General features: G+C 42.8%; 2 protein-coding genes across 4 annotated transcripts; one reads left to right on the plus strand and one right to left on the minus strand.

Annotated features, from left to right (window-relative positions):
- Positions 1 to 3111: 3111 nt before the first annotated feature.
- Positions 3112 to 7267, minus strand: LOC132984345 (prostaglandin reductase 3-like). Its single transcript, XM_061051146.1, has 2 exons — positions 6667 to 7267; positions 3112 to 4337 (listed from the first exon to the last, which is right to left on the minus strand). The coding sequence occupies exons 1-2, from the start codon at positions 6948 to 6950 to the stop codon at positions 3407 to 3409; spliced, it is 1215 nt and encodes a 404-aa protein (XP_060907129.1). The 5' UTR covers positions 6951 to 7267; the 3' UTR covers positions 3112 to 3406.
- LOC132984344 (teashirt homolog 1-like) lies at positions 6351 to 44135 on the plus strand. Of its 3 annotated transcripts, none has more exons than XM_061051144.1 (3): positions 6351 to 6496; positions 8527 to 9089; positions 39286 to 44135. In XM_061051144.1, the coding sequence occupies exons 2-3, from the start codon at positions 9050 to 9052 to the stop codon at positions 42819 to 42821; spliced, it is 3576 nt and encodes a 1191-aa protein (XP_060907127.1). In that variant the 5' UTR covers positions 6351 to 6496; positions 8527 to 9049; the 3' UTR covers positions 42822 to 44135. The 3 variants fall into 3 exon arrangements, with proteins under 3 accessions (XP_060907127.1, XP_060907126.1, XP_060907128.1); XM_061051143.1 differs by lacking the exon at positions 6351 to 6496 and adding an exon at positions 7407 to 8321; XM_061051145.1 differs by lacking the exons at positions 6351 to 6496; positions 8527 to 9089 and adding an exon at positions 9685 to 12965.
- The last annotated feature ends 27954 nt before the right edge of the window (positions 44136 to 72089 follow it).

Below are 72089 nucleotides of genomic sequence, written 5' to 3' on the forward strand. Positions count from 1 at the left end.
AGTGGGGTTTTAGGTTTGGTAATTAGGCGGAGGTAGGAGTGACGGGGGCTCGGGGAGTTGGGGAGTTGAGGGGGTCTGACTGACTCGCAGAGAAAGAAACTGGACTGTCTGGATCCTGGCAGCACGAGCAAGCAGCCAGCCAGTGTCCCTCAGGCGCCTGGAGGTAGACTACCGTCCCACACTATGAGGGTGATGTCTTTGTTATGTGGCACATGTTCCAGAGAGGGGAAAGTGTGGGAAAAAAAACAGTTTTATGAATAAAAGGGACTTTTGGAGAATTGCACAACCTGAAGTGTATAATTAAATCTCTGAAAACTATACAGCTCACTGATTGGATTTTTTGAAATTGACATGCATGCACAAAAAAAGTTGTAATTTCCTAAATGTTGATTTCAAGCGTAATTATTTTGTTTTTGCTTTTTTTTCAAAGGGTACCTATAATGTCTGAAAAAATGAAGGAACATTTTCACCTTTTTAACCTTTGCCAAACCGCAGCTCCTGTAGCCACAATGACAATCAACGCTTACTGCTAAAGGCTAAAACCTAAAAGTAACAATAACACAAAGAGAAAAGACTCAAAAAGTCTGCAAACTAATGCAGCAACAATTAACTTTAATGTGCTATTAGCTATCATGAGCATCCGGTCTGACTAGAGCAGGCGAGGCAGCAGAAAAACTCCTGCATGTATCACATTGAGAAATGGTGCATTTTGATTATTAAAATCTTTTATCCGTCAAAATCAAAATGTGATATGTTACACACCAATATCAGGAAGTCTGTGAAACTCTACATTCAGTGGCATTTCTGAGAGGCATTAATTTATTGGCAATTACAAAGCTGCAAAAAACACAGAAAAAATAATGAACAAGGTAATGAAAATTATATTTGAATAAAAACCCATTCCCAATTGTTCCTATTCTATGCAATTATTGGATTATACTTGATGTACTGCTCTGCATTAAAGTCGTTCACATCTGCATTAAGGTCACAAGTATAAGCTTTGTTTACCCTCCTTTACTTCACTTTCATATACATAGCTGTCTAAATTTAACAGGGACATTAATGACTCTCACTGAGAACCAGATATCTATAAATGAAAGAGACACTTAAAATAATTCCTCGAGTGAAGTCATGTTTCCAAAGTTTCGCCTTCACACAGAAGTCTGTGAATGCGTCTGAAGAGCGTCTCTGTCTTTAATGTCTTGTTTACGCGCCACAGTTCCAGGTTGCTTCAATACGTTGCCAGTTAGCAGCCTCCGACTGCAACACAATCCAATTAAATAAAGAGTGTTGTCTCTCCAGGTTCCTGTGTTCTCTAATTGGGGCTGTGACTGCTCACTAATCAGCAGAGGTACAGGTAGACCCTGGAGGACGCCCAGACGAGGCCTCTCCTGTTAATTGAAGAGATGCTAAAGCTGGCCTCCTCCTCCTCCTTCTGGCTGTGCAACATGGATGCAAACAGAACTCAAGCATGCTAAATGCAACTGAACATGCATGTGCATCATCACGTTTCTCTCCATTAATGCGGCTGGCATGTAAGAGCTTGCTTTAGGATCATAATGCTGGAACAAACAATGATGTTACAGAGGTGAACGCAATTATCGAACAGCTGATGATCACTTAAACATGATGCATTTTGTTATTCAACTTCAATTATGATATTCAATTACTATTTTAATATTGCAGATAGCAATATGTCCCACACTTCTTTAATTGAATAAGTCAAACATTTAAGGCCGCTTTGTAAAAGACGAGAAGGAACAGGAAAGGCCAGCTTAAGAAAATATGTGATTTCCCAGATAAAGCAAACAATAAATGCAATCTATCCAAACCACAGCAGGCCTTTCCAACAAGAGATGTTCCAAGCAGGAGCAGAATTTAATAATTTGGGGGGGAATCAAGTATATTGACAGGGAAAAAACAAGGAGGATACTTTCTGAAATTCATATTTATTTTTTTGTTTTGGTGTTTCAGATAAAATTTTAAAGTCAAATTGGATTTTTTTTTTTTTTAGTTTTGCAGATATTATTTGTCTAAACAATCTATATCTGGATAATTCTCCTTAGAAATTTATGCGAATAATATAACAGGGAAAAAAAATGTGAATCAATGTACCTAAATTGATATAATGACCTCTGTCTAATGTCTCATACTATCACTGCTTTTTTGACTTCCTTCACTGTGGATTGAAAACGGCCTCGGCCTGGTGTGTTTCTGATTTCCTGCACCGTCTGGTGAAGGTAGCAGCTTTGCATGCTGGGGTCACACCTGTAACGTATTTCACACTGGGTTATATTTTGAGTGGCCACCTGGATGAGGAAATAACATGTTCACAGTGCATGAACACTACAGCCCTCCCTGCCAGGTAGGAACAGGTGTTTGCTTGAGACTACATACGGACATCGCTGCAACATAGACTTTCTGCTTCTTCCTCTTCTTCTTCTGCAAAGAAAATGAGGTTTATCTAATAATGTTTGATCGTGTGAGGATTCGAAAAACTTTGTATCCTGTTATAATAAACACCTCTCTTTAAATAATGAAAATCTTTGGGGTCAAAGTAGGAATTTTCTTCCATGTGAATTAACTTCCTAAACATATGCTCAGCTGCTTTGTTTACTGTTACAAATAAATAAAATACAAAAAAAATGGAAATGAAAAAAAAAACATGTCAGAGGTGATTTCACAATACATTCACTATGAGTGTTTTTTTTGTCCCCTTGCAGTGAAGAAAAGTAATGGCCTTTTCCAGTCCAACTCCTGGTTAGCTGGACTAATTTTGTTTTATTATGTGCAGCTCGTGGGCATGTGAATGGAGAGATTGATTGTGTGAATGCCGTTTCTGTCAGCCACAAACAGGCCATGAAATACCAAGCACACCTGGAGCTGCACTCACTTTTGACAAGCACATACCAATGTAAGCCCCCCCCCTATTAGAAAAACAATGAAGTCCATCATAAAACATTTATAGTAGATAAAGTGCCTGAGAGCGCTAAAAGTGAGCATGTTATGGCAGCCAGTCTGAAATACAGTCAAGATACGGACTGGTACCAGGATGTGGGTACATGAGAAAACACACAGGGGGGAGAAAAATCTGGGAGGAATTGCAAAGACTTTGTTCCTGATTTTTTTTAATCCGAACATTTGTAGACATCATAATCCAGGCTGAGCTAGTATTGCTTTCTCAGATTATCAGGGACGGTTTACCCTTCACATTAAAACACTTTTATTGCATAAAGATTCAACAATCAAGATAAAGTTGCTATTCATCTGTAATCATAAGGCATTTACTATTATTTAGTCAATCATCTTACAAAAATAAAGAACACCTCTGTTAAACAATGATTCAATCACAGCAGCTCCCTTTCTGTAAGTGAACATTCAGTCAGGTTCAAGTGCATTTGTTAAATCACAGCTTACTGTTGCTAACAGCGGGCGGTGACACTTCCACCACCACCTTGCCCAGGTTTTTCCCCGCATACATGAAGTCCACGGCCCTAAAGACGGACTCCAAGCCTACAAACCTCCCCTCCTCCGACAAATCCCCACAATCCACCTCACACTGCAGCTCTCCCTTGGCAAACATCTGCATCATGCTGCCCAGAGCCTCCCTGTAGTCGCTGAAGAAGTGCGGCAGGAAGAACCCTCGAACGCTGGCCGACTTCTGGAGGAGCCTGATGGGCAGGGTGTCCCCTTTGAAGGGCGGGAACCCCGATGCACTCTGGTACCCCGAGATGAAGCCGATCACGATCAGCCGACCCTTAGTGGCCAAACTTTTCACTGCCAGCTCTAAGACGCTGCCTCCCACAGACTCATAGACCACGTCCACGCCCTTCGGGTACTCTTTCTTCAACGTTTTGGCGAGGTCCTCTGAGGCGTAGTTGATCGGCCGGTCGCAGCCGATGGACTTGAGGAAGCCGGCTTTCTCGTTGGACGAACAGGTCCCTATGACGTGACAACCGGCCTGTTTGGCAAACTGCACGGCGAACTGTCCCGTTCCTCCAGCGGCCGCCGTGACCAGGACCGTCTCGCCTTCTTTCAGGTCGCCCAGACGCTTCAGGGCGATGTAGGCCGTGGCGCCGCTGACCAGCAGGGTGAGGAACTCTGGCTTCACCGCGGGGACCGGAACGCTCTCCTTGGCTTTCACCACCGTGTACTCGGAGAACGCACCGCTGGTGAAGTACGCCACCGTGTCCCCGACGGTGAAGCGGGAGCTGGCGCTAAGACCGAGGCCGACGACCTCACCGATGCCCTCGAAACCGGCGTCGAATGGGGGCTTCACCGAGGGGTCGTACCGGCCCGATGTGTAATTAATATCAGAGGCGTTGACTCCCACAAAACTGAAACAAGGAAACAAGAATTATGGATTAAAAAGGGGAGAAAATAAAATCTGTTACAAGATTTAATTTAAAAAAAATTCACACACAACATCCAGAAGCTTTGATGTGGTCATTAGTGTGAGCGACTATTCCCTGAATTCTGTCTGAAGGTCAAGACTTCCTTCTGTCTGCACGGGGCACTAACACTCTGGCTTGTTTTGGCAATGATTCCTTTTCCTCTGTAGGAGAACAGTCCTGCACTGACAGGGGGAAGGTTTGTATCACAAAACACATCGCATGATGTCATGATTCATTGTCTTCAGAGACACCCACAACAAAACTGCACCTTTACACAAAATCTCAGAGAGTCTTGCCTCAACACGAAAAGACGACGGCAGTTTTCATCTTACTTTGGTAACGTGCTGGAAACAAATATGTGAGAAAGGAATGTATAAATAAATCATTTACTGTCTGTTGGAGCGGCGCGCACGCTGAGCCTCATTACTGTGCATGTCACACGTGTACTTTGAGCTTAGAGATAATGCTTCTGTGGTTTACTGTTGGGTCACAATGATATCACAAAACGCCTTGATTTGACTGCTTTACATCACACAAGAAACACTTTCCTCGCAGGAAAAATTTCATGTTATCTTAAAAGTTACAAACATTTCAGTACACAACACTAAAAAAACACAGAGGTTTTTGTAATATTCTGATGTGACAATAAAGCCACAATAAATGTTTCAAAAAACGTTTGAATGGGATAATTGTCAGGAAATGTTTTTTCTGTTTGCCTGACTCCAAAGCTCTAACACTAACACTGGTTACAGTAACATTTAAATATGATAACATGATAGATAGTATTGATGTGTGTGTGTGTGTGTGTGTGTGTGTGTGTGTCTGTGCGTGTGTCATTACGACAAAAACCACTCCAGAATATGTGATGGTCTGAAGGCCTTTATTTGGATTTCTAGAAAACCAGACATTTTAATTTAAGTAAATCATTTGTTCGTGGTGACATTTTACTAAAAAGTAGCTTTAAAGAAATTAGAATAATTTCTGAACGGGCCCTCGTGATAATAAAGTGTGGAGAACATCTTTAAAGCTCATTACAAATGCTCTCTTTTTGTTTTTCATGTGCAGCTGGTGTATTTGTTTGTATTTGACTCCCTACAGACGAATAAAAGGATCACATCACATGCAGAACACTCTGCATTCTTACATTGAAAATATTTCCTCTGGTGATGTCATCAGTAACATTTACATTTGTAAGAAACACAAAATAAATGTTTGATTTCCTCTTTGTTCAGGATCAGGATCTTTGCAATGATCCATTTCTCACTCTGAGACTCTGCACCTAACACTTTCATTTTTCAGATTTGGTTAAGGTTGCACCGATGCTGTGCAATATGGGACTGTTATTAACTTGCGATTTTGCACCTCAACTCCACAAAACATGAGACATTCATTCTCCTCTGCTAGTTTAAAACCTCTTCTGCAGTGACACGGTCAAAGGTCCTCGTTCACAAGCAAATGATCCCATGCAAGACAATAAGACGCTGAAGTCTGAAGCTCTTACTGATATTGAATATTTGACTGGCAGTAAAAACCACAAATAACCCTGAGGTGAATGTGTGTCAGGTTTATTTAACATTTGAAATCAGATCAGATACATGCACTTGGTTAGAATGTATAGTCAATTTAAATTAGGATGAGAGATAGGGAGAAATAGTACTTTAAAAAAACATTCATGCCTTTCCACCTTTCATGAGAACGTGCAGTTTATCACTATTATTCTGTCTATTTCAGGATAAAAAGGATGATGGGATAACTCCTCAGTCTTTTGTACCGATGAATACAATGTTGGCTTCTGCAGCTTTAAATCAGACAAATGTTACTGTAAAACACTACATCTCCTTCTCCATCATCTGCATCTCTTGATGCCAGTCTGACTTTCTGTTTGCAGTTTGGTGACGTAGAGGGAGACAGGAGGACAGAGAGGGAGAGAGGGAGAGAGGGGGAGAGAGAGAGAGCGAGAGAGAGAGAGATGCCGAGATGGATTGATAGACAAATGCAGAGAGGGCGGAACTTGGAATTACAGTACAGCGCTTATTCCTCACGTATTTTGCCATCTTGTGATGATGATGTTGATCGCAGGTGCTGGACATGGGTAAATGGAGGTAAGCGGAAGCCTTTTTTACAACTTCTCAACATTTATTGTGATTGATCGGGTGCAAATAATGATCCACAAATAGACTCTGTGGGTCCCGTATCGCTGTTCCAAACGCGCAGGGAGAAAACTGCACTAACATTGGGTGCCCACCTTTCAGAAAGGCTTACAACAACTTACCGATTCCTGACGAGCAGGTCCGCGTCTCCGGGTGTAGGCACCGCGACGGTTTGCATGGCAACGGCCTCCCTGAAATTCGGACTCAGCTTGTTTACCACCAGCTTTTTCATGCTGCTGGGTATGGAGGATCCTTGGAAATCCATGAAGTGCGCTGAGTAGGACAGATCTATGATTGTGCGCCGCGCAGCCGGATGAACTCCTGAAAGTGCGTCGGTGCCTCTGCGCCTCCCGCCGATCACCGATATCGCTCTCCTGCCGTTTCTCACCAATAGCAGGCTCGACATTGCTCCGAAATGTGACAAAGTTCACAGGCAACTTGGCACACGTTTGTGGAAGTGATAAGCCCACACTGCCATTTAGCCTCCGCGCAGCGAGCAAGGCACAGGCCGGGCCGGGCAGAACCAGACCAAAAGGCGAATTTAAACCCAAAATATAAACGGCGATGCTCTTTAGCGTTACACTCGGTTTCCTACGCAAGGACAACAAACAGTGAATCAAGCATTTAGGATTAAATTGGGTGCACTGTTGTGGTGCAGCCTTGTGAGTAGCACAGCAGCGCCCCAGACTTTGTCGTCGGAGTCCCTCCCCTTCCCGGACACAGCACTCACTTCCTAGTAAGGTGAAACAAATCAATCCTCATCTCCCAGTGTATCCTTAACCGTTTTCCTCCCACGAAAACAACACAGACACCGCTGGCTCCATAAATACAGTCAGAAAAATACTAAACTAAAGTCATGTTTTGTAATAGCGCTTTCGGTGAATTCGCGTTTTATTTTGGAGGGCTGACGCCGAAAACGGTTGTGTCCACATGTACACCTGTAACCAAAGCGTGCGCCAGCGATTTGTGAAACATTTATTTTCTGTGTGTTTCACGCAGTGTGATCATCTATTGTCACCCGACTCTCATTTTCTGAAAGGGATCTATTCAGAAAAATAACGTGGGAGTAGTAGACGCTGCAACATATTGGATCATTGCACCCTCGATCCACCCTCCACCTCGTGTTCTGTCAGAGCCTCGCTTTAAGAAGCTAAATCTGACATCTGAGTTGTGACAAGCTAATACTTGATCGGTACTTGTTGTTGTTTGTGACATGTTCCTATAAGTTTGGGTTTTAGTTGTTTTCCCTTTAAGTTCCGAAAGGGTCCTTTTCCTTTGTCGGAGGTTTGGGATTTTTTTGAAGCAAAGGGAGAAGGAGAGAGAGAGAGAGAGAGAGGGGGGAAAACAAGACAATTAAAAAGATTGACAGGTAGGCTCCTCTGTCAGGGGTGACGCTTGTGGAGAGGGGAGGAGTAAAAATGTAGCAGGAAAAGCCACTCGATGCGTCTGTCTATCAGTTGAGACTGTCTGAAACAGCTTCTGGATCCACCGCGTTTCCATTTTTTTTCTGTTTTTTGGGAGACCTCGGATCAATCCCTGGAGTTTTTCGCTCCCTCTTTAAGGCTTTTTTAAAGAGACAAATATTTGAGTCCATGTCGTTCTGATCTGTTGTAAAGCGAAGCTTGGATGCGCCTGCGTCTTATTTGTTTCCCCCTCTCTCTCAAGTGATATCCTCACCACCGCATCAACCACCCCTCCAAAAAAAAAAAAAAAAACCCGACTCCGTCCAGGATGCGATGATATGAGCGGTGGAGATTATTTCCACGACTCTTAAAACGTAAGTAAGAGAGAAACCCTGCTCGTGCCGTTTATTATTTTTTTTTCAATGGGAGAGAAGGAGGGACGGAGGGGAGGGAGGAAAAAGTCTCTGCCGGACTGGTGAGGCTGGATCCGGGCTGAGGTGGCGTGGTGGTGACGGGACTGACATTAACCCATCTAATGCCTGTCTGTGTGTTTTCCCCTCTCCCCTCTCTCTCTTTCAGGTTCCTTGCAAACGAAGAGAAAGAAACACGAGGATACATTAATTATCAGAGCTCACACGGGACTTATTTGTTTGCTCACCGATAGAGTTAATTTATTTTTTAGTTTTTGGTGTGCGTAAAAGGCGCAGCAAAGTCTCGTCCCCCTCTGAACAGCACTGGAGATTAGAAGCATTTTTTCCAGGGGGGAGTGAACTAAAAACTTGGGTGCTTTCTTGCTGCTACTTCTTTTTCTTTTTCTTTTTTTATACCCTGTCACGAGAGACATGAAGGAAGATGATCTTTGATGGACACGAAGGTGTCAGGAGCTGGCCGAATCCCTTCGTAGTTGTTCTGCTTATTGTCGAAGCCGATCCAACCATTAAGTCCAGAAAAGAGCAGCAAGCTTGAAAAAGAAGATATTTTTTTCCAGCTCCGAGAACGAAACCTCCTTCCCCCCGAAAAACGGGATGATTTTTCAAAACTAACTGACTTTGATTTGTTTCTAATTCCTGCATGAGAAGCACCGTGGAAAGTGACGGTCACTATGCCGAGGAGAAAGCAGCAAGAGCCGCGGCGATCAGCAGGTATACCACGCTCCTTTATAGCGACCATTTCCCATCCAAGTAGCCAACTGCTTTTTATTTCTAGTGCCGAATGTACACATCTCCTTCTCTTTCACACACTTTACTTGTTCTGCATGCTGACATTTTTTTTTTAACAACTCTGTTATTATAATTTCATTTGTTGTGTTATTAACACAGCGCGCTGCTCCACCTCTGACCCGCACTTGTGTTTAAAATGTGTCTTAATTGCGCAAATGACGCACTTATCTGCGCAATGCCACTTTGAGATTTTTTTTTTTAAATCCTCCTTTGCCAGGAAAGTTCTCTTAAGATTGGTGAGATAAACTAAATGGCATGTTATGGGGGATAAAAGGGAGCTTTTGAGGTTCAAGAGTGAGTAATGATGAATAATTGACTGGGAAAAAAAAGGGGGAGAAAACTGGTGAGAGCCGGTTTTTCCTTTCTTTCTGTTTTATTAGAGGATTGCCATCCTTGATTTGATGCGTGATTGATCGCCTGTCATGTGGCAGTCTTTGATCTATTCATCCCTGATAAACATCAATAAATCCCTCCATGAAGACAGGCATGCCTCTGCGAGGTTTAGCAACTGACACACACACACACAACACTCCTGGTGTCTCAACCAGGAAGCAAAAAGAGAAAAAAAGTTGTGGATTATGGTGGAAAATCACCTTATTTTATGTAAAGGGAAGGTACTAAAAGCAGATGAAAGGAGAGAGTGTATGTTGAATAGATCAGAGGGAAAATCTACTCAAACACTCCTTTTTTAATCAGGTGTTTGATTCCCCTCGTCTGCCTTTTCTTCATAGAGAGACACATTGAGGGTTTTCTCGGGCTTCCACATCCAAATTCTCCCCACATTCACTGTAAGAATCAGCCCAGTAATGAAATCAATATCCACTGCTGGAGGGGAGTATTATATTTGCAATGTGACCAACTGATAAAACCAGGTCTTGGCAGACGACCGACAAGGTTGACTTCTAGTGGTTTGGATTTGGACTCCCCCCTTTTTTTTCTCCCTTGTCTCCCTGCAGCCTTTAAACAAATGTAAATGAGTGACAGGGGTTTCTACCTCTGTGCTAATGAGGCCGGGCCTTTGAAGTTAGGCATTAACAACTGCAGTGAACAAAAGACAGTTACAGAATTTTAAAGAGATTCTGAAATATGAGGTGCAAAGCGGGTCGAACAGGAGGGCCAGCATACGAAGACTTTGAACTCAGCAGGTTTTTATCATTGAAAGCGGGGAGCTGGTGGAGATGATGGTGGTGGTGGTGGTGATGAGGAGGAGGATGAGAAGGAGTGTAGGATGGAGAACATTCAACCGGTGCTCACTTTCCACTTCTTTCTTTCCTGTTTCGCCTTTCTAGCAAAGTACTTTTTGCATAATTTTTGGCCCACACTTGTCAGAACAGTCCCAGGGTTAAGATGTTAAGCCTCACTGTACTTTCTTTTGAATGTGTGTGTGTGTGTGTGTGTGTGTGTGTGATTGTGATTGTGGTTGTTTGGTCTAAATTGTCCTGTCAAAGAGGTTAGCCACGGTTCGAGCCAAGTGACTCCCGTTAGGTTCCTGCATGTAGATGGAGGCATGAAAACATGACATCTCTGTGACCCCCTCCCTCTCCTCCCTTTTATTTTACAACACACACACACACACACATCATTGATCCATTCCACTGTCCACTGAGTGCCATGCGCATCATGGGTTGTAATGGTCAATCACAGTTTGGCAGTTGGGATGCTTTCCATTCTTCCATGAACATGACAGTCAGTCAGAGATAACGCCCTCCACTCCATGCTCCCAATAACAACAAAGCACACACACATGTACACACACGCTAGGCTAGCCTGATGCTCCACTGGGAGCTGGTACTGACCTGTGGCTCTCTCACTCTGCTGCTGCTCACATGAGGAAATTGCTCATGGTGTGACTGAGCATGGAAATCAGAGCTCAGACAATTAAAACAACAAAAGCAGACTTGTCTCGACAGGTTTCTCTTTTTTTTAATTTCCCGCTACCTTCTTGAAGAACATATTTTTTTTACATTACTGTTGTTTGAGAGTGTCAAGGCCAAATCCTCCACAAAAAATATCCAGCAACCAAATAAATAAAAAATCACAATTGCGGAGTTTGGCGATACATTTTGATACATTTAAAGGGTGAAGTGTCATAAAGGCTGCATATTATTTAATGACTGTCATGGATTTGCAGTATAATACACAACTGTAAAAAAAATAGTTTGCCTTATTTTTCGCTAAATGTTAATTTGTCTTAAGATTTTAGAGGAAATTTGACTTATGTTATATGAATAAAAAAATATTTAGACACTTCCTATTTTTTTTACTCAAGCAACATTTCCCTTAAATGATTTTAAAAAGTATTTTTTATCACAAAGTTTGGGAGTGTGTGTAAATGTGGTTCTAGTTATCCACAAAAAATAGGCGAGACACAATAAATGTATTTAATGGATAAAACTTATACGGCTGCCATTCAAGTTTAAAAAGTGTTTCATAGTTTTTCCCTCTTAAGAAACTTAAGAAATGCAAACAGTACAGACGAGATTGAAAAAAAACTTTTTCAAAACTGCTTAGGAAAGCGTGTAAAAATATATACATCTGTTATTCCTTTTGTCAGCGATGTTTCCGAGCGTTTATCGTGCACAGATGAATGCTCCTGTGTGGGTTATTACACTTGTAGCCTCACCTCATCACTCGTTTGAAAAGTGGAGGGGGGAAGGCAGGAACAATTAAAAGTCAGGATGGAGTGACGCCGTCTTTCATCCCAGACAGGCTTAGAAAGTCTCACTAGAGGAAGACGAGGAGGAAGAGCAGATAAGATAGTCGCTCTTATATCTGTGGTTAATTATAAGAAAGACTGTGTGTGTGTGTGTGTGTGTGTGTGTGTGTGTGTGCGTATGGATGGGGGTGGTGGGGATGAGCTTCCTTCCCGTTGGCTTCATTAGAGAGCCCTAATTATCTGTGGAGCTGATGGATTTGTGACAGGCCCTAACGATTAATGCTGACAAATTCAGTAAGGTGTCAAGTCCGCAGCTGCCTTGATGTAATCAAGTTGATATTATACAGTCCCCATTGCCCCTAGTGCAGCACCAACTCAATTTGCCTGTGCAGGTGACAAATGGACTTTGCTACCTGACTAATCACGTCAGGAGACAATGCCAGTTAATGACCTCGGTAAGCTCCCTCCACCCCCACCCTTATAACCTTGTAATAAGCAAACCCCGACCTGCAGCTGCAGCACCTCGCAACCTCTCCCCCCCGGGTTTTCCCTTTATTTTACTTCCTTTTATTTTGTGCTTTAATTTCTTCAATTAAACTGCTTCATTTTGCAGAGGCAGCACCGTACTCCCTTTAAAGTTTTTCTTCTATTTTCCTGTTGTTGCAAAAAAATTTCTCAACTGTTGCAAAAGATTCATTTGCTTTTTTTTATCGTAATGACACGGCTCAAGCCTGCTATAAAAACTTGACGTATTAGCACTTCAAAACAATCCCAGCAACCAAACACACACAGCCAGTTGGAGTTTTAACACTTTAGCATGTGTTGCAGCCTTGCTAGTAAATCTCCAACACATCATAACACGCTCTCCATATACTTTTTCTTGAACGTCCTCCCAGCTCTGTGCTGCTGTGTAGCCGCCAGGCTGAAGGCCTCCGGTTTATTCCGAGCTGGAGAATCACAGTGCCCGGGGATTAATGATTTTGCATGCCCGGGGTGGCTAAGATTACACAGCGACCTTTGTGCTCTTACTTGACGATGCTGTTATGTGATATTCTCCTCTCGAAATAATCAGCATGCTGAGATTTATGTGCCTCTCTACCCTTCTGTCTGCACCGCCGTCCTGAGGAGTGTATAGCCTCAAGGTGTGTTTTTTCTTTACTTTGAATGTTGCTGAATTTGAATGCCGCCCTCCTTCCTGAGAATTAGAGGAGTCTTCTTGTTTTGATAAAAACTTGATTTACAGCGAAGGAACCTGTGTTTTTGGCCTACAAGTTAGAGTTGTTTATAACTTTTGGATAGCTCAAAGGCTGCAAAGCTTCTGAGAAATGAGAAGTTTATGTTGGAATCCAATGAAAATGTGTGTGTGTGTGTGTGTTCAGTGTTTGATAGAGAAAGAGCATGTGTGTGTTTGGAGCTTAGCGCTGACCGGTGTTAGTTTCCCTGGAATGAATAACTTGAACGAATGTAACGGTAACCACGCCACGTTAGTCATCCTCTTTAGCACGGCCTGCCTTCTGATCCCCCCCCGCCCCCCACAGCAGCACGAAAACAACCTCCCAACAGCCGCTCCACATATTTCTCACCTCTGACTGTCATATCTGCTCACTATTCCCAAACTAAACAAGAGATATCAGACTGAGCGGGAACACATATTGATCCTGCAGCTTGTTTTTATTCGCCCTCTTTCACTTTAGCTCCATTTTTTCCCGGGCATTCCTTTTAGCGTGTGTTTGTGTTTATGGCGGCGGGACTCGGCTAGAGGTTACGCTAATTGGAGCGGTGGTGTCGTTAGCAGGTGGCATCGATCGGCCTCGTCGATAGCCACTTTTTGCTCCTGCGCCACCCTCTGAAACTATTAGTTAAATTTACATCGGGGATTTGAGGGAGTCAAAGGTCAAACATGCTCAGCTCGCTCTTCTAAAGCCTCAAGTCACTACAAGAGCCCCGTGTCTGTGAGTGTGTCTGCGTGTGTGTGTGTGTGTGTGTGTGGTATTAGAAACTTGGTATCATGTATAAGCTACGTTTGTTAGCCGTCCTTTTTGCACATGGAAAAGTCTTGCATTCCTAATTGAGAAAACAGTTTTAAGACCAAACAAAACCTATTTTTTTAACATTGATTATCAGTGAATAGCTAATATAATCAAAAGCAAGGTATTAGTCAGGCTTAAGCTGCATGTATTAAGCTTTTCCTGTTCCCACAGATAAGGATATATTTCACAGCATAGCATTAATACCCCTCCTCTTCTCTTTCTCCCTTTCTTTCTTTCTGATTCTTTCCGGGGCATTCTCCACAAAAGCTGCCCTCAGGGCACACTGCTACCATCACTAGCAGTGTGTTACCCTCGTCACACACACACACACACACACACACACACACACACACACACACACCGTCAACCATAAACACAGACAGTCAGACTGACAGACAGACAGACACACACACACACACCTACACCTAATGCTTAAGTGCAGCCAGCATGTCTCTGTGGGAGGTCATAATGGAGGTGGCTTAGTATGATGGGAAATCATATCATTAAAGCAGCCAGATGTGCTTTGTTGCCTGCCTCGCAGCACATAAAAACAGCAGCAAGTCATGGGATCCAAAAGAGAGAGGGAAAAAAAAAATCCAAGTCTGAGAAAATCAAGTCTGAAACAGATAGAAAGCAGCCCTCTGGGACTGGGCTGACAAGCAGTCTTACTCCTGACTGCCATAGAAAAACAATTTCCCCCCAAATAAAGAATTTTTGTTCTCATTTTTCAATGTTGCAGCAGCATAACAAACTCGATTTTCTTTTTTTAAACTTCAGCTTGGACTCAAAGCTTTGATAAACGGTGTGCTGTGTCTGTTATCAGCGCTTTGTTAAGTGTGCTTAATTACTATGTAATATTTGTGTTGTGCTGAGTAATTACATTTTGTTAAGGCTCCACAGTGGGGATGTAAGGCTTTTGAGCTCATTAATGAAAACTTGTTCATATGTTGTGTGTGTTTTTTCCTCCCCCCCCCCCCACCCCTTCTGTAGTGTTTTTTAACTTCGGCAACATAATTTGAGACATGAGGAAGATAAGAGGGGAAGCGTTCAAGAGAAGTAGTCGTGCAACATTTGAGACAGAAAAATTGACATCTTAAATTTTCTTAAGTAAAGTGTTACATTTGCCGAGGGTAAATTTGCTCTCTTGATCAGCGCAGTGCCTCCTCAAGAGGCTATGGGAAAGTCTGCTAGAGCCAAATGTAACATGTTACTTCTATCAATAAAAGATGAGCAATTACAGAATATTTTGTCTAATAAGTATTTGAATTCCTCAGCGTAGGAAAAAAAAAAACATGTAGCTTACCCACTCATTACATCAGTTAGCAGGGGGAGTGAGAGGCAGCGCTTTGATGCCAACAAACAAACAAGACAAACGAGATGGGCCCACTACAGAAGAGCAAAAGCCCCATCCAGGGACACCCAACCCCAGCGCTCTCCTCCCTCTCCTCTCTCTCTCTCTCTCTTCTCGTCTCTTTCACGTATACATCTCATCTCTCCTCTCGTTTCTCGGCACTCCCTCTCCCTTTATTTCTTGCTCTTTTCCCCTCTTCAGCATGTTTCTCATCTCACATCCCCCCTCTCTTCTGGATAAATACGCGCTCTTTGCCACTCAAAAAGCAAAAAAGAAAAGAGAGAGAAGTGCTTCTGCTAGAGGAGGATGAATGAAAAACGGTCATAAAACACTTAAAACCGCGCTCCTTACGTTTTCCTTCTGTCTGTCTTTCAGCCGTAGCTCATCAGAAAAGTTAGGTGGAGTTCTGAGGGGGAAATGAAACGATGTAAGAGAGACTAATAGGGGGAAAAGTTGAACAGTATGATCTTGATTTCTAGTTGTCCTTTGCAGAATACTTCATGATGTTACATGCTTTTAATGCACAGATGAATTAGATAAACTTTGTCTGATTTACAGTCATTCCAAATTGAATCAACTGAATCACAACGATAGAAAGAGACGCGCAATGATAGCAGTTTTTTTTTGGTCATTTTTAGTCCAACAGCAGCTTCAAAGATGGTGTCAATTGTTGGGGGTCTATGTGGGTGGATGCATGGCTAGGTGAGGGGTGGTTGGACGCTGTTGGAGGGTGGGAGGGGGCAGCTTTTAGGACGGGTATTAGAGCTGACAGATTAACGGGACGATGGACAAATTCTGCCGCAACAGCTGCGACTGCCACCATTATCCTGACAGGTGTCAATTAAGAATTACTGCCCGGCCGGCCGAACGCCAACCCCCCCCCCCCCCCCCCACCACCACCACCACCAACCAGACCCACCCTCCAACACTCCCACCCTCTTGTCCAGCTGTCGGCGTGCAAGCAAAATAACACTTTACCCTTGTCAGTGTTGTCATAGGCCCCGCAGCCCATGTTCTCTTCCTCCTTTTGATACGGCAGCCAGCGGCAGATGCTCATTGGTCAATAGCTCCGAGTTTTACTGATCAGGGTGGTGCGTTTGTATACTGTAGGTACGGGCGGGAAAGGGGGGGTTCAGGTTTTTTTTTTCCCCTAACTGGGATCTTCTGTTTCATTTGAAATTTACAATCAGAGAACTTACAGCTTCATAATTTTTTTTTATTAAGTTTGCATAGAAAAAAAGGAAAGATAAGACACTTCTATCAGTACTGCATTAATAATACTCGGACTCAAAACTCCATACTACAGGTTGAATCACCTTCACTTCTTCCCTGGTGTGTGTGTGTGTGTGTGTGTGTGTGTGTGTGTGTGTGTGTGTGTGTGTGTGTGTGTGTGTGTGTGTGTGTGTGTGTGTGTGTGTGTGTGTGTGTGTGTGTGTGTGTGTGTGTGTGTGTGTGTGTGTGTGTGTGTGTGTGTGTGTGTGTGTGTGTGTGTGTGTGTGTGTGTGTGTGTGTGTGTGTGTGTGTGTGTGTGTGTGTGTGTCTGGTTACATTGGTTCACAGTGTGTGGTGTGTTCACCCTTTGCAGAGCAGCGGCTGCAGACTAACCCAGATCTCTTGATCCTCTGCTTGCTCGCCCTGTTGGCTGATAAAGGGCTGCTATTATTCCACAGTGTAAAGTGGGGAGTTGAGGTCAATGAGTGAGAAAATGAACAGTTGCCATTGCCCATCTCTGAACGCTCCCCTTCCTGTAAACCCGCTGGCTCACAAACACATTTTGGTTGTCTGCAGAAATCTGGCTTTAATGCGAAACAAAAAAGGAAATTAAAGCATGTGCGCCTCATATTTTTCCACATTTTGCCCATATTGAAGCATTTGAATCATCGCTGTGGCATGGAGTTTCAAAGTTAAAGAGTTGATTGATTGTATGTAGATAAATAGGATTTTTTTTGGCTAAAATAATGATTGTGTATGTATTCGGACTGCAACATAAAGTTCAAAAACCTGTCTAACTATACACCCTATGATTCACCCTCACATGCACATACAGTATATCCTATGAATTTAAAGTTATCCCATGCTTGTGAGTCATGCTATTCACATAGTTATTACTCGGCGTCTGTTAGAAATGCAGTTTTCATTGCCGGCGCAGAATAAACATGAGAAGCTTCAATCGGTGGAAGCAGAAGCAAAAACAGCAACGGGGAAAAAAGCAACATGAGAGTGAGTGCAGACGGCTCCCCAGGAATACACACATGGATTTGCATGTTCACTTGGGAGTTACAGTTTTGGATTTCCTCCCTAGAAATCATTTGCCACAGAAAATAACCGAGGAAGATAATATCAGTGTTATTTCGCTACTCCTGTTTTATTTGCATATCTGTTGTTCTTAAATAAGGCAACCCCCTCAGAGTGAGATTGGGTTTCTTATTTCAGAGCTTCATTCTGCATCACCATTTTTTAAATATATAAAAATATATATATTTATATATATATATGCCTGAGCCTTTCTCCCTTTTTATTTAATTCTTTCTTCAGGCCTGTACCTCCTCTCTTCTGTCTCACACTGGTACTAGACTGCTCCGAGCGATTATCAAACCTGAGAATATTTTCCATCCCCATGCAAATCACCCACCATGCTCTCTTATCGTTACTGCTTTGCCCCCACCACCAACAGCACACCCCCATCCCAGCCACCCCAAACGGTTGTGTGTAATCAAAGTAAACGGCAGCTAAAGCTAAAAGGGAAATGCTCTTTGTGGAGATAGATGGAGGGATTAAATATTAACCGGATGCGGCTGACTTAAGGCAAGTGTTTTACATAGCTGCTGCTCCCACCGCGGATGCCGGCGCATTGATCCCCTCACCCTGGCGCCTTTACTTGTTTGGCTGCCTGCCGTTAATTTTTCACCATCATCTCACCGGCCAGGCCTTTAGAACATAGAGTGAGACCCAGCCCCCCCTCCTCCTCTGTGTTTTTACACGGGCAGGTGAGATGGATGATAGCAATTTGAGATTTTGTTTGTGCGTGTGATCATGGAGATTGTTTTTGGTATTACCATGGCGTTACAATCCCAGTGATTAATTGAGGCCGATACTCGGCTGCGATTGGAAGACTTGGTTGAAAAACTGGAGTTTTCGCAGGTTCTCCACCTTCCTCCACTCTTGACTTATGAATGTCGCTGTTTTTATCGGCTGACCTTGGAGTTCAACACTGCCGCCTTCCTAAACACACACACGTATACAACAACACACTCCCAGGATCCTTCCTCCACACACTGCCCCCCTTGTCATATCGCTTCCTTCATTTCCTCGTGCCTCCCTCTTCCTCTCCTCCAGCTGTGATTAAAAGAGAAAATCAAACCGCTCAAACCAAACTTTGGGCAGAAAGGAGACTAAACAAAAACAAGAAAGCTACAGTGGCTTCACTCTTCATGTGGACGGACATTAGCAGGAGCAAGGCTCCTCTGGTGGCAGTGATTTCAATGTGTTTGTTGTCCACATGTGTATAGCAATATCCTGTGGGTCAGAGAGGCAGCTTGTTAACAGGGAGGGGGCTCATACCAGCAGTCGTCCCCCCCCCCCCCACCAACCACACACACAAACACAGTTGTTGCTCTGCTGCTGTCGACGGCATTGTGAAGGCCTTCTGGCATTTATAAATGTACTGTCGCTCCTGTGGCTGAGCTCTACCCTGCAGTCGTCGTCAGACATGGCCACCACTCATCACTCAGCCCTAATGATGCCTTGTTTCTCCCACCCCCACTCACACCCTCCACTTGGCTCATGCACCCCCCCCCCCCCCCCACACACACACACACACACACACACACACACCCCACACCCTGGCCGGAGTGCACATCTGAAGGGGTCGTAGGCAGGTCGTGACCCCCAGGTGGTAGCATTGTGGACGACTGCTACACTTCTAGGCTTGTTTTTGCTAGTTCTCTCTCTCTCTCGCTCTCTCTCTCTCTTTAGAGCGAGGAGTCAGCCTACATGATTTTTTTACAGCAGATTTAAATGATTTTGACTTTTGAAGCTGAAGATAGATTTAAAATTCTGTATGGTGTTAATTTGAATCATTTTCATGCCACCAAAAATTCCAAACATATTCTGTATCAAACAGAAAGGATTACACGCTTCAAGCCAATAATCCAAAGATTTGAGAAGTGATAATTATATTAACTCCATAAATATTGTTGCCTTGTTGTTTTATTGCATCCGAATGCAGCTTTATTAAATAATGCAGTTGAAAGAGATGTCCTTGGACAACAGTGTAGTGTCATATAGTGTATGAATTAGTCCTTATAATAATACATGTTGGTGGTAACTTATTATATCAAAGACACATTTCATCATCAATAAAGTGTTATCGTTTGGTTATGTCTGATCTAATTCTTCAGTTCCGGAATTGTCTCATGGATCTTCACCAACTTCTCTCCTTTCTTTTCTTTTTTCTCGCCTGTTTCTTTCTGTGTGTCTCTCTCTTTTGCTCGCCTTTAGTCAAAGTAGCCCTGGTCCCCATAGCAACACATAGTGAACTCTAACTCATTAGTGTGTGTCTGGTTTGTGTGTGTGTGTGTGTGTGTGTGTGTGTGAGCAGCCCAGCTGAATGGCCTGAATCCTTATCCTCATTCCTGCGTTTTCTTATGAACACGACCATCACCTTGTCATCATTTTACCGTCTGTGTTTCTATCCGGACATTTGCTTGATTCCAAATCAATGTGTTTGTCTTTTTAGTGTAGGGTGAATATCAGTGTGTGTAGTTGTGAAGATTGAGAGGCGACACTGGGAAACGTCCCTCCGTCACGCCTGACTCACGCTCTGCTTTTCTTTTCTTTTTTTTTGGCTGTTAAATCTCCAGAGCGCTGATAACAGGTCAGCCGTTGAGAGAGAAACGAGAGGGAGGAGGGGTGTAAAGAGAGAGAGAGAGAGAGAGGGGGGTAGAGCGAGGAAGTAAAAGAATCAGGATATGATTATAGCGAGAGTAAGAAAGTGTGTATGCAGAAGTTAAAAAAAAAAGAAAAAAGAGGGAGATTGGTCTTCTTTATGCTGGATCACCCATTGCGTGGGCGGTGCATGGAGTGGAGAGGTCAATGGGATGCCGTGATAGGCTAATCTGCCAGGAAGGGAGGGTTAGGGCAGGCCTTTTGGGAGCAGCTCATTGGCTGGACTCATTTGCCCTGTGAAATAAAATCTGGTCCCGTCTTTGTTTTCATTTTTTTTTTCTTCAATGTCTGAAGATTGATAGTGTGGGTATTTACTCTGAAATCTCTTTTCCGAGTTTGAATATTTATCTGCCTGCATCTGTACAGTGACTCTGAGAGCGTGTGTGTACGTGTGTGTGTAGTTCATCCCAGTTCCTTTGGGAGAATATGTGTGTGCACCATTTTTTCCAGAGCAGTGTGTGCTCGTCCTGCGCTCAGACACATGGATGACAGATGACCCAGTGGGAGACACCAGCCATCCTGCCCAACCGGAATCTTACCCCCCCCCCCCCCCCCCCCCCCCATTGCCTACTAAAAAGTGCGTACTTTGTTTACTTCCTCGGCATTGTGCCATAAATCCTGGATCCACCTCCAATGTGGCGTTGCCCCCCTTTCCTCAGGTTACAGCTTTGTACACGATCATAATAGCTGCGTCACTGCCAGTGTGTGTGTGTGTGTGTGTGTGTGTGTGTGCTGGAAAACAAACCATCCACAACCTGGCTGCATGTATGCCTGTCTAAGGAGGGAGGGGAGGGGAGGGGAGGGGGGACTTACTGGACCAGAGGAAACCTAAATCCTCATATAAAAAGGCCATGCACTCAGGCCAGGCCGAGGGAGGGAGGGAGGGAGGAAGAGGGGAAGAGAGAGGGAGACAGAAACAGGCAAGTAGAGAGAGAGAGAGAGAGAGAGAAGGGAAAAAAGTTGATTTCCTTTTTCAGCAGAGCCATACATCACAGGGCCTCCCAGCTGCAGTGTCACAAGCTGACAGAATGACATGTGTCATTTATCAAAGGGGCCAGGCGGGGGCCTTGGGAAACGTGCACCACAAAGCCTGAGAGAGTTCATTCCAACGCTCAACCCTCCCTCCCTCCTTCCCTTCCCTCCCTTCCCTTCCCTTCTCTCCCTCCCTCATCTCAACTCCCTCAGCCCGCCCCCGCCGTTCACTCTCCTCCTCGTTCTCTCCTCTCTGCACCCCCCACCCCCCACCCCCCACCCCCGACCACCTCCTGCCTCCCTGCTCACTTTGCCTTGTGCCAAAAAAAAGGGCCCTGTAATGTTTTCTGTCTTCCCTGTACTTAAACACATCGACCGCAAGTGTGTTTATGTATTTGTGTGTGTGTGTGTGTGTGTGTGTGTGTGTGTGTGTGTGTGTGTGTGTGTTAATACACACTTTTACCAGAATGAGCACTTGTCTCAACTACGAGCAAATTGTCAAACCAACTTTAAAGAAAATGTCAAAGACTAAATCTTGTTAGAAGAGCATTCAGACCACTACAGGCTAACAGATCAACAATCATTAACAGTCATTTAAGAAATTGTAAACAAACAATGATATAATGAAACCTTAAATCTGGACGTTACTTTTCCAAAACATTTTCATTTCGGCCATTTAACCTTTCCATTTTTGACTAATAAACAAATTGTTTAAACCGCAGAATAATTGTTAATAATTTTCATCTTTTAGAGTTTTTTGATATAACATAGCATGTTAGCTCTTATCCCATATACCATGCGTTACTTCCTTTGCTGTCATTCATTTTAGATCCAAGTGGCCTGGAAACGTTTACATGCTCACACACAAACTCTCCATACCTGCTTCTGAAGACTTGTTTGACAGAGAGATTACAGCTCTCGGGCCCCGGTTGGAGGTCTCGGGGTCATGACGCCGACCGCTCGGGGCCCGTTTAAGAACACATTACGTTGCGGAACGGCTTGTACATAAGGACGCCCGCTGTAACCAACGTGTCAGTAACAATAGCAAGTCGTGTCAGTCCAGTCGTGGCATGCCTATCTACAACTTTTTTTGTGTGTTAACGTCTTACCTCACCGCGTGCACTCCATTTCCAGCTTCCTCTCATCCATCATCGGCTCACCTTTCATCCCAACCCCTCATCCACCCCCATCATCAGCCGCAGCGAAGGGTTAACTCCATCGCAGCCACTTCCAGAATCAATAAACTATCTCACCTGGGTGCCCGAACCCTCCCTCCGCCTTGGCAATGTTAGACATTAGGAGAGTCTGCAGCTTTAACTGTGGTATCTGCGTCTTTACTTATGTTTAGATGCAGAACTAGGCAACATGTTAGTACATGACTAAGCAACATATTGCCAATGATTTCAATTTAGCAGAATTTGTCTTTCAAGCAACTACAGTCCGAGCTGTTCAAATGTATCCACAATAAAAAAAAGTATACTACCAGGATTCTCTCAGAAATGTTCCATTTAAAAGCTACTATTTACATAGTCTGTGTAATCACATTTTATATATGTTTAGGATGTTGTATCATTTTGTCACATGAGGTGTGAGAAATGGGGAAAGCCGTGCTGACGACAGGTTGCAGTCTCTTACGTTTGCAGGAAATCGTTGTTTACATGAGAGTGTGTACAGTCTTCTGAAATCCCAAAACAAATAGCTGGAGGATAACTGAAATCTCATGTACAGTAACTAAAGGTTACACAGATTTCAGGGAAGTTAAGCTCCTGAAGATGGAATATCTCATTAAGTGAATCTGTAGAGAATTCAACTAACTTTTCTAGTGAAGATAATGTGTTCCCATTTCTAAACTAAGATTAGTATTTTTCATTTATCAAACTGATCTGAAACCTTTATTGATTATTATCGTTTTTGAGTTTGACTTTGTGTTGTACAGATTCTAGGAACATGAAGCAAACGACGTCAGAATAAGCTAGAATACAGATGTTTGCACCAGGGGACTCATCTGTAGTGCAGAGTGCAAAACGGTACATTAGAGGAGGTCGAGTATTTTTAAGGAATCATAATAGCCCAGACTTGTGTTACCATCTAATAACCACATTTTTTTTTTTTTTTTTTTTTTTACACAATTGTAAAATGAAAGCTAGTTATCTTTTAAAATGAGGCACAAATAACAGAATGTATTTCTACTTTTCAGCAGTGGGTTTGCTGAATGAAGGTCTGTGCAGATCAGACAGCCTGAAGAGCAGCTGGAAAACTTTGGGTTGAAATTCTCTGATTAATAATTAAAGATCCGACTCAGGGCAGCACGAGCAGAGAGAGAGAGAGAGAGAGAGAGACAGAGAGAGAGACAGAGAGAGAGAGAGAAAAAAAAAGTGGGGTAGTGGGGGAACCTCCTCATGGTATCATGTTTCCTTGCTTTGTCTGCGGGGGTTAAAAGACGTGGTACATCATTAAGAGGAATATTCAGTGGCGGTGTCACTGAGGGGTGACCCTGTGAACAGGTCAGGAATAGTTCACTCGCTAAATACTCCCCTGCCCCCCTCCCCTGTAGACACACACACATGTAGGTACGAGACTTTAAGTCACACACTGGCCACTTGGATATCCCTGTTTTTTATTTTTTTTTGTGTCTTTACAATAAAAGCTTTTCCTTGATGCTAACATTCAAGCACAAGCACAGCTAAAGGGAAAAACACACGAGATAATATTTGCACCGTTTTTTCCTACTATTCAGAAGCATGATTTGGCACCTAAGCTAGTGTTGATGCTAAATCCACATGTGTATTCAACAACTTCTGTGTTTATAAGGAGATCAAGAACGGGAAAGTAGCTTTGAGATGCAGAAAAGCTTGGCATTATCCCTGTTACACGATTATATCAATGAACGTCCTCTATCTCGTCTCCCCTACGATTCAGCTTCCTTCTATCCTGTCTCTGTCTTTTCACCTCCTTGTCTATCCTTTTCTTTGTATATTGTGTGTGTGTGTGTGTGTGTGTGTGTGTGTGTGTGTGTGTGTGTGTGTGTGTGTGTGTGTGTGTGTGTGTGTGTGTGTGTGTGTGTGTGTGTGTGTGTGTGTGTGTGTGTGTGTGTGTGTGTGTGTGTGTGTGTGTGTGTGTGTGTGTGTGTGTGTGTGTGTGTGTGTGTGTGTGTGTGTGTGTGTGTCAGCCACTTTTCATTTGTCTTCATAAGCCTCATTTATTTTTGCAGCCAGATGTGAGCTGACAGACATCACTCAGTTCACCCCCAACCCACCCACTCCCTTTCCCCCTTCCATCCACACCCTTGAGCCCACACCATCCCCTCACCCCACCCTCGCACTAGGAGGTCAGGAGAGCCCCCTCCTTCCCCACCCACCCACCCAACCTCCCCCCCCCCCAACCTCCCCCCCCCCCCTCCTCCTCCACCACCACCATCAGCATTACAGAAGATGGATGTGTCTTTAAAGTAGAGATTGATTGTGGATATCAGAGTTATGGCGCCATTCATCAAAGGCCGATCTTATTCAGACGAGGCGGATTGAACACGGAGGTGGGACTCCTGAGCCCATGGGTGGGTTTCTGGTAGGGCTGTGTGTGGGTGAGTGGGGGGGGGGGCATACAGGAAGTGTAAATGATTGCAGATGAGAGTGTGTACCACTGTTTGTGTGTGTTTATGCTCATGTAAGAGCTTGTACCTCTGTAATGCGGCCTCACTTGGGAATTCTGGCATGTGTCTGACTGTTTCTTGTCTCTATTCTCGTGTGTGTGTGTGTGTGTGTGTGTGTGTGTGTGTGTGTGTGTGTGTGTGTGTGTGTGTGTGTGTGTGTGTGTGTGTGTGTGTGTGTGTGTGTGTGTGTGTGTGTGTGTGTGTGTGTGTGTGTGTGTGTGTGTGTGTGTGTGTGTGTGTGTGTGTGTGTGTGTGTGTGTGTGTGTGTGTGTGTGTGTGTGTGTGTGTGTGTGTGTGTGTGTGTGTGTGTGTGTGTGTGTGTGTGTGTGTGTGTGTGTGTGTGTGTGTGTCTCTGTCTGCATTGATCTCCAGTGATGTGATCCTCCTTCAGAGTCTGTTCTCATCGGACTCTGATTTACGGCTTCATTAGGATCCTTACACCACCTCCCCTTTCTTTTTGTCTCCCTCCTCTCGCCAGGTCACTCTTGAAGACAAACACACACACACACACACACACACATAATGCAGACAAACACACACTCTGTTTAGTGAAAGCTGCAAACCCAAGGGGACCTTTCATCCCGACACTTTGTATAGTTTGTTTCTGTTCTGTTTGTCATCTTTCTGAATAATCTCTTATTATTCACCGAGGCTCAGCACCTCATTGTGCCCCAAGAGCTGAAGTGCTGTGGTGGTTTTGGAGGTGCTTCCATGCCTCTCCCCCCCCTCTCCGGGCAGCCCCCACTTGCTTGAAAAGAGCCCTCATTGTGTGTGTCGTCTTTTATGGCGCTGTCTGAAAGAGAGGGATGCACTCCAGTCGGCATTCAAATGCACGTGGTAAAGCAGCCAGCCGAGCAGGACAAACACCACAGGTTGTAAACGCTTTGAAAAGGAGAGTGTGTGTGAGAGTGTGTATGTGCGTGTAGATGTGTGAATGTGAATGCGAGTGTGTGCAGATTCTCGACTGAAAGGTTTTCACTCTCTTTACCTCCACTTTTTTTTTCCTCCTGTGATACAGTTCACCACTTACTTCCCTCCTTTTTTTTTATTCCATCTACCTGTCTCTGTAGTCGCCTGAGATGACTTTCTTCTTCTTCCTCCTCCACTAAGAAAAGAACCTCAAAGTTTTTGCTTCTGGTGTTTTTTAAAATCCCCCCTCCTCCCCCTGTACCATTATCAGGAGTCAAGTCATGCAGAAATGTAAAAAAAATAAGAAGGTAATCACACTTTGTGCTGGTGCTTTTGTCGTCAGTCCGTGATGGAAATGGGTCTAAATATGAGATTAGAACCTGCCGCTGACTGATGCTATTAGGCAGATATGCCGTAGACTTTACTATCTCCCATGAAGGATTAGTGCAAATTATACTGGGAGACAGGCTTGATTTCTCCTCTGCCTGGCTGGATGTGGGCATTTGAGGCACTCTAAGTTGACAGCGTCTGTCTCTGCTTAGTTCTCGCAGACAGGTTGTGTGACAGCTGATGCCAGGCGAGGGCTTAAAAAGTGTGTATGTGTGGGTGTCTATTTGTGTGTTGGACCACGTTTTGGTCTGCATGTGTGTGTGTGTGAGAGAGAGTTATAAACTGACAGGCGAGTGTGTTTGAATGTGATTGCACGTCAATGGCGTTTTTCTTTTTTTTTTTCTTTTCCCTCTCTCTCCTGGAAACAGGTTCTCTTTGAGGAGGGTGACAATCGGGAAAGGCTAATTTTAAGCTCGGTGGCTTCCTCTTTAATTCTACACACTCTTATCTAGTTTTATTTAAATAATTAAACTGTCTTGCGAGACTGTCCAGGTGTTTTTGTAGCTATGAATAAGTTAGAAAGTTGGTCAGATGTCTGACCAGGTGCTGGGTTTCAACGTTTAAATACATTCGTACAGGAAATGCTGATAAAAACCCAACCTTGGCAACCAAACACATACATGTATCATCATTTTTATAGCCCCACTTTGCTTCAGGAAGGTCCATCCTCACAGGAAGCCGGTGGCATCCATCATGCAGTGAGTAATCTCAAACTATGATGTTGATATAACAGCAGGAAGGTGGTGCAGGGCTTTGTTCACCTCTTAGGAATGTTGGGAACATGCAAATGCTCCCTGTTTTAGCCCTGCTGTCTCCTCTGGGCCCTGCTGATTTAGGGGGGGGGGGGGGGACATGTCCTTTAATGTTGGGTAATAAACTGGAGGGGCGGATTTATAGGCCCAAGCCATGTCTCTCCCCCCAACTGTCTCTGTCCACTGACTCCTATGACGACAATGCATGCTCCACCCGCAATGCATTTAAGGTGTTTGCAGAGCTCCAGAAGAGGCTTTGAAAGCGCTGTCTGTTCATATGTAAAGATCTTTGCAGTAAGTCACACAGAGATTTTATTGAACAAAAGTTTCCCTGTAGGTTACAATTTAAGAAAACATGTGATCCAAGCAAGCTCGTGTCATTTTGGGTTAAACCTGCTCCAATTTAAAAAAGTTGCAACCTAAGAAAAAAGACATTTCCTGCACTTATTTCCTGGCCAACAAAGGGTATTCATTTTATTTGTGTTTCTATTGGAAATGTCTGACAATGAAACTTCTTAAACGCAACCCAAACAATACCTAAATGCAGTATTTACTGCACATTTAAAAACTGGCAGGCCTTTTGATGATCCAGCTCGTCTCTGCTTCCCCCCCTCAGCTCTGTCTTCCCACTCATCCTCCTCCTCACTGCTCTTTTCCTCCTCTCTACAGTACGAGGTACGATGCACAGCGGTGCTCCGCCATGTCAGCAGGATTGAAACAGGTCAAAGTGTAGAGTGACTCAAATAGGCGCAGCATCAGACTGATATATACTGTAAGCTTCCTGATATTGGCTTTTTGTTGGATTTTGGCCAGAGAAGACTGCCCACTTCTTGTATAATGTAGCTAAGGCATCTGCCGGATTTCAGCAGGTGAATGTTAAAGTGTTAGTAATGTTTGTATTTCTGGTGGCTGACCAGAAAAGGCTCCTCTGTGGGATGTAGGAGGGTTTACTCACCGACTTGTGTGTTTAAATCTTGCAGGGATACCTGCATTTCCTGTTTTTAAGGCTGATACATCAAAAGAAAGATATTTATTTGGTTTGAAGAGACTTTTAGGATTGCAGCAGAGTTGGAATTTTTGTTTCAACAAGATGATAACTATTTTTTTTAAGGCATCATAGAAGTGATATTGTTCCTAGTATGAGTATCTGAAGGTACCCATATGGTTCTTCTCTGCACAGGATGCTCTAAATCAGTCTCATCCTCTCCTCACACAGTTTGACTGATCTGTCCGAGGCCTAGTTTGCCACTGCCAGCATGGGACTCGATGTTCGCTTCTCTATTTATTTCCATGGCCCATGCGTTTTTCCCCATATAAAGACAGTCTATGTCCGACAGTGTCACAGTGTGATGGATTGCATAGTCCTCTTCTCTCAGGAAGAGAAGAGGGGGTGGGGGGGAGAAGGAAGTAAAGAATAAGGAGGTGAAGAATGAGTGAGAGAGGGGAGGAAGCGGAGTGGTGCGGTGCAGCAGTGAAGGACATGGCAGCTTAGTGCTGGCCAAAAAGACTGTGCTGAACACCTGCTCCTGTCTCCAACGCCCCTTCAACCTCCTCATTACCTGTCAATCTATCACAAGGCAGCCAGATCAAATGTCTGCAGCAGCCAGGACTCGCACAGGGAGGGAAGCGGGGAAGGAGGGAGGAAAAAGGGAAAGAGAAGGACAGATTGCATATCTGGGAAAGTAAATGAAACAGCTGTGTGTGCATATCGAAGATCTGTTGATAATTTGGAGTAAAGTTTGTGCAAAGTGCAAATACTTCAAAAACTTTAAGAGGGTCTTTGTTACGCTGATCATTTTAGAGTTCATGGAATGCACACTGCAGGTCAGTCAGGTTTAACTTTGAAGAAATATGTCATCTCCGTCAGTGGAGAATTGTTAATATAAGCAAGTCATAATAAGAGAAACTGGCTTGTTGTCAAGAATTTAAAAGCTTTAAAATCTGGAATATTTTTTCAGGAAGTAGTTTTTTTTTCTGTTTGTTATACTCAGCAGTGTTAAGACCCGCCTTACAGCACCATTTGGCCTTTGATTGGCCCCTGTGTAAAAGAGGTGAATCAGTGACAGACAGGCCCCTCTGCGGAGAGGAGGGGCTTAAGGTTTCAGATTACAGCGACAATGCTGCCAGTGTGTATCCGTGCATCTTGTATGTGCTTCATATATGCAGATGCCTTTTTAAGAGTGTCCATGCATATATACCGGCTCATCTTGTATAGCATGATTTCATATTGTGCTCATAGAAGTGTGTGTACATCTGCAATGATGTGTGTTCTTTTAAAAGGCAGATACATTTGAGCTCATCAAGGTGCATTAGTGCACACATGAACAGTCCCAGCACTCTTTTTCTAAACCCTTTCACTCTCTACTCTCTCTCTACTCTCTCTTTTTTCTTTCTCAGTCTCTCTCAAGCTCTCTCACCAATCTCTCTCTTTCAGTGTGTGAGCTGTGGTGATTTACGGTAATTATCCATCGTTGGGTCATCTATCAGGCCGGCCGTTGCTAGGAGATGGAAGCAGCTGCTGCTGGCTGTTGTCTTGTCAGGGACAGTGCATGTGTGTGTGTGTGTGTGTGTGTGTGTGTGTGTGTGTGTGTGTGCTCAATAAAAATAAATAAATTCCATACGGGGTTTATTGAACCTGCGTTTGCGTGGAGGGTGGAATCGTTCCAGCCACTCAGGTGTGTGTGTGTGTGTGTGTGTGTGTGTGTGTGTGTGTGTGTGTGTGTGTGTGTGTGTGTGTGTGTGTGTGTGTGTGTGTGTGTGTGTGTGTGTGTGTGTGTGTGTGTGTGTGTGTGTGTGTGTGTGTGTGTGTGTGTGTGTGTCTGTGTGTGTGTGTGTTCAGGTGAGGTGGTCTTGATGTGGGGATTTAAAAGCGCAGGTGGTGTGGAAGAGAGAAAGAAAGAGGAGGAGACGATGGATGGAGGGAGGGATTATAGGAGGAAGAGCGACTCGGGTGAGGGTGGGGTCAGAGGTTGAAGGAGGCCAGGTGGATTTGGAGTGAGTGGGCAGCTTAAAACGCACGTGTGTGTGTGTGTGTGTGTGTGTGTGTGTGTGTGTGTGTGTGTGTGTGTGTGTGTGTGTGTGTGTGTGTGTGTGTGTGTGTGTGTGTGTGTGTGTGTGTGTGTGTGTGTGTGTGTGTGTGTGTGTGTGTGTGTGTGTGTGTGTGTGTGTGTGTGTGTGTGTGTGTGTGTGATAGACAGGGTAGCTGGATGATAAATTTATCTCAGCAGATGGAAGTTGGTGGAAGTCGGGCCTTGGGGAGTAGTTTTAGTGGCTGTGAAAATTGCAAGATTGAGTGTGTGTATGAATTGAGGAGGGGTTGGGGGGGTCTTTTTTTCCTATTGGCAGGTGATCGGCACACAGATGGGTGCTGGTTCAGATCCCTGCTGGGGGGGCCTATAGCTCTTCATTTTGCTGTCGTAAAACACCTTCCTCCATTGTGTTGTAGACGTCTCAGGTTTCAAGCTATTCATGCTGGAGCAATGAATGCTCTGCACCCCCCCTCCCAAACACACACAAACACACACACACACACACACACACACACACACACACACACACACACACACATTGAAAGGTAGACTGCAAACATCATAGTCTTAACAGTGCGATCGCTGAACATACAAAAGGGAGTTTTCAAAGGTAGTGCAGAACATTATCAACACAGCTGACTTGGAGCTCTGAGATTGCTGAGAGTGTTTACTGCCGCTGTTTATATAAGAGGCAGATCTGAGAGAACACTATAATTACAATGATACAAGAGAATACAATACTGACAACAGGAATACAAGCATTCATGGGGTTTCTGTATTCAGATGAAAGCAGTGTAAACTAAAGGTTAAATGAATTTGTGATGTTAATATAATAATAAAATTAAATTACCTTTGTTTACTACCAGGAGTGTTGATAACAATTATAACAGTAATCATAGGGTTTATTCCCAAGCAAATACGAAATACAATTCAGAAATATGAACATAGACGCTTTACCTTGTGACCAAAAAAAAGGTCCAGAGCACTTTCCTGGGAGTTTTCTGTGCTTAACCTGCAGATGTGTAAAACGATAGCTGGATGTAAGCCACACGTCCGTAACTGTAAATACAACCTCCACTCTCGGCTCTCCATACCGGTCTAATTAGCGCCAGTTAGCATTTGTCATTGCGTTTAGGGGTGAAGATTAGGAACACCTCTCAATTAATCTGCAATCAGCCTGTTTGTTAATTAGCTAACCTGTTCTAAGTGGCCTTCAGGGCTCTTGTGTAATTAGCTAAGCTGCTGGGAAGCAAGTCTGTGTGTTGACATTGACCTAAAGCGTACACACACAAATGCACACAATACACACACAAACACACACACACACACACACTTATATACTATATAGGACACACAGATGTCTCCAGTCATGGTCAAGAGGGACAAAACCGCTGGCTCTCTGTAAATTACATACAGAAACAAACGCACCTCCTGTGCCTGTGTTTGCTCAGGAAAAACAAAGGCTTAAACACACACACACACACACACACACACACACACACACACACACACCGAACACACACACACACACACACATCCACAAGTACACTTCCTAACATATTTTATTAGTTGTCACAAGTGTGCCAAGCTCATCCAAATATACATATTTGCACATCGTCATGCTCGCAGCGATACACTTCCGCTGATTATTCCTCTCTTCACTCTCGACAAACCTGCATCCCTCAAAAGCATTCTTGGAAAAGGCGGGAGGGGAAAAGGAAAAAACACATACTGTACTCCCCGTGCACGTAAAAGAAAAAAACTCTTTTGAACATTTCATCCTTTTCAAGTGCAACAACATCCCAACCAAAATGAACAGCTTCTCCATTGCTGTGTCGAAGCGTTTTTTTTTTTCCCTTGCTCACTTCAAAGCCATTTGTTTACTCTGCTGCCTCCTGACATTGTCTGTGGTAATTAAAGGAGCGCGCTGAAATTTATGGTTTAATTATACAGGCCTTGTTATGCAGAGAAGACCAGGATGGGCTGATATGCTCAATAAAAATAAATAAATTCCATACAGGGTTTATTGAACCTGCGTTTGCGTGGAGGGTGGAATCGTTCCAGCCACTCAGGTGTGTGTGTTTGTGTGTGTGTGTGAGTGTGTGTGTGTGTGTGTGTGTGTGTGTGTGTGTGTGTGTGTATGCGTCATTGTGTTAATGTGTGTGCATATGTGTGTATATTTATTTATGTATTGCCTCACAGGACAGCAGTAGCAGCAGCTCAATGCAGAGTGTGAGTGGGTGAGAATGAAATTGAAAAAAAAAAAAAAGCCAGATGAATTGCAATCGATTGGCGCTGGTTCACAATATTGATCCCTCAGCATGTTAAAGCCTGCTGTACTCCATGAAGAACACTCAGTCAGTCATTGTGCCCCCCAACCAACCAACCAACCCCCCCCTCCCTCACCCTCATCTACTGCTTCACAAACTAACACACAGCTGCATATACTGTAAATGTCTTCTTGTGTTGTTACTGCATGCATGAGGAAATAATGAAGACGATAGTCCTTGCAGCTTTGATGCAAGTGTGTGTTTGTGTGTGTTTGCGTGTGTGTGTGTGTGTGTGTGTGTGAGTGTGTGTGAGTGTGAGTGAATGAGTGTGTTTGGTTTTGTGCATGCACAGTAATGGAGAGTGATCTTGGCTGTGGCCCACGAGCTGCTTCTCTGAACTGATCTTTGAGTTGGGTATAAATAGCGCTTGCTCTATAAATAAAACAGCAGCACCTTTCACACTCTCTCTCTCCCTCACTTACCCACACACACTTACACGCACGCACAAAAACCCACACAACAAAAAAAAAAACACACGCACACACATGCACAAACATTTAAACCTGCCCACATGCCTCTTGGATCTCGCACCTTACTGTACACAATCATATGCAGGAGAAAAAAAAGACCTCCCATCAATCCATTTCTCATTGTGTGGAGGTCAGACAGAAGGATTTCTGGGGGACATATTGACGTATTTACATGTTAACATGACCTGCACCAGCTTAGCACTGGATACCTGTTTGACCTCTGACCGCACCTTTTTGTTTACAGACCAACAACGTAGTCAGCTGAATTTCACAAATCAATCTTTATTCATTTATTCATTTGGATTTAGCTGATGATTTCACTCAAAGCTTCTTTGAGTGAAATCATCAGCATGCAAAGGGCAAACATGCACACAAAATGATTGTTGCATTCCTACTATATAAAAACAGTGCTCTCTCTCTCATTCACTTGCTGCAGCTTTGGGTTAAAAGCTTAAAGTATCAGAACATTTCACATTCTTAATGCATAGATCAATTTATACCTTTTAATGCAACTTATTCGTTTAGTGTGTTATGTAGTTTTTTTTAAATTTTACAATCAATCTACTCATTTGTCAGTATTATTTAGATATTACTTCATTATTTTGCAAAAATGTTAAATTCATGTTACTGTGTTTTTTTATGTAGAGGCTGCCCTCACCAAAATGATGTCCCTTGTGGGATGTATAAAGTTTTTGATAGAATATTCAATGAAAACATTATTATTGTTGGCATGGATTTAGTGCGCAGTGAGTTTTGGGCTTTTTTTCCCCCCCTCACTGATACCAAACTTTTCCATGCACTGACTGGCAGACAGTCTTAACATTGCCAACCTGCTTGCTGAGCAAAAACACACCAGCAAAACTGCTCTCTAACAGATCAGTGCGATGCCTTTACATAATGCTACCGGCTCGCTGTAAATCAACATGACTTGAAGTGTTTGCATGGAGCCACCAGCACAAGCGATCAGCAGAAAGGCTCACTGAATATCTGCCAATAATACAGAATTTCATCGCTAATCCTGTTTGCACAGCACTTATTCACATTCAAAACCACCTTCTACGTCAGTCCATTATGTAGCTATGTGTCTGAAGAACAACATGTCCCATCCGCTGGTGTCTACCGAGCTCGACTCTGACTAGAAGTGTTTTGAAATGGGGTGTAGAGGGGGGGGAGGAGATAAATTGGTACAGCGAGCTGGAATGCTGCAGCAGTTATTTAAGGCCCTGTAGGTGCTGCCTAGGCCATATGCTCCCATTATTCCGCTTGGGAGGGGCCCATGTGGGCATGAGAGCAAGGCTGGAGAGAGGGAGAGGGGGAGGAGGGTGGGAGAAAAAAAAAAACGGAAGAAGGGAGAAAAGAAAGAAAGGTAGCTGAGGAATTATTTTAAGGAGAGTCCCCCCTATCAGGCGTAGGAGGAATTTTTTGACGAACGGGATACCAGGAGAAGCCTAAGACGAGATGAGAACGAATTAGCTTCTAAAGTAAATGATCGCCTTCACCCTCAATATCCGGCTCTCTCGCCGTCATCTTTGCATAATTCATCTCGTCAAATTTTGAGGTGTGACAGAGTATAATTCACGAACTCCTGAACTTTTTCAGGTTGATAGCTTTTCTTTAGGGTTTTGGCTTCTCAATCATTTTCTTATCAGAGCTGCACTCAACCACAATTCTGCATGACACACTTCCTCACTGGTTGCTATTTGATCTTTTTACAAATCCAAAGCTACATAACTCGAGGCAGCTGAAATGTTTTCAGAATGTGACTGAAGATGTAAGAGTTAAATATGGATCCCCAAATTTTGTATTTTGTCAGCTGTAATGGGTTGAGTTTCACAAAGTCTTCTTCCCCTGCAGATAGCTAAATATTTATCTGTTAAGAAAACAAGGCCCAGATGCAGCTTTGTGTTATCTTCATATCGCTTTCTCTCTCTCTCTCTCTCTCTCTCTCTCCTCCCTATCTGTACCGTCTCTTGTCAAACTGAGGCCTGTGTTCCTGATCGGGGCATTGCTCTCATGTTAGCCGCTTCACGGGAAGCACATCCCAGCATTCCCTCTGACACGCCGGCAGCAGCATTACCATAATTGGCTTTTCTACATGACGGGACAGAGGAAATAATAATGTCATTTTATTTACAGCCCTCTTGTCCCGGTCCGAGAGCTATCACCCCCTCCCCACTCTCTCCTGCTCCTCCCTCCGCCATCCTCACCCCCGCACTCTCTTTCTCCTCTCTGCACATACACTGACGCAGACCCCTCCTCCTCCTCTGTCTCTTCTATCTCATCTCCCCCTCTCTCTCTCTCCCTCTCTCTCTCCTCTCTTCCTGTGCAGGGCGCAAGTCTCGTTCTGCCACGGCGTGTAGGTCAAGCGATGGCTTTTTGATCAGCTCCTGTCCAAAGCCATCAGGGTTGAGAGGCACGTAATGGAGAGCAGGGTGACAAACAGAATCTGGGGAAGGAATAAGACTGCCAGTTTCCTATTAGGGCCCGGCCTAAACGGCCTATGCCCCCCCAACCACCTACCGCCCCCCCTGCATTCTCTGCCATGAGCCCACTCCTGCACTGCCTAAATCACATGAGTGAAGGGGGCCGTGATTGGACATTAGTGCCGCAAATGACTGCTGTGATTGCCCCCTCTTCCCAAACTCACATCAAATAAATAAAGAAATGTGTGTAAATAAATAGAAAGAGGGGTGTTGGAGAAATGGGGCTGGTGGTGGTGGAGGGGGGGTGAGGCTGACTAGTTTCATCCCCTTCTTTTTTTCTCTCTCTCTCTTTCATTTCATCGCCTTTCTGCCTTTCTTATCTGGTTTGTTTGGCTTTGACAGCGGCCAAATGGTGAAGCTCCGCAAGCCTGACAGAGAGTTTTATTGATTTAACAACCAGCAGACTCTCAGAAAAGAAAAGGGAGAAGGCAAAAAAAAAAAAATGGGGCAGGGTGGAGAACGATAGCAAAGTTTTGAAAAGGAGTGATATGTTTCTGCTGCACTCCTTGCCAAAATGCTGATGTGTCCACTGGTTGTATTTCATTTTGGTATCAGTTACAAAAAAATCACCTCATCCCCGTATTCAGGCTTTGTGTGAGGCAGAATGTTTTAGAGATGATCTGTACATAGGTCGATCATGTTGTCCTGTTGCGAGGCCCAGTGGATACAGGGCGTTCACTCATTCTTTTCATCAGAATAACATCATTTCAAACTCTCTGTATGTTCTGTAACTTGGGACTCAGCCCACACTGCTCCTGTGTGGTCTTTGAGAAATAGCCTTAATTGCACAAACCTGATTACAGAGAGCAAAAGCAAAATGTGAGAAAAAAATGTGAATTCAGGGTGCTTCATGGGTACTTGAGTTTACGTAGGTGATCTCTCATTTATGAAAAATAAAAATAAATGAGGTAAATCAGAACAAAACATCCACTTCAGCTCTTAGCTCTAATTAAATAAGAATCCGTCTCCCATATGATTATGGTCACATGAGACATGAAAACCTTTGATGACACCTGCTTTACAGCAGTGTGTAAGTAAATCCATTTGTGCGTTATGCATTTTTAAAAAGGCTCTTTATAACATCTGAGGGGATACTACAAACCCCTTTTTGGTGCTTAACACAATTTGGATTGCTTTTTATTAACAGTGATATAACCATATGCGTAGGTATTGGGAGTTACACTGGGATGACTAATTCCTGCTGCCGTGGTGTGTGTCGTCGGTGATCTGACGTGGCTGGTGGCGGGCTTGATCGCTGCAGCTTCTGACAGTGAGGCTGCAGTGCTATCCTGGCCACGCTGCCGCCTGTCTCCTTGATGGCGGCACGTCCCCGAGCAAAAGTGACAGGCGCTTTGGCGCCCGTGCAGATGGCCCTGCTCACAGCCATCACCCACTCGGCAAACCAAACCGCCAGGGACGGCACGCCAGCCCTGCCCCTTCCCACGCCCGCCCCTCGCTGCTGGTGTTGATCTGCATATGTACATCCAGGACAGAAGAAGGAGCTTTAGCTGGTCCTCAGTCACAATTACATATCTGCAAGCTGCAGCGACTGAATAGATATAGCTGATATGGAGCTCTTGATATCCCTCCTTCATAGCGCTTCAGATTTGAGCTTCCTGTCAGAATAAATGCATCATCTCAATCTAGATGGAAAAATCATTTATTTCAGATTGACATTCACCACGTTTCATCACTAATATTTCACATTTATAGTTTGCGAAAGCGTCCACTTGCTGCCTGTGATTTTTTTTTACAGATGTGTGTCTCTGCCAGTCTTTTGTCTGTGTGCTTTTGATATCACCCTCTTTGTTGTTTCCATGACAACATGGCAGGACAGGCATTGATTGACAAGGATCGTCAAAGGGTTCCCTGGCGACCTGCTCATTGTTCGAAGCCCCTCCCTGCTGCAGTCTGTGTTTTGTCACTCACCCAGGGATATTTCTGATCTGCTGCTTCTCATTCCTGCTGTCTCTCTCTCTCTCTCTCTCTGTGTGTGTGTGTGTGTGTGTGTGTGTGTGTGTGTGTGTGTGTGTGTGTGTGTGTGTGTGTGTGTGTGTGTGTGTGTGTGTGTGTGTGTGTGTGTGTGTGTGTGTGTGTGTGTGTGTGTGTGTGTGTGTGTGTGTGTGTGTGTGTGTGTGTGTGTGTGTGTGTGTGTGTGAAGCACTGCCAATTATTAGGGTTTAGCTATTTTTTGGCTGCAGCAGATGCGAGTGACTCACTTGGTAATTCCTACTGTATGTTTGCCCTGTTTGTGTAGGCTTGTAATAAAAGGATAGCCTTTCTGCTGAATGCTTTGTATATTAAATGGCTGATATGTATTGATAGCCTCCTGTTCTGGAAGCGGGTTAGCCAGGGGGAAAGCACTGTAACAGAAGACACTCTGCAGATGTGTTGTAGAGTGTACAGCACATAATGCTAATCTGCTGTGTTAGGGATTTTCAGGAGTTTTAGAAACTGTCTCGGTCTCAGTCTGTCAGTGGGATTGAAGCGCAGCCAGGTTCTCCTGTAGTGCTCTCATTTCACTGAAATCCTGTCAAGCGTTAGGGGAGTATGTTGCTCATTTGGAGAAGGGTGTATCAGTAGCACACAGCGAACTCAGACTTATAGGCAATATTATGGTCGGTGGGTTCAGGTTTGCACTGAATGAGCAAACATGCATGATGCTGCAGAGTGTGTAAAGTACACACACAGGCACTGAAAGGTGAGCATGCGGACAAACATGCATTTGCAAACAGGCACTTACTGAGGCACTCGCACACACGCATGCACATCAGTGCACAGTCACAGTCGACGGTGCAGCTGCTCACCTCCCCCACCTCCTCCACCCATCTCCTCTCAGGCAGCAGTAAATGGTGCCAGTGTATATATATCAGGTATTATGTCCACTTAGATTATGATATGACAGGTTAGCGTGCCGTTTGAAGCTGACAGCACATCTGTTTCATCAGGAGAGACTGATACTGGCATCTAGGACACACATCTCACCATGCAGGAAGGAGATAAAGGAAGAAGCTAGGGGGCCGTCTTTCCTGTCTGCCTCACCCTCTCCCTCTCTCTCTTCTTTCTCCCTTTTCTTGTACTCCCCCTCTCACCACCCATCAAACCCACCACCTCCTGCTCACTTTTTCCTTTCTCCCCTACGTCTTTTCTTCACTCACTTGTTCTTTCCATAACCACCTCCTGTCTCTCCTACTTACAGATACTTGCTGTGTCTTCCCCTATCATGCGCAAACACACACACACACACACACACAGACACACACACACACACACACACACACACACACACACACATACATACGGTCTGGCCTAATATCTCATTTGCCTTTATATATTTTTCTGGTAAACCTGTAACAACTCAGCTTTGTTAAGTGGCCTTCTTCCATGCCCAGATTTTTTGCCCCTGCCCCTCTTTTTTTTGCTTGCTTTCCTCTTTGATTCTGTCATTCCTTGGAGCTTTTGCCATGCCATTTTGGATCACAAAACCATATAATATTTTGCAAATGCATTAAAAAGTCTAATTGGACTTAGCAACAGTACCATTTCTCACTTGCTAAAATGAAAATGACTTCAGTATATCGGAGAAGGTTCAGGAAAAAAAAATGCAACAGAATTAGTGTTTTGTTTCATTCACTCCCAGATGAGTTGCATAACCTGAACATGTGAGGAGCTGAACTTTCTGGACTGGATGAGTGAGAGACAATAACGCTTAGGGAAGTGAGAAAGAAGGAGAAAAAGGGGGGAGTTGAACATGCAAGCATGCAGCTGGCTAACAAGGCCAAACAGCAAGTCATTTCCTGGGAAACATAAGGCCTGTGTGGAGGAATAGGGAGTTGGGAAGGAAAAGGACAACTGTCAGAAGCTCAGTGATTTATTTTTCCCTTGGAGGCTTTTTTCACCGCTGGCTTTCAGAGCCACATGTGTGTAAAATATACACAAACTCTTGCATGCATGCAAACTGACACATACACGCACTCGCATTGGAGGAGAATAAAAGCCTACATTTCTCATCATTTAGTATTCATTCCATGTTATTTTGACAGTGGTCCTGTTAGTGTGCTGTAAATCTTTAATTTCACTGAGTTGACCTCTTTTCTCTCTCTTCTTTCCCTTCCCTTTTTGTCTTCTCTCTTGCTTTCTTTCTCTCCAGCATACATGCCCGAAGACGAGCTTAAGGTAGCTGGTCAAGATGGGGAAGAGCACCTGCAGGATGATGGCCTCTCATTAGACGGACAGGACAATGAGTTCCTGTGCAACGAGGAGGAGGAAGACGCAGATGCAGATGGAGGCCAACCACCCAGTTACAGAGACTCTCCACTCAGCAATGGCACCAACCCTGATGCTGGATATGGGTCTCCACTCAGCGATGCCAGTGACAGACTTACAGACTTCAAGAGCACCCCTTCCAGGGACGCTCAGGAGAGGGAAGGCTCTGCTTTGCCCTCCCGGCCCAACAACGGCCTCTCTTTCCAGGACAGCCTGGCACAGATGAAAGCCGTCTATGCAAACCTCATCTCAGATGCCTCTTGGTCTAGTATCACAATGGACATCATGAAAGCCAAGCCTGTAGCAGCTGGCAGTGTCAACAGTGCCCTCGCCACTCCCGAGCCAACCTCCACCGCTTCTGTCTCCACAACCACAACCACAAACAAGAGCAGCATTGTAAACATGGCTAGCAGTCACCATAACGGCAGGAGTTCTGGCACCACTGTCAACCACACAGGCAACACAAGTGGCAATACTAATGGCACAGCAGCTTGCTCTGTTAGCAGCCACAGTGCAACCAGCAACAGTGGGAACAGCAGTGGCGGGGCTAGTAATGGTAGTGGTGTAGCTTACGACTGGCACCAAGCAGCCCTCGCTAAAACTCTCCAGCAGACTCCCTACCACCTTTTACCCGAGCCTAGCCTCTTTAGCACAGTGCAGCTCTACCGGCAGAACAACAAGCTGTATGGCTCTGTTTTTACTGGTGCTAGCAAGTTTCGCTGCAAAGACTGCAGCGCTGCTTATGACACGCTGGTGGGTTTGACGGTCCACATGAATGAGACGGGACACTACCGAGATGACAATAAGGACAAAGAGGAGGAGCAGGGGAAGCGCTGGTCCAAACCTCGCAAGCGCTCTCTGATGGAGATGGAGGGCAAAGAGGATGCCCAGAAGGTCCTGAAGTGCATGTACTGTGGCCACTCATTTGAATCTCTTCAAGATCTCAGTGTTCATATGATCAAGACCAAGCATTACCAGAAAGTGCCTCTCAAAGAACCAGTGCCAGCCCTGGCCACTAAACTGGTATCCACTTCAGCTAAAAAACGAGCTCTCCAAGATGCCATAGTGTCTCCATGCTCCCCAGACTCTATCCATGCTGGTAGCTGTGGTGGAAGTGTATCTCTTGGGGATGTTGGCAAAGATTCAAAAGCTGCAGCTAACCCCTATGTTACGCCAAACAACCGCTATGGCTATCAGAACGGGGCCAGCTACACATGGCAGTTTGAAGCTCGTAAAGCCCAGATCCTCAAATGCATGGAGTGCGGGAGCTCCCATGATACACTGCAGCAGCTGACTGCCCACATGATGGTCACAGGTCACTTTTTGAAGGTAACACATTCTGCATCCAAGAAGGGCAAACAGCTGGTTTTTGACCCAGTGGTGGAGGAAAAGATTCAGTCCATTCCACTTCCACCCACTACCACCAGACTCCCTGTTCCCACTAGTGTTAAGTCCCAGCCAGTGTCCCCCGCCCTCTCCTCTGCCTCAGAGGAAAAGAGGGACTTGGCTGAGGATGAAAAGGTTGAAGGTGGTGAGCCATTTGAGAAAAAAATCAAAGAGGAGAAAGATGATTCAGGTGAGAATGACACTACATCATATAAATACCTTAGAGAAGAAGATTTGGAGGAGGCACCAAAAGAGGGTTTGGATATTCTTAAATCCCTGGAGAACACAGTATCCAGTGCAATTAGCAAGGCCCAGACGGGCACACCCACATGGGGTGGCTATCCCAGCATTCATGCAGCCTACCAGCTTCAGGGTGCCATGAAGAGCTCAACTTCTATCCTACCCCCTATTGTCCAAAGTATCCAGATGCAGCCAATGTTTAACAGTGGGCTACGAGGCCTAGTGGGTGACCCAAACTCAGTCATCCACTCACCCCGGAGTCCTTCCTCCCCTACCCCGCTCAGGAGTAATGTCACTGCCATGGAGGAGCTAGTGGAGAAAGTAACAGGCAAAGCTGCCACTGTGAAGAAGGAAAAGGAGGAGAAGATGGTGAGTCTGGAACGATGCCGGCCGCCATCTTTAGTCAAATCGCCCTCTCCTGCACTGAGAGAGCAGAGAGAGCATTTAGCATCTCCAAATGACCTGTCTGTAGGTAAACTGTCTGGTATGAGAAGTAGCAGCCCAGGCAGTGTAGATTCGGAGCTCATCTGCAAGAGAGAGCCCAAAGAGAGCCTAGTAGACGGCCACAACAACCATTCAAAGAACAGCTCTGAGGCCTGCCAGTCCCCTGTAACTAATGGCAACAGTCTTGGCATCATCACTGATCACTCACCAGAAAGTCCTTTCATCAATCCTCTCAGTGCACTCCAGTCAATCATGAATACACACCTGGGTAAGGCCTCCAAACCAGTAAGCCCAGCTGCAGATCCACTGTCGATGCTTTACAAGATCAGCAACAGCATGATGGATAAGCCGGCTTTCAACCCAACTCCTCAGGGCAAGCCAGCTGAGCCCATCAATCACTACCAGTTGTATGAAAACAGTGACCAGCCCATAGACCTTAGTAAAAATAAGTCTACCGAAAACACAAACAGTAATAATAATAACAACAACAACAACAACAGTGTGCTCAACAATAGTGTAAATGGTAACAAACCTATTATTTCCCTCCCTGATTCAGTCTCCTCTCCCCTGAGAGAGAACGCCCTAATGGACATTTCAGATATGGTCAAAAACCTGACTGGAAGACTGACGCCCAAATCCTCAACTCCGTCCTCCATCTCAGAGAAGTCGGATGCCGATGGCAGTGCGTTCGAGGACGCCCTGGAGGATCTGTCCCCAGTGCAGAAGAGAAAAGGGAGGCAATCCAACTGGAATCCCCAGCACCTCCTCATCCTCCAGGCACAGTTTGCCTCCAGCCTGAGGGAGACCTCAGAAGGCCGCTACGCCATGACGGACCTAGGTCCCCAGGAAAGGGTCCACATATGTAAGTTCACAGGCCTCTCCATGACTACCATATCCCACTGGCTGGCTAATGTCAAGTACCAGCTGAGACGGACTGGGGGCACCAAGTTCCTCAAAAACATGGACTCATGCCAGCCTGTTTTTCTTTGTGGTGACTGTGCCTCCCAGTTCAGGACTCCCTCCTCCTACATCGGCCACCTGGAGTCTCACCTGGGCTTCAGCTTGAAGGACCTGTCCAAACTGTCAGCTGAGCACCTACGGGAGCAGCAGGCTGCCTCAAAGGTGATCACAGACAAAATGACATTCGGCAGCCCCCTGTCAGCCTTGACCACGACAGAGGACGACACAGGCTCTGTGTACCAGTGCAGACTGTGCAATCGGACATTCGTCAGCAAACATGCAGTCAAACTGCACCTCAGCAAGACCCACGGCAAGTCTCCAGAGGACCACCTGGTGTTTGTCACTGCTTTGGAGAAATTGGAGAAGCTAGACAAGATGGAGAAAGTTTAAGTGGGGTCTCAAGCTGAGGTTAGAGACTGACAGCTGTGGAACTGATTAGAAATTCATTGCACTAAATGACATTGTTCACAGTTACTGCACTGGGCCGAACTGAGCCGCCAGAAAAAAAAAATCGGTCTTATTTTTTATTTTTATTTTTTGTTGTTGTGATAACTGCCTGACTGGACCATGTCTTTTCATGTCGATTTGTTTTTGTTTTGCCAAGCTTTTTTTACACTTATTTTGTAATATATTTATATGCTATTTGTCTGATCTGTGCATGTATTTTAGTGAATCAAGGTTAAACACAAGATTTTAATCTTTTGATGGCAAAAATACAACTACTGCTTCAATGGTAAAAAGTGGCAAGTGGAAAGAGAACTGATAGGAGAGAAAACTGTATAATACTTGATATGAAGAAGGTGAAAATTAAATGTATACACCAAAAGAATGAAAGAATTACCCTGAAAGACTGAAGTAGCACCTTAGAGAGATTCATTTTGAATTTGTAAAGAGAACATGTTTTGAAGTATCTTTCAATAGCATTTGTCAAAATCAGATTGATTTAAAAGATCAAAGTTGATCATTTCCCTCCTCTCCTTTTTTTGGTTCCTGTCACTGCAATGTTTGATGAAGAATGGCCTGCTAATAAATCTGTCAGCGTATTAGAAAAAAAAAGACCATGTGAACATTTCGAAAAACTGAAACGCTGCTTCTGGTTACGAGTAAATCAGTGAAAATGAATGGCCGTCGGTATGCAAGTTTGCTGAAAAAAAACGTTTCCTTGTTGTGAAGTATCACCTTATAGCAATTTCCCAGTTGTATGGTTTGTTACAACTTTCTCTTTCTAAATTGTGTCGCTTTATTCAACTGTAAAGAGAACAGTCCGTTACATGTAAATGATTACCAGTGAAATGTCAGTACTCCATAAGACATATCTTACCATTTGAAAAGGCTCAACATTCTTTGTATCTTAAGGTGTGTGCATTCTCTAACTTTTATAATGTCATTTTATATAGAAAAATGGTCGAAAATAAATAAAAAACAGATGGTGTACATAGATATATGCTGTAGAGCTACAAAATGTCCTTTTTTAAAGAAAATACAAATTTAGCTTCTTTGGCTTGGTTTACAGAAATGATTTTAATTATCCTTGCATCCGATTTGATGCATGAAATGGTGTGGAAAATAAATAAGCGATGCACAATGACTATACATTTCAATGTTTTATCAACAATATTGTAAAAAAAAGTTTTTAGCACCAATTAGTTCGTTTCATTTCTTTCTCAATTGTAAAATAAACCCCAAAGCAGTTGTTAAGTCATACATTTGTGGTCGTGTGTTCATTTGTCATGCTAGTGCACCATACTCAACATGTATATATAACTGTACTCTGTAGATTTAGCTTCGCGGTAAATCAAAGCAATCACACACATATCAAATCTAACCCAGTTTAAGAGGATTTTTCTTCTTCTGGTTAAACTTATGCCATCATAAGATCCTGCTGTAAGTACGTACTTTATGTTTTGTAACAGACCTGCTTTTATCTTTGCAACATTTAAAGAGGAAAAAGTCACTGGTGTCATACTTATAACTGATGACTGAGCCACATCATACTGCTGTTGATTATTATGATGATGAAGATGTCTGGGGTGATAAGACTGTAAGGGTGCCTATTGTACTGTGAGCAACCCATGCTAGGCTTGTGACTGGCCTTCGGAGGGCCCGTTCTGAAAGAATCAGTGTTATATTCATGACGGCAGTGTACTTTGGCCTATCTTCCTCGAACAAAATAAGACTGATGTCTGTTCTTCTGGAGATTGCCTCCTGACTGGCCGCAGTGAACCAACCAAAAATTAAAAAAAAACATTTTGATGATAAAGCCAGAGAAAGCTCTTCATTTCTTCTGATCAGCTGGAGAACGGCTAACAAGAAAGCATATCATGCACATGTTCTTTGCTCTGAGCAATTCAAATTAGATTGAGTTTCTAATAAATCTAAAGCATGTGTAGTACCATAGCTCCCATACACTAAGATATGTCTTTCAGTTTTTATTTTTCGGATTAAACAACGTTCAGAATAAAGTGACATTTTTAGTCTACAGCCAATAAAAAATATTTCATTTCAGTAGAAAATGCAGAAAAACACCAGCGTTTTGCCTCAATTTTTCTGCCTTTTTAAAATCAGATCTATAATAATGTTTTCATAATACTTGAAGGGCATGACAGACAGTTTCAGCCCCTTTTGGACTTCAAGCAGGTCAATCAAAGTGATTAACTCTCGTTGCACTGAGGTGACACCTCTTTCCACCAAATGTTTGCTTTTCAAAAGTTTTCTTTTTCCTTCGTTCAGGTCCATCTCTCTTTTATACCTCCTTAATGTTTAGCTGTAGTGAGAGCTGGAAGTGAATCACTGTGTAAAGTGACCTTTAGATGACTCTCAGCCAAAGGTAAGCGGCGAGTTGTGGGGTTTTTCTTCCTCAGGCAGCCCTGCAGGTAAAGCGTCTTCATCTGGAATTTGATCTCTCATCTTGCCCTCATGTCTCAAGTTTCTGATAGAGTACTTACAGTACCAGCCTTTGTACGGATGACGCCATGCTGCAGTGTTATGACTTCCATTCCTCACACTCACAACATGTCTCATGTTGGCTGAGTCAGTCACACACACATTTACTCTCGCGGCTATATTAGCATGAGTGTCTTTGTGCAATTACACACCTCCTCGATCTGGCTGCACCTCACTGTGTTGATACACGGATTCAGTGACAAAGGAAACACAGGCAGAGGGCAGATTAGCCTGGCTGAAGATGCAGCATCCTCAGGAAAGGGGCTGCTAGAGTTGGGGTTATAAAACAAACAAGGCAGATAAACAAGCAACATTTGGAGGAGATAGTGTTCCCTCCACACCAGAAATAAAAAACACCTTGTAGGTTTAATACCCCACAGCTAAACCTGTAATTTTGCTGTGCCGTCAGATAGCTGCTGAGCCGATAGAGACTCTTTCGCTGCTTTGTTAGAGATCAGTGCACTGTTTCCTGTGCGTATTCTATGTAAATTACATGCGATAATCGCCACGCACGACACAATGCTGGTTCCCGTGGTGCAAACGGAAACCGAGGGTAGATAAACGCAGGCTGGGCAGATTTGCATAGCCTTTGTGTTTTGGGCGCTGCTGAACGTGAGCCCTGAGGATTGGTAGGGATTTCCTCGAGGTTTTGTATAAGTAAATGCCTGCTTCCTCTCAGGGCTGGGACCATTATGTACGGCAGACAGGGGTGGGTGTAGACAGAGGGCACAATCGGAATAACAAAATTACCTGGGCTGGTGGGAACACGGGGAGGGAGTATTAACCTGCATAACTCATGTCTGCCTCTGCCCTGATAGAACAGGGAAATGTTGATATTTGCATGGGAGTATTTACTCTACATTCCTGTGTATTGCATTAAGTATATATCATTTTCATATGACAGGGGAAATGATGGAGAAGTGTCACTCTATGGAGTTACATAGAAGTGGAATGAAGTAATGGAAGTTCCCCTCTGAAGCGTTAAGTGTGCAGCAGTCTAGTCTTTTGTCAGACTTCATATTTTCATGGACGGTGTTCCTTGTTTGCATATGAGAGCTTCATGAGGATCATTGTCAACCATGAAACAACAACAAAGCTCCCTCTGAGCACCCTGCCGTGTGTCTGCCATATAAAAAGCCTCCAACTTTGCACCCAACTCCAACGTATGGTTTAATACCCTTCCAAAATACCTCAAACCAAACAAACAGTGTCTGACAGAGAATCGACAAACAAAGCAACAACGACTGGGAGCTTTTGTGCTGGATCAAGAACTGAAGTCTGGAGAAATCTGCTCGGATCCTGATAAAACTGCTCATTGTGGAAACGGCATTCAGAAACAAGTTATCAGTATTCAGGTTTTTTTCACAAGATACCTGCCTCGGTCTATTTTTATGTTGATTTAAGTCAGTTTGTGGACTTCATTCAATAATGTTGCTTCGCTTCCTTCTGTACAATTACACCCTCAATACACACTAACCAAACAAGGTTCTACCACCAAAACAGGACGTGTTCGGTGGACTTTTCATTTTATTTTTTTTACTTTAAAGCCCCTAGCTTCTAACTATGTTATATGTGATCTCACTGTATGTATATGATATCAACTCTCTTTCCAACTGTTTGAGAGATTTTGTCATTTATGATTTTGTACATTTTAAGACGTTTGGGTGTTAAGTGGGCAGGGTTAGCTCTGAGATTTATCACGCAGTAAATTTTAAACCAATAATAAAAAAATACACGCATGTCCCACCCGATCAAGTGCAACAAAACTTTTCCTACTGCTCAGCCTTCGTGATTGTGTGTGCCGTCCCTGGCTTCACATCCAGGGGTGCAGATGACAGCTTGTCTTGCGGTGGATTTAGAGAAACAGTGGGTCTGCGATTTGTTTAGACGCTAAAGCACTCCCACATATGCTGCTCTCATTAGCCCCAATACTGGTCAACCAGTTCCGTCTGGAATGCTCAAGGTTTTCCAAACGATTTTGTCTAAAACACGAGCGATGTCCTCCTTGCACTTCCGCCTCTCGGTGCCTATCCACTGATAGCCAACAGTTTGGCTAGAGTCGTGCTGCCCATCTCCCGTGCTCACTTGTCTTTAATTTAAGATTCTATTCAAAGTTGATTTTCCAAACAGTATATCACCATTTTCTTTGAATGGATGATTTTGACATACAGAGGGATAAAGGTATTAAAAAGTGGCGCTGCTAGCTCTCCTACCTGTTAGCTAGGTATCCCAGGATGCTTTGAGCTGCAAGTCGGAAGATTGAAATACACACTGAATTGGGGGAAATTTTGATCGAGGTGCCCACACAGAGAAATGACCTATAGCTGCAAAATAAGCTGCTTTTTGAGTGAGGTTTTCTAATAGATATGAATATTTATTTTCACTCAGATTTTAAAGGATGCTTAATGATACGTTAAATTCTGATATCACATGAACCTTTTACCATTTCAAGTCAGTTTTCCATGGGGCTTTAATAGAGTAATCATAGACACTTTTCATGTCAAGTTTTTCGGAAAACAAAATATTTACATTTTCTTGTAATAGCAGAATGATGCTTGGAAACAAATAATTATTAAAGTGTGTTTATTGTTGTCTGGATCCTAATAATATGATTGTGTTGATTTAACAAAATTAATGGAGTATGCATTTCATTTCTCCACAGGGTTCTATGAAAAAATGCATTTTGATAACTAAACCTTTTTAATAGTATTATTAATTTAGCTTTGAGAACAAACTTCCACAACCTTTCAATAGTGCAGGAAAAACGAACCTATAATTTTCAAAACGTATTATTTAAAGACATAACCTAATTTTGAATACATTTTTTTAACCAAGGTAATGTCTTGAAAGCTTAAACTGGCCTTCTTATTGTTCTGAAAAGCTAGACTACACAGGGAGAGTGAGGTCTATATGTGTTTTATTGATTCAGAAACATTTTTATAGAAGATTGATTCTTTTTAGATACTCATACAACATCATTCCAAGCACTAGTGTGACACTCATGCCTCTGTAACTGAGAGTGCAGCTCTCTAGTTGGTGTCAGCAGCAGTGTATTTGTACTTTTTTGATGGACACGCAGCAGTCTTTCATCAAGGTGGCTTTATATTGCGGTGGGAGGGTTGATGTGACAGAGTTGTCTTTGGAGAATGATGGTGTTTGACAGCGGCAGGCTAACGGATGTAGGAGATCATCCCAGTCTGCCAAGCCTTTAGTTATGATGTGGTGGCGGATGAGAACTGCAGGTGTGTATCGCCAGGCCTTTCATCCATCACGAGCCCGGACAAAACACAGAGCGTGCAAGAGATGAAATGTTTGCTCCATCTTGGTAGGATGAGGGATGTGGTTTTACAAAATATAAGATGCGATACCAATTCATCCTGGCCTTACACTATGATATGATTTTTCCCTTTTTTTCTTATAACCCTTTATTGTGTGTTGGTGTGTGTATGTGAAGGGGGGAGGGGGGGGGGGGGGGTCCATCTGTTTGTTTGTTTTCATCTTTGTCTTCATTTCTTTCACTTTCAGACATAAAAAAACACTTAAAATCTTTGGAATGACATCTTTAATATCTGATAATAACACAATGGACCATTATAAATATACATTTTACATGTTTTTTCTATGAACACCTTTCCTCTAAATTACCTATTCTATCTCTAGTTCTCTGACCACCTTGGGACATGTCTATAGCTACAATAATAATCCATATATGAAAGATTAATGACATATTTCCCATTATCCAGTGTGTATATGTATGATTCAGTCATTGACCTCTCAGGGGTTCTTTTTGAATATGAGAACTACCATGTCCCTGTCATTTCCTATTTCAAATCAAAGAGGTCAACACGGAAAATGTCTCAAAACCAATTTGTGTTTCAAAAAGACCCTTGAGAAATAGTGGCTCGTGTTGTGCTTGATATGCACAAAGACACTTATCCCTTATCTATCTTTTCAGAGGGAGAGAGACGGAGATGCAGGGTGAAGTGCTCCAGGAATCAGTGCTGCCTCCATGAGATATGATGATGCTTGATTTTGATCATTGACATTTGCTTTTTCATGCATCCCGAAAAACAAGGCCTTCCTTCCATTAAGGAATTATTCAAATGACCTTCAACAGTGCATGTTTTCCTACAGTTTTGTTGTGGGAATATGAGAACACATACTGACATCTCAATTACTTATGCAAGGCTCAGAGTAGGCCCAGTGGATGCAATCACCGTGTGTGCAATCCTCAGTCACTCCGAATCACAGAGGCTCCCGGACAGACACACATAATTCAGACAAGTCAGACAGGATTTGCATACAAAGACTGAAAACAAAAAGAAAAAAGAAAAAGAGGGGCATAAATAAAAAATGGACCATCTTGAGCGAGAGGAGAAGGTAGAGATTTGAGGCGTGAGGGAGGGGTGGGGGGTGGGGAGAGGGACCGGTAAATTGTTTTAAAAAGGTCTTACATGTCATGTTGTGTATGTAACGGGTTCAACAGATATACAGAGCTGATAGTGGCCTTTGGCATTTGTTTTGATGTTGAGTGTAGTTGCATGAAAGAGGTGCAGTTGTATTGATACTTGATTTTACTAAAAATGATTATCACATTCATACTTACATTTAAGAAATATTATTATAGGTTTAAAAAGTAATTTTGAGGAATAGTTATAAAAACATATATTTAATTTCTCATTTCCCCCACTTTAACTAATAACATTATGGAGGGAAAACATTGGTTTGAATGATTTCTTACCACAAAAATGGACAGATATAAAAAAAATGAAGATGAGTAACAGTGCTTAATTAGAAAACTGACCTTCAAAATTCCATATTGCTCACAGTCTCCTATTTAAAGGCCCTCAGCCATCAAGCACCACAGTCTCACACTGGACCAGACACTGTTGTCCATCTCTATCCCCTTAAAACCACATTTTTTTTTCCCTTCCGCCCTTCTGGAGGTGACACACTGTCTCATCGTTGTGTGATGGGTAGTGGGGGGGGGGGGGGTGTGGTAGAGCAGTGGGTGAAGGGGTAGCAGGGTTGTGGTGTTTGAGGGCAGGCGGAGAGGTGGGGTGGGGTGGGCTGCATTGGAGGGCTAACCCTGCATCACGTCATTAGCGTTACGCGGCGGAGATGCAGGGGCACCCTGACACATGTCACGGACAGCCAGCCGAGAGCCCACGTATGAAGCTGACACGCTGCGCATAATTTATCCCGTGACACGATCTGCATGCCGAGTTGTTGATCTGTTGTGTTTGGTTTGGACATGAGCGCTCTGGCAGAGAAGAAGGGGGGGGGGATTATTATGCAGGTGGGGGGGCAGGGAGAGGAAAGCGAGGGCGAAGAGGTGGCAGGGTGTGTGAGTGTGTGTGTGTGTGTGTGTGTGTGGTGTGTTTCCAAGGGGTGGTGGAAGGCAGCATCTCGGTGTTGCACACACTGAAGGGGCGACACATTTGTCATGTCCACTGAGAAGCAACATATACACAAACAAGTGCATTCAGATTCACTAATGCAGACACCCAGACTCTTACACAAACACAACAGAGGCACACACAAGAACATTCACACTTTGGTGATATGCATGTTGAGTGAAATCACAGCCATGATTTTTGTCCTTTGAGACATCTGTTCATGAGTGGAAATGATGAAATGATGAAGTTTTGTTGAATCCCTCTGTCATTTCAGAGGATCTGATTGTTTTCAACAAGCACCACTGAAACCACTGCTCCTCAGCCTCACATCATTTGTGCTTCAATGACTCAATAAAGTGCTTATTAGATTAAAATGTAAATGTGTTTGGGTCGATTTTTGTAAGAAACTAACATCTGAAATATCTTAAAATCTCAAAACCATAAAAAATATTTTTCATTGGAAAGGCTATGAAGAAAACTAAACATCTGTGTGGTCATTGTTTTTCAAATAAGTAAAACAAACAATAATACTTGACAACAACTGTGATATTATTTGTGTGTGTGTTTTCGTGTGTGTGTGTGTGTGTGTGTGTGTGTGTGTGTGTGTGTGTGTGTGTGTGTGTGTGTGTGTGTGTGTGTGTGTGTGTGTGTGTGTGTGTGTGTGTGTGTGCGCGCAGGCGTGTGAATCTTCAGGAAGTGATCATCAACCATCAACTACTCCTGCCACCCCTCTTCTCTTGGCTCGTTTACATGAATTATGCATATGACCGGTCTTGTTAGAGGAGCCCCTCCCTCAGCACTCCTAAGCCCATCCGTTGCCGAGGTAACCAAAATTAGACCTGACTGTGAGGTACAGTACAGGTCCTCGGGGCCTTTTTCTGGACAGGCCTGATCCCAGGCAGCCTGGATGAGGATCCAGAGGTTCTATGGGCCTGTAGGTCACCTGTCCACTGACATTACTGTGCTGATGCTAGAGGATGATGGGATTTATTTATTTTTTTCAGCACAGTGTGTTGCCATGAACCCTAAAACTGGGTAGAAGGTGCAGACATGGCAGATCAGTTCAGGTTTTGTCTGGTTTTATAACCTAAACTATCAATGACCTGGCTAGTGAGTCCAAAATGAATGTTGGTGGTTTTTTTTCAGTTTGAAAAGCTAAGCTGTCTCCTAGCAGCTGCTAACATACTGAACATAAATACTGTGAGAACTTGTTTGAATTTTACCAACAGGTAATTGTATGAGACATGGGGTGTTAAAACTGTAGCCTTAAAGGCCCTGACACACCAAAGAGATCGTCGGCCCTCGGTCCTAGTTGGACCGGCGGTGAGTGGTCGTTGCCCAAATTTTTGCAGTGTGTCCAGCTCCATTGCTACCCGTTGCCCCCCGTCGGCCCCCCTTTTTTTGGCCGATTCAACTTGTTGAATCGTCGCTGCATGGCAGTCGGTGAGCGGAATCTCTCTGATTGGCTGTTTGGAGGTTTCATTTATCTCCAGCTCTCGACACAGGTTCAGGAAGGTTGAGAATGCCGCTATAGTATCCATGCTTTCACCCATTAAGTACGGTTTCCACCTGCGCCTCTTCTTTTTTTTTTCCACTAAAAGACCAAGGGCTGATAACGCCAGTGACATTTTCAACTTTTTATCAGACATTATTCTCGATTAGTAGGATACTTATAATAGTGGTGTGTGACAGCTGTGTGAAAATGGTCTCGTATCATAACAATGGACTACCTGCCTGCTGGCCTGGAGAGTTATTTCCTCTGACGCATGCGCAGAATGTACGTGTTGGTTGGCCGTCGGCTGTAGTCTTTTCAGTGTTTTAGTGCAACTTTTTGACCAAGCCCTTTTTTTTAATAACAGAACTGAACAAAATAATGCAGCCTTTCTCTCTTTTAACACTGAGAACTTAGCTGACCTGTTAAAAATTAAACTTTTTAGTGGATATCCCAGGATATGACCAACTGTGTGTTTCATGCTCATGTTCAATGTGAACTCCATGCCCAGCAGACGATCTTTACACTTATTTGCAGTGTTTCTTTTTAAGTGTGCAGAAAAACTGACTAAAGTGTACGAGGTCAAGTGTACAAGAAAGTTACACACTTTATGCAGCTTTTGGACCATACTTGATCAACAGGATAAAAATACAAACTCTGGTGTAAGAATTAGAATGTATTAGTTTATAACCACTTCAACCTCCTACTGCGAAAAAAAAACCAAGTTTCCCTGTCCATCTAAAATCTGAGGCACTCCTACCACACATCTTAAGAAAGATGCCTCTCACTGCAAAGCCTTTGCTCTGTCTCATCATGTCCCCTCAATAGATTCACATCCTGTTGATTTCAAATCATGTGAACATTACATTCCTGTATCAGATTTTATAAACATGTTTTCACAAAAAGCACAAAAGGGGTAAAAGTTATCAAATGTTGTAATATTCAAAGGAAGGGCCACTGAATTTGATTATTTAAAGGTTCAGGTTTTTGTTGTGTAAATTAACATTAGAAATTAAATAAGAGGTTTTAAAGTGTAACTTATAGACAGCTTATAATAAGAATTATTAACAAGTCTGTTTTATACATTCTATAAAGACTGCACCTGGTGGATATCACGATTCAGTTTGGCGTGAATTTGAAGACTCGAGGGATCTTTCCTGCTGATGTGTGCGACGATGACTCGTGAGACCAAAGCCAGAATAAAGATAAGAGGAGGCCCAAGATGTCTGCTTCTTTAAAGGAAGTTTTTTCCTTGCCACTGTAACTTTGCTAAATGTTGCTAAGTGCTGTGCATGTTGGGTCCTTTTTAACATAACAATGAGTGTGGTCTTTTACCTGCTCTTTTGTAATATTAAATATCAAAGAGTAAGGTCTTCTACTTGCTTTTTGTGAAGTGTCTTGAGATCACATTTTGAATGAATTGGCGCTACAAATGAAGATTGACTGATTGATTGAGCCCAAAGAGAGTTACCACTGAGTCTTTTTTTTCCCTCTACAGAACTTGATTATACAGATGTTTAAATCAAGCTATTATAAGGGGAAAACTGATTCAGTTATCAGGAGCACAGTCGTGTGCACAACCGTGCAAATTCTCTGTTTTTAATGTTTTATACTCCTAACAACCGTCTATGTAGTGAAGTAAGATAAAGAGCGTGAAGGTCGAGGTGGTGGAGCAAGCAATACATCCAACTTCCACATGGGAGACGATCAAAACTGAACACTGATTGTTTTTAAAATCATTTATCATCTCAATAATCCTTTAACTTTAACAAAGAGCTGAAATGTCCTGAAAATTTCACGTGACAGCAGACCTTCCCATACCTCGCCTAAACTGTGGTTGCTGTAAGCAGAGGCTTTTGAAGAAAAAAAATATTTTCAAAAGTTGGCATTGGCTGTTAAAAAATTCTGTTTCTGAAAGTTACTCAAGTCTTTGAAGCTTGTCCAATATGAAGATCATATCTGGCAAAGGGTTTGGTGTAAGAATCTCAGAAAGATCAGAAAAGCTCAGAAAAGGTTTTTTGTGGAATCTACTAATTCTGACAACATTCACCATGTTAGCCACATTTACCTTTATGTAAACAGGTATATTTACATTTCTATCACATCACATATTTTATTGTGATGTGATATCCACATGTAAGAGCAGATTTGTTATATCAACAGTTGTTCATGTAACACATCATTTTCAATGAGACACAGCCTTAACTCTGTTTTTTAATCACACTTAATACCGTGGGAAAAACACTTGGGTAATTGTAATTAGGGCTGTCAAACGGTTCAAATTGTTAATCGCGACCATCGCTAGATTTCAACAGTTAATTGCATTTAATCTAATTTTTAATCATGTTTGAAATTCCATTATTGCCAATTGAAAATCAAAATGGATATGCTTTTATTTGAAATGTGTACTGTCTTAAGCTGACTGGACTTTACTTGCTGTTTGAATTTAATCCTGCTTTTATTTTGAAATAAAGTAAGGACCTTCTGGTAGATGGACTGTTCACTTAGATTAACTTAATCACAGGAAAAGGAACTCGGTACGGATCAAAAACTAAATGAAAACAGCTTAAAGGATCGGTAACAAAGTAAAATAGTTGATGAGGTGGTTTTTACGTCTGACTTGTCAGCTGAACTGACATGTCTGAGAGTTTTTTAAAGTGAAATAATGCAGCAGTGTCTTTCTTTTCCATCTAGAGACTACTTGAAGACACTATGGAGACTTGTACACAATACGCCATGAAAGGGACAAAATAACATACAATTGATCTTGATAAAAAATTTATACATTCATTTCAGACCTTAATTAATCGTGATTCGAGCTTCAGAATTTGATTAGCTGTTTGCTTTTCAAACTAATTGAAGTACATTCACACAGTTGTAATTGGTGGTTGAAGTGTGTAAAAGTAGTGGCAATATTATGGAAGTTTGAAATAAAGAAGGCAAGCCTACACAATATCCATTCAGAGCCAGACCCGTATTACAGCAGACATTATCTCACAGAGGACAGGACACAGACCATGGTGGTTTCTCCCTGACCACAGCTAGTCAATATCCTTTTGTTAATATGACTTTCTGACCAGATGTTTGGCCACAGAAACGATTCTTGATACAGTGTGGAGGACTTTTGCAACAGTCTGGAAAACCTGCAATGAAAGCTTTTTCATGGATTTTAATAGAGACTTTTAGTGTCCTGTAAAGCTCTAAATGCTGTTTCTCAGACTTACATAAAACCAGTATTTCCCAGAGGAATTGTACCTCAGGGGCATGTAACGTACATTCATTCCCTTTCTGTTAAGAACTTCAACATGTCCGTTTGGAAGCAGTTTGTCCTGCATTACTCTGAATCAGCTCAATCACTGCTCCCCTGTGACACCCACCATTAACATTATCGTGTTTTTGTTGATGTCAGAGGTTGCTGACAGGGTTTCTTGGACTGCAATAAAGACAGAAGACTATCAAAGGAGGCCATGATGTCGCTGAATTAAACAAAGTGTGGGCTTTTATGTGGCAGGAATGATTTGATGTTTAATCAATTAACCATAAATTTGAATTTGTGAGCATTTGAAAGTATCCACTGATTCCATCACACTACAAATATGACAAAAGATTGTAACTCAACACTCTTTTTCTTAGGTCAAAAAGACAAACTCATTATTGGAAGGGTTTTTGTAAATTCTTGTGGTATTGGTTTTAAGAAACAAAAGTAAAATGAAAGGAAAATGAAGCACACTGTGCTTGTAGGCAGCTTGCATGTCATCATCCTGTTGTTATTTCAAGCCTGTTAATTTCCCAGTACCAGTTGGAGTTGTCCATCTGTTTATTAAAGGTTAACTGCCTCCTCACTTACAAGCGTACGTTTCTCGCAGTCCTCGGTATGAAACATGCAGTCGATTGTCTCTTGACGCATCTGAAAAGTTTGTCTTCTGCTCGGATAAAAAGAACAAGTGACAGGTTTTGTCACAGTATGTCTCACATAAATAACTGAACGTGAGAATGTAAACTCGGCTTGAACTTTTTAACAGGAATGAAAGCAGACGGATGAGAAGTGGGAGAGCAGCAAATCTAAAGTTCACATTTATTATGCATTGGTGTATTTGTATTATTAATACAAAAACGACAATCAAAGATAACAATGACTGTATATTTCTCACATTGTTTTCTTCATGCAGGAGTCTGCAGGTGAGTGAAAGCTTTTGGCGGATGTGGAGAGGACAGATGGGCAGACAGTCCAGTTAATGACCATGCATCACCATAGTGGAAGGAAGTTGCAGATCCTGAATGTTGATTTAATGGACAGCCTGTCACGTACTTGTCACTGCACCAAAATAATTTTACTTCACCCATTGTGCATGTACTCCATGTGTGTGTATTTTTCAACAGCTATTATGGGGTATTTTGAATGAAGCACACTGGTTGAGAAGAATGCCAAGACCACCTTCTTTGGGTTTTGGCTCTTAAAGTAGCAGGTTGAGAGAAAGTATTTCCTCCCTGAATTGCTTTTCCATACATGAGCCCAGTTATAACCCAAACAAAACAAAGAGGCTTTTTTGCAGTGATTCCACAGCAGCACAGCAGAGCATTGTTTTGACAGAGCATTATGCAGTCCAGCCATTTAAAGCACATTTTGAATAAAGGCTTAAAGGGATAGTTCATTTTTTTAAAGTGAGGTTGTATGTTGTATGGAGTTATAACAAGGCTGTTTCTGATGAGGTGAAGCAGGGAAAATATCCGCAAATAAAGCACACACCTCAGGACTTTTAGTTGTGGCTAATGTGCATGTTTCAACTGAGGCTGTCTGCAGCAAGACAAAGCTTAGCTTCTGTGTAGGAACTCAGGTCAGCTTCTCCAAACAGGGACTGTGCTGACTGTTATCGACCCACACTTCAACACATAATCCATCCCTTTAAGGTAAGTTTAATACAAGTCTTTTTCCAAACCTAAATTCTGACCAGAGGAAGAACTTCCAGCTCACACATGGCACTTGTTGATGATGTTACTTGTTCTTTGTATTCTTGCAACGTGAAACATAACCGAAGTCGTTTAAGCAACTGATCCGTTTTCTAGATTCTCATATGTGAACCTGACAAACCTGCAGCAGCTACTGTAAACACCTCACATGTGACTTATACTCAAACATCAGTATGCTTACTGAAGAGATGTGCAAACATCAAAGAAGATGAGTTTAAGTACCAGCTTGTTGCCATGGTGACTTTTTTGCCCCACAGAGTCTGTGAATTCTACTTCCTGTTCCTGAAATGTGGAAGTGACACCATGTGACACGTTTTTTTTCTTCTTCCCAGCTAGCCCCACCCAGCCTCCAACATCCACCACCACCTCACCACACCCCCACCTCACCACCTCACCACCTCACCACCCTGCGTCTCCTTTGTTAAGCCAAGCTCGGAGTGCCATAGACACAGATGAAGGCGTGGAGAAAACACATGCCAAAAAGGCCCCCCTGCCACTCTCACTCTTGCACAGCGACAATGATAGGCTGTCATCACACAGCGATCAGCACTGTCACCCACAACATTGCCTTGCACAAGCACACATACACATACACACAAGTACGGGCACGCACACAGGCGCACAACCACGCATACACACACACACACACACACACACACACACACACACACACACACACACAGGACCCACGGCTGTGAAAATCCGCACCAGCCTCGACAACACTGACAACCAAGTCACTGCTGTCACTTCAGTTATTTTTACACCGGGGCCTGACAACACATCAAAAATCCCTCTCGCTATGGGAACAACATGAGACCACTGCATCAAGCCCATTAGACGCCACGTGTCACATCAAATATCTAATTATCTGCTATTCAATATTCCCAATTAAGTTAGAGATGTTCAGTATGCACATAGACACGATAATATACCAGAGTGTTGTGCGTAGAAACTGAGACGATAAAGCTGGCCAGGCTGCAAGAAAAGAAAAGACAACAGCTGCTTTTCTGTCCCGTAATGTTGAGGAGGCTGAGGTGCATCCTGGAGAGAGTGATCGCTTGCTGTTTTTCTGCTGATAAAATCTGACCACAAACAAAAAAAGTAAGAGAGACACAGACAGAAACATTCTGTTTTTTATTTTTTTAAGTCCAGACTGGTGGAGGAAGAGTTAACTTTTTTGGCCCTGGCTGCTGTCAGCAAGCAGAAGGCAGCTATGTGATGAGTCTGATTGGCGGCCGATGGCGGAGAGATCAGTGGCACGGCTGTGCGATGGATGCCATCTTGGCCGGCTTGTGATGTGCAGTTTGTCGCCCGGGCTTCACTCGGAAGGAAAGCCTTGAAAATACTGCTGGCTGTCACTCAAAGAGAAATATGGTGTAGTTCCAAGAAAAAGCCTTCAACCAAACACCTTTTTGTTTTCTATCTCTTCTTTTTTTTTACAGCCCCCAGGAGGCGACACACAGTGTTAGAGTAGTAAATAAAAAGGTGAGTAAACTCTACATTTGGTGATAAACAGACGTATAAAACAATCTTTTTTCAATACTATGTCTCATCCTCATTAAACCTACAACTCATCACAGTGCTACCTTGAGGTGATTTGAGTAGGCTAAGCCCTAATAAAAGAGGGTTAAAAGCTATCTTGGGTAACCATTAGCGATGACCCTTTGTGTTCTGTTTTTTGCACAACAACATAAGAGAAGTTCTTATGGTCTCCATGAAAAATAAAGTAGGTTTCTTATTGGTCTTCCCAAACCAATCAATGTGACATTTCCTGAGCAACTGGTGAAGGCAGACTACAGATCTTTACAGCAACATTGGGGTTTTTGTGATAACTTCAGGTTCATAAAATGTCTTCCTGTCATGTTGTTAAGACACCAGTGTCTATAATCAGCTACCATCCCATGTTTTCAAATTCTTTGTCTTACCACTTGTGTCTCATACAGACACACAAGGTAGCCCTATTGGATGTCATTCAGACCCATGCTGGCATTTGTAAATTTTTGGTTTCACAAGTGACTTACACCGCAGTCTCCCAGGTGAAGATCGTGTGTCACACTGGACTGAAACCTCATGCTGACTTTTTCTGTGTTTCTACATCATTTTCTCTCAAGTCTCATACTCAAAACAAAATAAAATAAAAGAATAGAACTGAGGCAAGCATTAAAGAGGGAAAAGCAACAAAATATCCCCATAACGTGAATGACATCATCGATTAAAGTCTGTTACCTGCTGAATCCACACCTTGCACTGACTTTTTATAAGGGAGCTGGAAGCAAACAGTACAGTCGGCATGAACACATCCGTCCTTTGCATTCACTCATGCAACCCCCCTGAACAATGTTGGGATATTTTCAGGAGTGCAGTGCATGTGTGAAAGGGGTCTTATAGAGGGCACCAGTAGTCCAGATGTTAGTGCGTGTGTCCCATGTACAGAGGCTGTGGTCCTCTGGGCGGACGGCCCAGGTTCCGGTCCAACCTGTGGCTCCTTTTCCCGCATGTCATTCCCCAACTTTCTCTCTGCCTGGTTTCTGACTCTACCCACTGTCCTGTCTTTTGCATAAAGGCACAAAATACATCAAAATACAAAATACATCTAAAATAGGGGTCTTAAAGGACCACAAATGGGTTTGCATTCCACTCTATTGAAAGCCTGTTATGTCACATGCAGAGGCATAGACTGCTGTGACAAAGCATCAATATTTGACACATAAAGCACAAGAACATACTGGTGTTAAATCTATGAAAGAAACGTGATGAAAACCCGGCAGCTTGTCAGGAAAGACATTTTTTTAAAATTCTAAGCTTTGATGCCAACACATCTTGATGAAAACATAGAATAAAATAAATTAAAATATAAAATGAAAGAGAACACAAGGTTGTTGGTTACATCACTATTGTTAATGTTAGTTCAACTGTTTCAGTTGCAATAAAATATGCTTTTTCAAGTCATAAATGGGAACATACAGAAATACAATCAAACCACCAGACATCCGGCTCCCCACACTTCAGGGAAACATCTTTCAACCACCCCACCCCCGACTACCTCACCCCATATTCTGCCATTAGCCCCTTGTTTGCCATGACAGAGTGGGATTAAACACTGTGTAAAATGTTACACTTCTGAGCAGCTCCCTTTTTACATTTTATGACAAAACAGCCAAATTAAGCCTTTGCCCCATGCAGCTTTGCTCTCCCCCCTCCCTCCCTCCCCCACCTTGTATGTGTGTTGCCTGAAGCAAAGATCGCCCCGTCATCGCAGTGAGTCGGAGGAGTACGGCGGGGTCAGCTTTGCCTGAAGGCACAGGGCCCCTTGGAGCTGCAGCAGCGGCTCATTTCAACCATCAGCCAACATTTACAAAACAGACACCCTGGCTGTATCTGCTGACCAGGAAGTAACACAATAACATCAGCAAACCAGAGCAGACCACTGAGGACGGGATCAACAGCTAATGCAATGAAAGAGGTTACTCTGCCATTAACCTAAGATGGTATGTTGAGAAGACATTAATGGCATCTTTAAAACATTTGGCAACACTTGAAGAGGTGCTCATTTAAGCATTATTAGAAGGAAATCTAGCCATGACCCATGCAGCCGCTGCACACTGCTGCCGATGACCCCAACGCAGTGTAACCCATCTTCCAGTGTCTGTGTAATTCAAAATTCACCCTCAACAAACTACATTTTCCTTGCCTGGCTAAGCGAGAAACATGGCCTTATAATCAGACTGAACTCCATTTGTTTCCGCTTTATTCATTTATTCATGTGGTCATGTGAGCAGTTTTTCTTTGAGAATACGGCTTTGTTTGTTTATTATCAGGTCAAAATTCCTATTCGTCCAATTATTAGGTTTGTGAAAAAATATGCAAAAATCATGACATTCCCATCAGCGCTCACTGTTCTAAATGTTACTTTGAGTGCAAATATTAGCTTGCTAACACTCTTAGTGAAAAAAAAAAAACCTTTTGATGACAATTTGTTTTTGCAATAATTATGGAATTACTTAAAAATAAGTCATTTATTCTCATTAAGTGTCTATATGTTTTGCTTTATCTGCAATTCACTAATGCTTATTTCATTGTTTGCAATTATTGTTCTTTTTGCTGATTATTTCAAAGTATACGTTGTTATAACTGTAAAAGTAAAAGCAATGATTCAAGATTTTCATTTGTGAAAAGAAAGAATGGTAGATTCTGTGACAGATTGATTCAGTAAACAATGTGAATCGCATATAAAGTCAAGCAAGTGATACTTAAGAAAAGCCTGGAGCGGTTAGCATCAGATGATGCTGTTACCAACTTTGAAATGCTGTTTTTGCAGTGAAGCTGAACAAATTGTAGAGGGAGGTTTGATTCAGTAAATAAAAAAATCCCCCCTATAAAGTCCTTGATTGATATGAATAAAATAATTTGTATCAAAAGAGAGAATTAAAATGATGACTGGACTACTCCATTACCTGGTTATCAGGCATAGAAACGTCCTTTTTCCATTGCCACATGTTGCTGTAAAAATAATGTAATGAGAAAGCTTTTAGGGAACTGTAAAGAAAAGGATTTTAACATGTTGATAGAGAATTTTATACTTGATCAAATAAGTAAGTGATCATCATTTGGTGGACCCAAATAAGGGTACGCATATGTATATCCTCTTGGAAAAAAACCTAACTAACATCGGTCTGCAACACAATTTGCAGACTTACAGCTGATTGTTTTTTTTTCTAGCTGGCCATCGAATCCAGATAAGAACTCCACAGAGGGCATATCTTTATGACTTTGGTCCTTAATGAGGCCTGTTCTGGCTTTTTAAAAACTGAGACAAGGTCCTTATCAGACGCTCTCTCCCTGGGGATTGTCACCCTTTGCGGAGTACGTTTCCACGTAAGAGAGATTTCCCTGACACAAAGGCATCTCTCGTCTATCTGCAAAGCTTCTTGAAGTGTTTATCCACCAGAACTGACAGAGAGCTGACTTTAATTAGCACCGTCTCCCTTTTTACCACCCCCCACTCCCTGCCTCCCCCACCCACCCCCCACCCCCATCCCTCGTCAAATTGCATAACTTCCAACTGAACCGTATATTAGGTTTTTTATTCACTGATGTTTTTGAAGGACCAGTTCATAGAGAGAGGGGCGAGCGAGCCGGCTGCTCTCCTCATTTATGGCACATAATTAAAACTAAATGACAATTCCACTCTCCTATTTAATTAACCACTTTAGATAAAGCAAACACACATACAGTATGGTACAGGAACGCATATACACATCACGCACACACTCAAACACACACACCAACCATATCCAGAAAGCACAGACACACACACACACACACACACACACCATCTCTCAGAAACAGGTCACACCCCCCAAGTCTTATTAAGGCCCATAATATTTCAATCTGGGGCATTACTGACTTTGATAATATTCGAAAGGGAAAGCCGCCCCTCCCTCTGCGCTTTTTAGGGGGGGATGTCAGTCAACTTGACACCCTGTAAATACTCTCCTGTCTCAGCTATTCCCCCCTCTGTCCAATCATTTGTGAGTTTTTCTCAGTGTTAATGATGAAGGGTTTAATTCATCATAACAGTATTCGCACAACCTCTAATTAGCAGCAACACTCGTACAACAATGCCAGCGTTATCTCCTCATGCAAATGAGCTCTCAGTCTGTTGCGTTTGCTAATTTTATGAAACGGCAGGGCGATAACTACGCAGCCCGTGCTAATCTTCCCTGCGTTTAACCCTGGTTTTCTTTTTAATCCACCATCCATAACAAACAAACAACAAACAATAATCCTATTATCGGCTTGATGATTCCTCTTCTTTTGACTTATTTTACTCAAATTTAATCTCAATTATGGGCAAACACAGACAAACATGCACTTCTCCATACATTCAGATCTTAACTCCAGATGAGCTCGTATATACAAATCCCCTGATAGAGGCCTGGAGATAACATCCATAAAGGAGTATGTCATTGGAAATAAATGGTTGTATTCTGTGCCATGTTGTGCGTTATACTGCTGCGGAGCCTGGAGTACAATTGATAAGATTCAATTAGCACCAGGCGGAGTTGTATTAAACCATGTACCGTTCACATATTCATTGATATTTTGTCTCATTTTCCAAAAATTATAATAATGATGTTGATGTTTAAAGTCATGTGGTTTGCAAACCAAGGCAAGCGCACGTATTGTGTAGGTCTGAAGTGTGTGCATATGCCGGTGTGTGGCAGGGGTCCGGCTCGTTATGGCCCTGGGTTCACTAACCTTGTCCATATTGACAGCTCCTGCTATTAGGGGCTACAACTGTGAGGGATCCCTGCGGTTAGATTAGTGAGAGATGAATACTCTATGCCTGACTGTGAACGTGTGTGTGTGTGTGTGTGTGTGTGTGTGTAAAAGCTTTTGCTGTTGCTGATTACCCACTCTACCTGTTGTCACTGTGGGAGAAAATATCAGCTATTGTCTCATTTGTCCCAAATGACAGTAGCACCATCAACACACATGTAGTTTAGACTCTAATTTGGCCATTCAAATACACTTAGATTCACAGTGGGACATCTTTAGTTAGACATAAAAGCATCTCTGTTTCATACCTAATAGATATTTTATTACTATGACTTCATGAATTGTGTGTCTGTTCCTGTGCATGTGTGAGACCTACCTTTGGGATACACAGACACTCTGCTGTGACAGGTCATTTTCAGTGACCTCGCAGACAGGACCACCAACCCTCTATTTCCACAAAGTCGTTAAATGGCAAGAGATAACACATCCCCCTATAGTTGAGTTTGTTGACACGTACGGTAAGTTTTTTCCACTTACAATTTTTATCAGCACTATAGAAAAAAAAAAGTGTTCTCCATAGTAGTGAAGGTAAAATCATAAATGCCAATGTAAGATATTTTTCACAATTTTTTTTTGGGGGGGGGGGGGGGGGGGGGGCAAGACACGTGGCAAATGACAGAACTAAAAATGTTGTCACTAGGTTCTAACAACTGTTCAGACTTTGAAACAAGAATTGGTGGGGGGGGCTCAATAACAATGGGGTCACATTCTTTAGACGAATGCCATTTGATTTTCCTACAGCTCTGAACTGGTTTCCTCTACAATGCAATAGTGGCCAAAAAACAATAGGTCTTGATTCACACCCTTTGACTGTGATACCATGCCAAATAATTTAGGTTATTTTAAAAGTAATCGTACGGTGGTAATTGCATGAACCTATAGGGAAGGTACAGAGCCTGTGAGAGTCCACTGTTTCTCCTTCAAGTTACATCAGAGAAACATTTGAAATGGATATGATAGAATAATAAAAAAAAACAATACTCTACAACTGTATAGATTTCTATCTTAAGTCAAAACACTGCAAATAATCAATAAATGTCTAACAGTTTTATTTGCACATCTTTGGATACAACTAGACTAGTGTAACAACATCATGGCATCAAAACAAGAAGCAGTCAATGACATGCTATTCTTCATTAGTAACACTTATCATCATTACCTGTTGAGGTGAGGCCTTGAGATCATTTGTCAGAGCACTGGCGTGTTTGTGTGACTGGGACAGAATAGACAATTACAGGGGCTTTGGGGTGCTGGTGTCAAGGGTGAGATGTTACAGAGGGAAGGGGGGTTGTAGGGGGTGTGGAGTGGTGGGGTGTCTAATGGATTGAGCGTGTGTTGATATGGTTTCCGCCGACATCGTCTCCGAGCCCACCAGCCATTCCCCTTAAAGATGTAATGACATCTCATAATTAGCATAATGTCCCAACTTGTCTGCTGCTTTTAGCTGTCACACTGTATTTGTCTGAGCCCAGCCAATTACAGCACAATGCACGGGGAGGGGGGCTACTTTGGATGGCAAATAAAGGCTCACATGATTGGCCACATCCCACTGGCTTTACTCGCCATGGATGTGTTGCGCTGTTAATAACATGAGATTTGACAATAGAATGTTAAGTTAAGAGAAAGCACGTGTGTGTGTGTGTGTGTGTGTGTGTGTGTGTGTGTGTGTGTGTGTGCTAAGTCTATGACATCTAGGTTCAGCTGTTACATAAGATCACATAAGCTGGACTGTAGGCAAAAAAAATATACCATATGGTTAGCATCATGAACTAACTATTAGCCAGCTTATCTATCTAGTTAGCTTATTAGTTTGAAAATGACAAAAGTTTACTCAGTTTAATTTACCCAATCAGAGGAGAGCTGCGGACGGATAGTCCTTTTTGATAAGAAGCTCCCTATCTGAGCAAACGACCCAGAAGTAATTAAGAAGTTCAAAATCTCTTCATAAAAAGGCACTTACAGTAATAGCTTCCTTGATTATATCCTTTAGCTTAGGAAACACTGGACCATTCTTATGGCTGCCACATTTTAAGGGACGTTGGTATTTTCATGACAACAAGACATCTACATGACAGTATGAGATCAGAGTGCCTGTCTTGACTGGATATAACTCTTATTTTCATACAGTCAAATGTATGATGTATTCATGTATTTCCTGCCTCTCTTCAGCTGTCCTATTAATGAAGGCAAAAGGCCATACATTTTTTTTTAGTAGTGAACTTTGCAACAAAACTTGTAAGACACAGAAGCCTTCACCACTTTGGTTCCCTAAACCCATTACTATTTAGCAATGACAAAATGTCACGCTGTTGCTCAATGGTGCAAATTTGTGTGCCAGAAATCCGCTTCTGTTTAATCTTGCTGATGTGACCCAACCTTCAAATTTGACAAAAAAAGAAAAAAAAGAGACTTGACAGTTTCAGCAACCCAAAAATCGCATGGTCAGAATTTGTCCTAAAAACGACATAATATGCAACAAAACAAGGTTTGCTGATATATCAGCACATTTTCCCTCTACAATAATAACATGTTACTGTGATGTATTCCATTCTGTCATGTATATACAGAAAGAAGTCAAGAAGCTAAATAAACCTGCATCCAGCGTGTCAGACACTGAAGCTTCTCTATTCATCAGACCTGTTTTAATCCATCTCCATATGATTCCTGCCCTCGCCACCATACATCCTCCCAAGTCTCAGCAGCCTTATATATAATGTATCTGAACAGAAAAGAAATGGAGGTGACAGAGTCAGTAGTTACTATGATCAAATATCATAGCTGGAGGCTAACCGGGCTTCGGGGCCCACTGACAGTCACAATCCACCGGGAATGAAGGGAGAGAGAGAGGGAAATAGCGAGAGAGAGAGAGAGAGAGAGAGAGGATGTCTGTAGTGTAAGGTAAAGGATGGCTGTGTGTCGGTATAAATCACCATTGCCGAGGCTAATCTCTCAGGGTCTCTGGCAGGATAAATACTTTGCTTATAGATCCAACACGCCTCCGTCTCTGCCACTCATTGGGCACGCTCAGTAGGCACAAGGCCTCCCTGGGCACGGTGCTGGCTTTCCCCCTTAAATCATCCCTCATTCTCATCTTTTTTTCACTCGTGCCTTTCAACACTGAGAGACTGAGAGGCCAGCTGGGTGACTTGAAGAGGGATGAGGAAGATATCATTCTCATTTCTCTTTATTTCCTTACACTTGCCCTTCTGGAAAAAGAGCCTACACTCTTGCAAGTCTTTAAACCTCATATCTGATCTTAAAAGTCTTTCTTTTTCTTGAAGTAATTTGGACCAAAAGAACAAGATCATTTCTTTTGTAACTCATGCAGTTTTTTCCTGTCACAAGATTTTTGTTATGAACCTGTCACTTTATGTTGAAGCAGGTTAGAATATGCAGATTTCGCCCTTACAATCTAACAAAAGTAGAAACGAGAACATTTCCTGTCTCTATCCTGCCCGATGACAGATCCTTTTTCAATTGTTTAAAAAAACAGACTTCACTGAAAAGACTTGTTGAAAGGGATACCTTTTGCAGTGTAGTGATCATTCAGCTCTCCCTTTTTTCTCCCGTAACTTCTCCAGCATACAAGTGGCATCGGAGGAAATAAAATTAGCCTCACTCCATTGTTTCTGCAGTGACAGGGAGCATTTTCTCATTTCCAGGACACTTCACTCTATTGTTCAAACCCATATATTTGCGACTACCTTGCTCTCCATTTTCTCCATTTTATATTTGCATGTCCCCAGCTTCACCCCTTTCATTTCTGTGATGGTGAGGTAAAGACATCCTCCCCCCCACTGACTCCCTCTTCCTCTCCTCCCCTCTTCATCCCTTCCTTGTCCCCCTCTCTCAGTAATCTGGCCCTGTCTGTAACAGTGGAGGTGCTGCCTGATTGAAACAAACGGCTGCTGATTGCTGATCAGCCAGCTGTAAAGCCTGGCAAGGATATGAGCTAATGAAAAAATGGACCTGATTTGAGAGGCACCGAGCGTCGCTCACCCTGCTAGCCCTGCTGTCCCCTGCTGTTACCCTCTATCCCTCCATTCCTCCCTCGTCTTCCTCTTATCAGCCCCTCCACCTCACCCTGTCTGCCTATCATTGTCAACTATCTTTACTGGAAGAGAGAGAGAAAAGTGTAAAGGGCTGGTTGGGGCTGGTTGTTGAACAGAGCTAAAGAGGAATTAGCAGAAATACAAATTGGATGAGGTTGTTTTCAAGAGTCTGCATGTGTTTTATCCAAATTCGAGGACCAGGTGTCCTCAATAGATTACAAATATCTCTGGATCTTGCAGAATTGGAGCCTTCTGGCCTGTTAATGTCTGTAAATAGATGATGTTTGTGGATATTATCAATTACAGTGTCAGCATGAATGCATACAAAGTGATGTCTTTGAAAAAATCTTGGCTTTATTCACCAGTTGGTTGTATTAAAGCCTTTAATTATATAAATAATGACGTATAAATATTGAAAAAATCATTATGGTATATTATTTGTATTTTGTAATAAAATAGCAAAGGGTGCTGTAATGGCATACAAAGGGAGATTTGTGCACATAATGGACCACTTAGGCCACAATGAACATCTTGTGTTTGTTTTTGCACATTCTGATAATTTCCCCTCCCCATTTTGATGCATACAAAGGCACAAAGTAGCACACTCTGACCCCCCCCATCTTGTAGGGTCAGCGCTAAAGTAGGCAATAATTGCCAGTGGCAACTCATTAGAATTGGTGATTTGGTGAAAGTAAAGTGGAAAAATAAGAGAAAACACACAAATAAAACGCTTGCACATCCACATGCTGCACACCCAGATGCATATACGCACAAAGTAGCAAAACAAATGCAAGCGCACGTACACACACCTACAAAGCCAAGACGATAAAATCAAATCTTCATGACCCTGTGTACACAAAATTAGCCACAGGGCCAACAGACCTGCATTAGAGCAGTGCATAGTAACAGAGAAGAACTCTAATTGGGGGTCATTATTTAAGCTGAGAGAGGAAAAAGGCTGAAGACTCTCATTTTCACTCCTCTTTTGCCTTCTTTTTTATTTGACAGGCGCAGTAAATTAAGAAAGTGGTGATATTTAATACCTTTTAACCTCCCAGAGACAGTTTTCTGATCAATTACTAGAGCATGCTGTAATTGTTAGCCTGGATAATGATCCCACATGTGAGAGAGCAGCGCTAAGATGAAGCCCTGAGTGCAATTACCTTAAACCCCTGAAGTGTACTGGTGTCTGGAGAGGACATTATAGAAAGAGGGAGTTAGTAAGACAAGCACAAAGAACCTGGGGAGAAAGGGGCTGCCATATGAAGAAGAAGAAGAAGAAGATGATGTGAGATCTTCTGACAGTGATGAAAAAAAGCTGCTGATCAAAACTAATAATATGCTAAGAAAATAATTTGCCTGTAGGTTGCTAAATTGCAGCAAAGGCCCAGTACTCGATAAATGCTCATAAATAAATGTAAGCACAAAAGTTTTTAAATCATAAGACTTAACTGCTAAATATTAGCATCTAAGTACTGACATTAAGAACATTAAAGCCTGCTCATGTAACCATTTCACTCAGAGCACAGCTGTGCATTAATTCAGCCTAGCTAAGCAGCTAGCATCTTGATAGTGACTTTGTTTTTGTTTACTCTAGTACTTTCTTTTGCAGCTACTTCTCTGTACACTACTTGCCTAACATCACAGGAAAAAAAAGAACACAGCATGAGCATGTGTAATGACTTCAAACTCTTACAGCATCACTGTGGTTAATGTCATACCTCTGCCATGTGGTCGGGCTTAGCATTAAATCATGTTGAATAAGTAGACTACTCACATCTGAAGTTAAAGGTAGGTTTGAGTTGTTAAATGTGTGATGTAAGAAATGTTCTGTTAGATCATGTTTCTGGTCTCACACTGAACCGGAATTCAACCTGACCATCGGTTTTGCAGAGTTAGCATAAAGCTAATTAACACATGTGCTGTGTCCAACATTACAAACTCATTCAGTACTCTCAATTGACCTTCTAGGGAGTTCTCTGTAGTGGACTATATAGTGAGCTCATCTGCACTATTCCTGTATTGCCAGACGGCCATAACAAGGTCATCAAGTCGCACAATAAAAATGTGCAGCAAAACGTCAACTGGGGATCAATAATAAATAAATATGATACGATTTTTTGCACCACAATGCATGATGGGCTGTATTGCTTGGATAGGGACTATCAGTTGTAGACTACTTTTCACAACACATTGTTCAGTATAATGAGTCCACCATGAGGGGAATAATAATTCTAAATCATAATACGGATAGCACAGTAAAAAGACAAATTCCATATATTGTGTATGTTACTATACTGTATTGAGTTTTGGGTGATTTTGAACACAGCCATAGTCTAATGTAGCATTAACCAGCTCACAAGCCAGATAGTTATAAAAAAAAAGACATGAAATAAAATAAAAATAGCTGAGACAAAATATTGCTGAAGAGAAAGTGAAAATTGGGCATGCATTTACCAGGTGGCTATAGTGCTGAACATATCTATGCAAAAGGTGGTGATATGCCAGTGTTGTGTTTACAGCTTGTTTTCCCTTCATTTATCACAGGTTTAATGCATTTTTCCAGTTCCATCTGAAAACTGACCTCGGTTGACAAGCTGACAAGTGTTGTTGTGTTGTTTTTGACGAGACATCACTTCTCTGTATGGGTTGCCATATGCTGGCATGTGGGCATAGCAATGTGTTAATGTGCATATTTGTATAGGCTAGTTTGCATATGTACAACTTCTGGGTTATGTTGGAATGACATGTCTGCCATCCTTTTATTGAAAAACCTATGTGGGTGTCCTTTTCGTGGCTGTGAAAAGTGTATGTAGCCAAGCAATTTAAGATCAAATTACACCCTGTGAAATCTCATGCTTGGCCTGACAGCCCCCCAAACACTAAATAAATCACCTTTTTACTGTGGAGGAAACTGCGTGGCTCAGCTGCACATGAGAGCACTCCCTTTTTAAAGAGCACACCCACAGAATTCCCTAACTATAGCTGACCAAAAAGGAAAATTCAGATTCATGTTAGCAAGAGCTGGAAAAAAATCTTTACCTTGGAGTGTGTTTCCTCACTGATCTGCATGTTTTGGTATCTTAGTCTTGGAATGAAACACAGTCTTGAATATTCATGACAAACAGCCTCAGTGTGCCAAAATGTCCTTCTTGAGTGGAAGCATGGCTGCTAAACAGAAATTTTCATACAGATGTATTCAAGAGGCACATCTAGTATGTGCAAAAACACAAAGTTTGGTTTGATTCAAAAGCTTTTTAAAAAAACACAAGAGGATTGGAAGTCTGAAGCTTGGGTATGGAATAACTCAGATCATTATACCATTATTACCATTATTATGACCAACGTTTTGTTTTTTTATCAAAGACCAGTGACATTCGTGTTGCACAATGGGTGGGTTGGAAATTTAGCAATGTAAAGGAATCAAAACCAACTTTTTTTCTCACTTAATGAAGTTCAAGAAAACAAAAGGCTGCTGCTTTACGGTTTCCACAAAGCCTTAATTTGTTGCTTTCCACCCTTGAACTGTTCAACTGTTTTGCATAAAGTGCAAGATTTATCAGGGGAGGTGGAAAGAATGTGAACAAATAGTGAAATTTCAAACAAACAGAATGCTTGATTTCTTCAAATATTGAACAGTTGGTGGTGTTATCTGGCTCGGTGACCCAGCGCTCATAGCAGGCAGAGCGGAGTGGCATGGCCTGACCTCCTGTCTGCGGCGAGGCTGGCTGGAGGCTGAGGAGAGCCAAGAGAGAGAGAGAGAGAAGGGGAGAGGAGACAGGCAGAAAAGGACGAGGGCAAATAAAATACCAGACGCTTGCACGAGAAACACACACAAAACTAAACTAGCATGAACCCGCTGCCAGCATCCCTTCCACCCCCAACATCAAAAATGTTAAGGCCATCTGTTTTTTTACACCAGTAAACAACAATGGACTGTCAATAACAACAGGGCTGGTGAGTACACTTGTTAAATATTTAACACAAATAAATGACTCTAGGTGTAGAAGTTAAAGGTCTTACATTAAGTTTGTTATTCTCTTGGTAAATGGTAGATGGACTTGAGTTTGTATAAAGCTTTTAGTTTTCTGACTTCGCTTTACACCGCAGGTCAACCTTCCGGTTGAGAGATGACATGGCACCCTATCCATTGCCTGTTTGGGGCACAAATAAAGACATTGCTGCCAGTTACCATACTAGCTGGTGATATAGTCTCTTGGTCTCATGCAGTGTCATTATTATCACTTACATTTTTAAATTTAAAATCAACATTTTTGACAGACAAAAAACATTTAGTTTTTCCTTTTTTTTTTTTTTCTTTCCCCCACCCTCTGGTGTCATAAGAAATTCAGAATTTCTGTTTGCCCTGGCAAACCAGTACCCTTTTCTTGTTTTAGGCTGTTTAGCAACCATTCTGTGTGTTATGAAGTAAAAAAGCTGGCAGATACACAAAGTATCAACT

This window comes from Labrus mixtus, chromosome 11, assembly GCF_963584025.1.
Source record: "Labrus mixtus chromosome 11, fLabMix1.1, whole genome shotgun sequence".
Taxonomy (NCBI): Eukaryota; Metazoa; Chordata; class Actinopteri; order Labriformes; family Labridae; genus Labrus; species Labrus mixtus.

What these genes read in the sequence shown, in the direction of transcription:
- LOC132984344 (XM_061051144.1), top strand. Translation starts at nt 9,050, where the DNA reads ATGCCGAGGAGAAAGCAGCAAGAGCCGCGGCGATCAGCAG. An exon ending in AGAGCCGCGGCGATCAGCAG is followed by an intron (nt 9,090 to 39,285) that starts GTATACCACGCT and finishes CTTTCTCTCCAG; the next exon opens with CATACATGCCCGAAGACGAG.
- LOC132984345 (XM_061051146.1), bottom strand. Translation starts at nt 6,950, where the DNA reads ATGTCGAGCCTGCTATTGGTGAGAAACGGCAGGAGAGCGATATCGGTG. An exon ending in GACCTGCTCGTCAGGAATCG is followed by an intron (nt 4,338 to 6,666) that starts GTAAGTTGTTGT and finishes TCCTTGTTTCAG; the next exon opens with TTTTGTGGGAGTCAACGCCT.